At 42.5% G+C, this 61,813-nt stretch overlaps 2 protein-coding genes across 5 annotated transcripts; one reads left to right on the forward strand and one right to left on the reverse strand.

Annotated features, from left to right (window-relative positions):
• Positions 1-1,853: 1,853 nt before the first annotated feature.
• Positions 1,854-26,374, reverse strand: niban2b (niban apoptosis regulator 2b). Its single transcript, XM_070905003.1, is given in 14 exon segments — positions 1,854-3,534; positions 3,934-4,045; positions 4,180-4,287; positions 4,560-4,673; positions 6,115-6,270; positions 6,355-6,542; positions 8,215-8,377; positions 8,517-8,621; positions 8,873-9,011; positions 13,135-13,306; positions 14,280-14,385; positions 14,488-14,616; positions 17,212-17,342; positions 26,221-26,374. Coding segments are annotated over 14 exon segments (2,406 nt in total). The 5' UTR covers positions 26,276-26,374; the 3' UTR covers positions 1,854-2,806.
• A 2,097-nt stretch (positions 26,375-28,471) lies between these two features.
• stxbp1b (syntaxin binding protein 1b) lies at positions 28,472-52,382 on the forward strand. Of its 4 annotated transcripts, none has more exons than XM_070905004.1 (19): positions 28,472-28,536; positions 34,839-34,888; positions 35,026-35,107; positions 36,185-36,261; positions 36,490-36,568; positions 36,727-36,830; positions 39,364-39,512; positions 40,052-40,136; positions 41,251-41,381; positions 41,620-41,727; positions 43,080-43,140; positions 44,547-44,612; positions 44,748-44,828; positions 45,531-45,669; positions 46,207-46,316; positions 47,411-47,512; positions 48,685-48,770; positions 48,910-49,067; positions 51,421-52,382. In XM_070905004.1, the coding sequence occupies exons 1-19, from the start codon at positions 28,500-28,502 to the stop codon at positions 51,495-51,497; spliced, it is 1,782 nt and encodes a 593-aa protein (XP_070761105.1). In that variant the 5' UTR covers positions 28,472-28,499; the 3' UTR covers positions 51,498-52,382. The 4 variants fall into 4 exon arrangements, with proteins under 4 accessions (XP_070761105.1, XP_070761107.1, XP_070761108.1 ...); XM_070905006.1 differs by having other exon boundaries at positions 48,913-49,067; XM_070905007.1 differs by having other exon boundaries at positions 36,736-36,830; positions 48,913-49,067.
• The last annotated feature ends 9,431 nt before the right edge of the window (positions 52,383-61,813 follow it).

The following is a 61,813-nucleotide window of genomic DNA, read 5'->3' on the forward strand; positions in this document are numbered from 1 at the left end:
AAAAATATATCTCTCAGGATGTGCCGTGGACAGTAAAGTCTGCTCTCAATAATCAGAAAGATCAGTGGCATAGAACTGACAGTACGCATGCAAAAAAAAAAGTACTTACTACAATGACCAGCAGGTGTCGCACTTGTGTGAACAGCCTGTGAACACAGAAGCGGCTGGACTGAGTGCAACACTGGCCTTTATATGCGTTTTTGAGCTTGTAGATTTCCCCCTCACCGAAAACAAACATTTTGCATAGGCTCACACTTTGGTCTGGCTTCCAACAGTAATTTTCAACAAACGTCCCATTTACGTATCTTTCATTTTGACAGTGAACACTGTGACTCAAAGAAAGTTCAAGATTAGATTTGTTTCACAATCACGAAATGAAAAACAATCTCCCACGGATCAAATAAAAACATTTATTGAAAGTGAATAGAAATGGACCTACAAGGCAGAATCGACACTTTTCTTTCCGCAATCAGTTTCACAGCAGACGTTTTCCAGTTCAGCGGTCTGGATGAGCAACAAGTAGTATGACACTGAGAAATCCTGCAGCAAAAGATCAACCATGATCAGGGAAAGAAAAATGGAGAGTTTCGTAATCAAGCGTTGTATACTTTTTACAGGAGGAGTGCTGGAGGGAATGTCCCGAGTTGAGATAGGAGGATCTGCGGGGAGAAGTGTGACCACAGCGGCACTGCAGGAGACATGTGAGGGGGGAGAAAAAAAAAAGAAGAGGGATTATAATTGTACAGCTCAGATCACACACCATCACACAAACATTAGACATGTACAGCACCAGTTCCTCCTGACTCAACAGTCTGCATTTACCTGGGCCGGGGAGGGACGCACTGCGTAACAAGGATAACGTTAGCTACGGAGGCTAGCGTATTTAGCTTTTTCGTCCTGGGCAACACGGGAAAAGTCACTCTATATGGCTCTCAAACTACGTGCTGTATATTTACGTGAACGCAGAGTCTTCCTCGTGAGTTGGCGTCTCTGCCAAATGTGAATTTAGAAGGGAAAAACCGACGAGACTCACCTACAACGGCAGGGCACCTGTGCGTGGCCATAACCGGATGTAAATACTTGAATGCAGGCGTGACGACGGACGAGACAAGCGGCCCCCGCCAGCCAATCAGACGTAAGTTGAGTCAGGCGCTGAGAACCATTGGCTAGTCAGCTCAGGCGTGGACACAGGGCATCTCGCAGCTAACTTCACGGTCGCATACACAAATGGGACATTTGTGTGTCCGTCTCCAATACTCTGTGAAACCTCACTGCTGAAAATATTCCTTTTTATAAACACTAAATATTTGTAGAGCTATGAAAACTTTGTACACATGTGAAAATTACACAAATTGTTTTCACACGTGCCCAAAATATTTCAAAACTTCAAACTTTATTACACATTCACAAACTTGAATGGGTTGGGGTTTTTTTTGGCAGATGCTATTTGCACCCAGGTGTCAGTAGCCAACAATGCTATTTGCACCCGGGGTTTATATACTTCTATATATATCACACCAGAATCAGAATCAGAATTATTATATTGATCCCCGGGGGTGTAATTATACTATACTATATACAGACAAGCATCTCAACATCGGAGGAAAACGTGTGTGTGTGTGTGGCCTTGTATTACTCATGTTGCAGGGACAAATCTGTTAACACAACTCACATTGTGGGGATTCACCTCCTTTTGGGGACAAAAACGCAAGTCCCCAGAATGTGAACCATCAAATTTGAAGGTGAAGCCTTGGTTTAATGTAAGGGTTAAGGTTAGGCAAGCAGTGGTTACGGTTGAGGTCAGGAAATGAATGCAAGTCAATGTAACAACAGATACCATGACGAAAACCTGATAATAATTTATCGATAATGATTTATTATCAATAGCATTTGTAATAACATATCATTTGTATCGCACAAGTGTAAAACACATTTAAAAAAAGTACACTGGTCAAAAGAGAGAAAGGGGGTGCAAAATAAATTAAAATGGGGTGGAGAGATCAGCTAAGCCACTGATGAAATTATATAAAATGGTGTCAAATGACAGTTTGGTAGCCCACTGGTCCATAGAAGTATTTATACACAATATACACAAGCTTTCTTTGTCAAAAAGGGATAAAGTAGTGTTATTCCCACCAACCGTTAAGTCTTAAGACGTCAGTTTGTACATTTGAGACAACGAATGATGTAATTTTTGAGATGGAAAAAAAAAATTGCCTTTCAGAGACTTTTCCACATTTCTGTTAAGTATTTTCTGTTGGCTAAATAAGGTAATAATAACCAATAAGTGAGTTTCCAATAGCAGAAAACTGTATTTTGACCAACAAATGGAGAAAAAAAGCAAAAAAAAAAAGAAAAGCTAATTGCTGAAGGTTATTGAAGGCCACACAGTTCAACAAGACCCGACTTGAAATAATTTCTATGCATTTCACCAAAAAGGCACCTCAACTGGGGTGTTACTTACAATCCGCCACGTTTTCTAAAACACACACACCCCGCTGTGGACTCGAGGCAGTCCACCGTGCTCACATTTATAAACCCGGTGAAGAGAAAACAACGCTCGGAACTTACGTGGATCGAAAGCTCAGTCTTTGCTGAGGGTTTTTCTGTCGGATGCAGAGTTGTGAAAATTATACAGAAAAAGAAAAAAAAAAAACCCACGACAGCACCGGAGCCCTGCTCGGTGAAAGTAATCTGCCGAGTGATCACCATGCCTGAAACTGGTGTGGAAACTAACAGACGCTTAATGTTTCAGTTTTCAATCTTTGTCAAAAACAACAACAACAACAACAAAATAATAAAGACTTTAAGTCAAACTAATGGAAATCTTTTCATCACTGGTCTTAGAGTCGCTGGTTTTGGACTCTGCTTCTTGTGCTGCGTCGACGGCCGTCTCCGTCACCTCAGGGTGCTCCTCCACTGTGCTGGGGGCCATCTCCTCCTCCTCCTCTCCCTCCTCTGCCTCCGCCCCTTCACTAGTGGGAGACTGGAAGCCGCTGTCGTCGTGTGGAGGCGGGGGGAGGTCAGGCGTCACCTCTGAAGCGCTCTCCGAAGCAATTTCAACCTTAACTGGGACTTCTTTACCCTGCTCCTCCGGTTTGGCCTCCTCTTCCTTCAAGACAGAACCATTTGACAAGTCCAGAGGGTTCTCCGAAGCTTCAGGACTTGCAGATCCGTTCCAGTCTGGAGAAGCTTTACCGTCCGCGTTCTCCTTCCCCCTGTCCCCCTCTTCTCCGCCCTCCTCCGGGATATCGTCGACGCCGGGCACCTCCATGCATGATTTGCTGGTTAGGTCCGGGGAGCCTTCCACCTGGATCATGGACACCACCTGCTTCATCCTCCTCCTCCTCCTCTCCTGGGACTCGACACCGTCCTCACCTGCTCCGTCCGCCTCCTCTTGGGCTCCTCCGTACTCTCCGGCCCAGTCGATGGAGGGGTTTTCTCCCAGTAAGTGCAGGCTGGGGTCGCTGTTGCTGAGGACAATGCTGTCCCTGTACAGGTTGTGTCTCCTCTGGACTGCCGCCTCCTTCACAGCTACAGAGAGACACGAGAGCAAACGTCAAACATCAGCGTGATAAGAGCGACCTAAAATGACAGAATACAGTGACCTATAACTTGAGCCAGCCACCAGGGGGCAATAGAGAGTTTTGGCTTCACTTTTGGGGGAGCTGTCGGGTCGTCTGTGGCGTAGAGGTATACGTGGTTGTTTTGCAGCAGCCTTGTGTCATCTGCATGACATTTAACAAAAAAGGTAAAAGGAGGACCTTGAAATTTGCTGCTTGAGCTGGCGGTTGCGCCCAACCCGAAAACAGGGCCCCCCAAAAAAAAAACCCAAAAAACAAAAACGTGCGATTGTTTTCAGATTGGCTGTGAATAAATGTGACGATGAACTACGCAAGTGCGGGAAACAGACAGGATGAGCAGAGGACTGACCCATCATGATGTCCTTCATGACTGAGTGCAGCACCACCTCCTCGAAGACGTTCTCCACCAGGATGAAACCGGAGAAGTCCTCAAAGATCAGCTCCTGGAAGCGCGGCAGCTCCTGGTGTACAATATACATTGTGGATGATTTCCCGCCCCCCCCATGACGGAGCACACACACACACACGGATGAAAATGAAAAGTATTCCCATGAATTAAAAACAAAACAAAAAAAAAAACACTCCGGAGACTCACCGAGGCGCAGGAAGGGCGGAGCTGCTTTAGCATGTAAGGGATGAAGATCTGGAGGAGAGCCTCGCGGAAGAAACGCTTCCTCACTGTGCTGCTGTCGTAGTCAAATTTCTGACGCAGTAAAAGAAAAAAAAACACAAGACAAAGCATTACAACCATCTCAAATAAAAATGGTAAATATAGTGCACTATATAGCGAGTAAGGGGGGATTTAAGACACAGCCACAGTGTATACAATATAGATCCTCTTCATGGAACCTGTGACCTCCTGTGTGTTTTTTGGTTTGGAATTAGAGTGATGATCTACTAGCCTGTTCTCTGTGTGTGTGTGTGTGTGTGTGTGTGTGTGTGTGTGTGTGTGTGTGTGTGTGCGTGCGTTTTTACCTTGATAACTCTGTCCTGGCAGCGCTGGATGGCCTTACAGAGCTGCTCTGTGCCCTGAGACTCCAGACTCTGGTGAAGGATCTGCTCAAATGTGTACACTGCATCGTCCATTTGCTGTGGACACACACACACACACACACACACACACACACACACACACACACAATACAGACAGACAGAGACAATATATCAGAAAGTTTTATCATACTTTTCCGTTGATAACAAATGTATAAATGTATGTTTTTTTGGTGTTAAATAGTACGTTCGGGAAAAGTTTGCCAGCGTTATAATTTGCAGCTCAAACTTTGTAAACACGTGTAACTGGTGAAATATCCATGCGTTCAAAAAAAAAAAAAAGGTTAAAACATAACACGGCCCTGCCCTCCAGTCTTGCCGTTTCTGTCCAATGACGTGCCTGAACCCCTTCATTCGCTGTTCTCCTGAGTTACTCAACCGCCATTAGAGGGCGCTCACCTTCCTGCAGTTCTGCTGCAGGACAAGCTGAACCTCGTCCCATCCCTCTACAAACCCTGAGCAAAAAGGGCGCTACAGTGTGTGCTCACAGTCAGCTTGAGCTGAAAAAGGTCCCGATTCCAAGAAACCAGAAACGCACAACATATCTAGTACTTTGGAGAAGAAATAGGCTCCGGAACGGCGACTAAAATGGACTTTGTGATGAGAGTTTACTGGAGGAAAGGCCTGTAGTGTCTGAACAGTACTTGAACTCTGAATGACCTTGAGTTAAAGTGTAGACCCCACCCCCACCCACACACACCCACACACACACACACACACACAGGCGCCACTGAGGAGGTCATAATAAGCGATTCCTCCACAGGGGCGGTTGAATGCCAGAATGCCTGCCTCTTGGATCTCTTCCTGCGCAAGTCTGGACACACAGGAGATTATTGCAATTATTTCAAGGCCCCCGGGCGTTATATAGAAGACTCAAAGGGGTTGGGTCACCCACATTACAACAATCTGCCCATGTAGACAGTTACGGCTTCATTTGATTTGTTACATAACCGTCTCCGCGATTTCTGAATTGACCCCCATGACACAGTGGAAGGTAAATGGCATTTCGTTTGCGATGTCTCAGCACTGACAAACCTGGAACACATTCCAGAAACAGTGTCCACGTTAATCTGGATAATCCACAAGAACACACACACACACACACAGAAGTTTAAGTCAAAACGGGGACTTCTTTCTTTGGTAGAAAGTAGTTCCAACAAGAGAAGAACGCACACGTCTGGCAGTGAATAATGACTCTGGCTTCCAAACACAACAGAAGAGCTCTTATTCTGGAGGACTGCAGTCAAAAACAGTGGGGAAACACACACCCCAATAGTGGCCCGAGGGCAGCTTCTAACATCAATTGATGCACATTTCATGCTTTTCTTTTTAGATTGCTGCAAAAAAAAAAAAAAAAAATCCAACTCAATACCCGTTTTGTGTCACTGGAAAGGCTTTGAACCCTCTGCACATGTGGACCAACACAGTGCCCAATTTAAAAAACCCAGAATGTGAGATCCACACAGTATAAGAGTGTCACCTCTCTCATGAGGATCTGGGCCCTCTGGACAAACACCGAGGGGCTGGAGACGTCAAACCTCTGCTGCAGACCCTCCAGGCTCAGCTGCTCCACCTTCTCGTAGCAGCTCTGCATCTTCACTGGGTGGAAGGCCAGCATGGAGATCTTCTCCATGTGCTGAGGAGGAGGAGGAAAGGATTGGTACTTCTCCATATGCATATCAATCACGTTGTCAGCGCACACTGAGAGCTCCTCCTCTACCTGCGCCACGGTCTCCTTGGTTCCCTCATTGAGGGCGTTCTTGCTCATGTCCACCAGCTCTCTGAAGAATACATCGCGGACCTCGGAGAAGCCTCGGCTGGTTGGCTCCATCAGGGCGTCTAGGATGGAGCCGATGTAGGGCTGGATACTCACCTTCAGCAGCTTCTCGGCCTTGGGGACAACCACTCCTGGGGGGTGGGGTGAGGAGAGAGAGATGGAGGTAAACATGTGGGGGTCATAGTGTTGCACAAACCTCTTCGTTCGTTGTCGAGTTACTTTGAAAATGCTGGTAACTAAAGCAAGAGGAGAACTAGCGCTCTTGGCTAGACAACACAATATCATTTCTTAAGTATGGACCATAATATTACAAAACATAAATACTAGGTCAGATTATATACATACATATATACACATATATATATATACATATATATACACATACATATATATGTATATATACACATATATGCATATATATATACATATATGCATATATATACACATATATGCATATATATACACATATATACACACACATATATGCATATATATATACATATATACACACACATATATGCATATATACATATATACATATATACACACACATATATGCATATATACACACATATATATACACACACATATATGCATATATACACACACATATATGCATATATACACACATATATACACACATATATGCATATATATATACATATATACACACATATATGCATATATATATACATATATACACATATATGCATATATACACACATATATACATATATACACATATATATACACATATACACATATATGCATATATATACACATATATGCATATATATATGCATATATATACACATATATATACATATATACACATATATGCATATATATATATATATACACACATATATATGTATATATATATATATACATATATACACATATATATATATATATATACACATATATACACAGACATATATATATATATACACATATCTCAGATATTATTATACAATTTGAAAATAACACTTTTACTTTATATGTTACTGCCTACTGGCTCCAGCTACATACTTGGTGTACATACATACATATGTCATCCGACTCTCGGCAACGAAGCAAATATTGCATGTAAATGTTCATCCATTGTGCGTTTGGTATGTAGGTGCCATTAGAATTTTGCAGTGGCAACTAAAAAGAATTGGCAAACACTATTTGATGCAGAAATGTTATCAGGAGACATTTTTAATTTTGAGTCTGAAGAGCCACTAGAATATATATATATTATAAATTTGTTATCTATTATGGGATACATTAAAAAGTTGGCTAATTCATTTGGATTTAAACAATAAAAAGGGAACAAACAAAAAAAACAATAGGTCATTAAATGTCCGTATTGTGTATTGAAAATGATGAATTCATAATGTAATTTCAAAATTGGTTATTTTAGAAGCTTGTATCTGTATTTGTTTCGTTACAAAGCCAGGCTGCTTGGACTATTAAAAGGCGCGTGTGACGGTGCAATGAAAAGATCGCGCTCCTAAAAATAAGGAAACGTCATCCGATAAGTTGCAATATCCACAGGAAACAGTCTGTTCAGACTTTCATACACATTGCTAGTTTTTTTAAGTTCACCGTTTGGGTTCACTGCACAGTTAACTGTTCTGTGCCGTTATTGAATGCAATGAAATTAAATATACAAAGAGATATTTCAAAAGAAGTAGGCTACTCCCCCCCCCCCTTTTTTGGAATTGTATGTGGGTAAAACAAGGGTCCCCTTAAGAAAAAGGTGGATTTAATTTTTTTTTAAAAAGGATAAAAACTTTGTCCCACTCTCTCGCCAACCTCTGATCTTGTTGGTGACATGCTCCTTGGAGGTGATGATCTGGTCCATGTCTGTTCGTACAGAGGCCTCCAGGGAGGAGCGGGTCGCCTCACACTTCTGCAGCACCACCTCGTACTGGTCCCGGCACTTCCCCTGCACCAGGCTGTACACCGCATCACTAATCTAGACAGGTAGGAAACACACACACACACACACACACACACACACACGCTCCTGTTATTTACAGTTGCTCAGTTTAAGTGTAACCAAATATACCCCCCCAAAAAAAAGTAAGTGCGACGTGCGGGGAGTGGTTTCTCACCAGCATCCACTTCCTTTGCCTCTCGTATAATTTGCCTTTGAAGCGGGGGGAGATGAGCTCCCTCAGCTCAGGGAGGAGGCCCTCCATCACCAGGTTAGACAGGATCTACAAGGAAAACCAGACCCACACATAACTCAATACACGACGCCGGAATACAAATCGCAATCATGTCACCCACCACATAAACACGTTCGACTAGATACATCCAAGTGTGTTGTGTTGTATTAAAATTGATCTGATTTGACATTATAGCTCCCTCTGGAGCCACAAGAGGTTTTATATAAACCCCCCCCCATATGCAGGAGTACTCCCCAACACAAGTCTTTTGTTTTATAGTGCAGACAGCGTTTTGTTACCTGTGACGGTACACCACACATCATCTCCCAGGTGCCATACTGCCCTTGGGCTTGGCGGTAGAGTCGCACTGCGTCAGTGAAGGCCGGCGTTTGGACTTTATTCTCCTCTGACAAACCTGGGGGAGGGGAAGATTAGCAGCTGTAAGTGGTTTGCGTATCAGCGCACCTTTGGCCGCACCACATCTACATTTCTTTGCTGTATCTTAGCGTCTGTTACTATAGCAACCATACAACCCAGCAGATTATGAACATGTATGGCTGAATACATATATAGAGCGTTTGCATCTTTATTTAAATGATTTATACACATGCATGATGCTTTTTTCGACGTTCCTCAAGTTGCCTGGCTTCCAAAAAGAAAATGAAAATCCGATCGAATTCAGAGGAGCACGTTAACACCTGGTGCTGAAAGAGAGCGTGTGAATTCTGAAATGCTGTTCAGCCTTGTTGGACAGCGTGCGACAACTCCGAACTATGACAAAGCCAGGGAGTGTGCGCGGAGGGCGGGGGAAGTGACGGGACCAGAGTTCCTTGTAGTGGCAGAGACAGGAAGTCCCAAAATCTCATGTGGTTTTTCTAGCTTACATCCCACAAAATGGCATCGCCTTGTATAAATCACAAGTAGTCACTCGCACCTCCTCGATTGAGCCGAGGCTTCTTTCAAGGGTGACCCAAGATTACGTCAAACCTACTATTCAAAGCAGCTCATACCAGACGACTGGTCTTAACGGAATCCTGGTGATATGTTTGGTGTGTACACTAAGATGGAAAAAAAAAAAGGGATAGGTTTATCCAACTCTTTTAGTTTAATTAGACAGAAAAAGTTTAGAATTATGAAATCGTTTGGTGCATTTCCGCCCAACTGTGTATTTTCGATTTTAACTATTGGATTGGAAGAGCACTACATTTAAAAAAAACCCAAAAAGAACAAAACGTTATAAGCTGAGCTGGTGACGTTGGCATATCAAAATTTTGACAGACCTTAAATGTCATGAAACCTGCTTGTGCATCCCAGAGAAAACCTTCTTGCCACCCACCCGTACATGCCTTCAATCCGCTACAAAGGCCAAAAAAGAAAGAGTAAAAATGGGAGGTGGTACGTAACCACACGCTCCCTGGTTTGAGTCCAGATGGTAGACTGTTCCCCTCTACAGTATATTTGTGCTCCAACCAAACCGTACCAGCCAAGTCAAATTACAGAGTTAAGCTCGGAGTTCAACTTCAACAGCATATAACATGGCGGCTAATGGAAACTCAGGATCAAACCTGCGAGTTCCTTCACCACTAAGTTACCCTGAACAACCCCTCCCACTAAAGCCTGATTTTTCTCCCTGAATTGGCAGACCTTTTTTTTTTTTTTAAAGACGCGTAAAAGCTTCAAAATTCACGAGTGGGGACTGACGTATTTTAAGTCGTAGAACAAAACGTTGAAATCTCTTCAGCTTGTGTGTAACCACAGACCTTATTTCAGGCATCTAACCAAAAACCCAATTCAAAAAAAACCCATTGACTTCCAGAAGAGGGAACTGGAAGTGTAAAAATGCTAATTTCTGGGTTTTAGGACTCATTCCTGCAGCACTCTATTGCCTGAGGGATCAATGATCAGGTCCTTGTGGTGATCGGATGGATCTTTGGCATGTCAGAAATTTTGGTCGGCTGTCTTGCAGTTCTAGCTCTTCCAGGGCCTCTGAAAGCCCCAGGCTGACTGTGTGTCGGTTGGTTTGTGGTACTTAGTTTATTTGAGAATATACACCACTACATTACTTAATGAAGTGTAACGATAAGGGTCTTTGGCGGGGTCCCACGTTACTTCCTAATCTTGAGGTTCTGCCTTGTTGAGGGGACCAGACTCCATACGTTTATTCTTTGATTTAACAGACTATAAAATGTCAGAAAATTGATGAAAAGTGCCATCATAGTTTTCAAGAGCCCACAATCAAGTTTTCAAATGACTTATTTTGTCCAACCAACCATTCAGAAGCCAAACACATTCAACTTACAAACATTTAAAAAAAAAAAAAAAGAGAAAAGCCTGTGAATGATTCTCGCATGATGAATGACCTAAACGACTTTCATTCCATTATTAACTATATCAAATATTAAATTTGTGTCTAATTGAAGATGAATACATAATGTACAAAGAGGAATGGGGGCAGGACTTAATACCCCCCCCCCCAAGTAAATTAAGCCAGCCCTGTATTACACCATCATACACCGACAGAACCCTGTGTGTGAAGAATGACTTGCCGAGCCTGGGGTGAGATTGGTGCAGCCACACCTCGTTTAACAGAGCCGTTCATAAGCCAGGTCTCTGTTGCGTTGCTCTGCGTGGCTCATGGAGAACACATGGAGTCATTCAGTTGTTCATGCGTCACGCAGCTGGCCTGTGTCACGGCTCAAGCACGTGAACTACCGGGGTCATTTCCTGTTTTCAGGTTCCTCACAACTTGCACTACGATGCTCTGCACTTCTGAGAAAGTAAAAAGGAGCAAATGAAAATCCACTTAAGGAGGTGAGAAAATCTGGAAAACAACGTTGCTTTACTCAACTGCACACATTTGTGTGTTTTCCTGGTTATCACATAGTTTTATGACTGAAAAAGGACTGCTGACAAAACTGAAGAAGGTTAAAGTTCGAGGCTTTTTGTCCCTGTGATATTTCAAAAGATTGCAGAAGAGAAACGCACTGAAATAAAAAAACAGCAGGAGAAAACAGTCAGAGACTCCACAAACTGAATGAATTTAGAAGGAATCAGACGGTGACGGAAAGCACTTGGACACAGCGCAGTCTGCAAAGAATGCGCCGCCGTTAAAGCCATGCTGTAAAAACCCACTCTGGCACCACGCATCAAATCTCTCAATTACCAAGGAAGCTCCACACGTCACTGTATAAACACTGCTCGGATGGAGTGCAGCCCTGACTCACTGCTGCAGCTGTATGACATTCTGTGTAAACTGCACGCTGGCGTGACAAACGAGTCCAAGGCACGAGTTTCAGTAAGCGGAGAGAAAACCAAGTAGAAGCATGGCGCATGGGCACGACTGTAAACATACATTTTAGCACCCTAGCATTCTAGGAATTACGTAGGTTTATGTTGGACCTCATGATTTACCATCCGACACAAACATCCAGGGTCAGCACAGGAAGTGGCGCGTCCTTTATGTAGCGAGGCGGAAAATAAGGGCGCGGAGGTCGGCCAGCGCGCAACACGCCTTGACCTTTGTGCAGGAGATCGTAGTTTGCTTCCCGTCACAGACACGCAATTCCTTTCCCATTACAACATTAGCAACACCGCAGTCGCCATGCGCAAATGTTACAGAAAACTATTCTTGCCTTGTGATTTGGTTGAATCTCATGGCGTGCAAATATTAGGTTTTTATGCTAGCCCTATATAATAATAATAATTTGCACTATAAAACTATTTTTAAGTGCTTTCCATACAATAAAACCCAAAAGGCAACAACAGAAAAACCTAAAACAAGTAAGAACGTGTCAACAAACAACAACAACTTAAAAACAGATCAAAACTACGCATGCAAGCATTGCCAAGAAATGAAAAAAAAAAAAATCAAATTAAGTCAAATAAAATTAAATAAAAAAAAAAAATAGTGGGAGCAATTCACATAAAAGCTTGTTTATAAAAGTGTGTTGTTGTTTTTTTGCTAGCCTAATTTCCTCAGGGGGGCCTTGCTTGAGGATCTAAGGCTGCGTTCCGGCTCATAAAGAGTTTAAAAAGGTCAGCAATATAACTAGAGGCTTAGACTTTTCTGTGCCTTAAAAGTAATCAGGAAAATCTTAAAATGGATTCTAAAATTACTGGTAGCCAGTGCAGGCGCGCTAAAACAGGGGTAATACAGTCTCTACGTTTAGTGCCGGTTGAATTACCTTCTCTAAATCAGCATGACATAAAAAAAACTTTTTATTTGTATTGACTTTAGTAGAAGATATCTTGGATAACTTGTCACTTTACACCTTACAATGTTTTTTTTTTTCACCTTATAAGTCACCAAGAAGATTGCCAACAACCACCTGATCATATTTTCATGTTCCTTGTAACCAAAGTAGTAACCAGAGTTCTATTCGGGACTGTGATATATAGTGTGACAGTCCTAGATCGAGGTCTTGTATATACATATATGTATATACAGTATAAATACTGTGAAAGTTGGATGTGAAAACCTTCGGAGTCACAGGCTGAATTTTAGGAAGTTGTCATTGTCCATCAGGGCATTTAGAAGCATGCGTTTGTAGTTGGGGAGGACTCACCATCATTGGCGTGTCGGACGCAGTCTTGGAGGACAGCGTACCACTTCTGCTGCTCTTTCTCCGTCACCACGCAGAAGTAGTAGTGGCGGGCGTAAGGGTGCCAGAGGATCAGAGGGAACTGGGTGGCACACTTTAGGAAGGGTGAACTTCCCACTTTGGCTTTCTCACCTGGAAAAAAAAAAAATGCACACGACACGAAGACACTTAGCACTTCCTTTGAACTTTGTGCAGGCCTCTCGAAAAATGCATTTGAAGGGGTTGACGGTGTTGTGCAGTCGAGCATTAAATCGGACCCACGGAACATTATTTTAGAAGATAAGTCAGTCAAAAGCCAATCATTTTGGACAAACAAACAAAATTCTATTCTATGCTTATAAAATGATTCTTGATTTGCGAGGGTCCTGCTACAATGTCCAAGGTGAGGGTCACTACGCAGGCAGTATAAGTAGCCTCACTAGCTAGCCCCCCCCCCCAAATATGTTATACTACATTACAACCTTCCCAATTCATGCAAACGTAAGCTTCTATTTTGTCAAATTTTGTGAGCCGCATTCAAGGATCCCTTCAACACACAAGTTCGTTTCAAATGTATGCATTATACTTCTATTATCACTCATTTCTGCTTGAACGTTTTCAATCGTGGGGGTGGCCCAGCACTACTTACTGCACCCAGGACGCCTGGCTGGAGAAAAACACAATGCTATTTTAGTAAATATTTAGTAAAATAGCATCTTTAAAATACCTCAGGCAATGGTCGGCCAGCAGTAAATGTACAATAGTTAAGGTCCCATTTGACGAAAAAAGGTCAAAAGGAGGTTTAAGTGATGCCTGGAATAATCGGATACAAAATCCTTTCTTTGTCCCATTCTACTAACCTGCTGACCGTGTGCATTGCTACTACTCACCATTTCCACCTAAACCAAATACAGTCAAGATATTGCATCTGCCTTACTCTGCAAGTTAAGTGGTTATGATTTACCATTACTAAAATCCGGGGGTCCAGCTGAGAATTTGTCCTACGGTTGACTGATGATATGAGTAGAAGCTTTTCCACCCATGGTAGAAATACAATTATTTTAAATTTCATTTCAAAATTCAGCCACTGCTCCCCTCTAATCTTCCTCCTCCTCCTCCTCCTCACCAGGCAGACTGTTGCTGATCAGATCCAGGTATTGCTCCATAGACGTCAGCACTTTGTAGCCGGCACAGTTAATGGTTCCTTTGGGATGGAGGCGTCGGTCGTGGGACTGGTAGTTAAGACAGGGAGCAGAGTTAACATGTTAAGACAGTGAATCAAACTAGCATCATCTAAAAAAAAAAAGCACAGTACAGTTTTTAAACACCCTCACCGCTTTGTTGTCGTAATAGTTGATGTTGTAGGAGTCTGGAACGAAGAGGAAGTAGTTCCTCCATTTCTTGTTCTCCTCCAGGTACTGAAAGAGTGAGCCAGAGAAGATGGACTTGTTCGCCAGAGGAATCTGTGGGAGACAACACATTTTCAAGTCAAACCTTATACACCACAAAAGACACATTTTCATGGCAGACTGAGGGTTGGGATCGTTTTTGATTCTCCTAGTCTTATTCTTGCAGCGCCTGGTATAATTATCCTTTTAGGGAGGGTAGTGCACCGCCTATCGTACGTTCAGCTTAACAGACCATTCTCTGCAGGGCCTTGCAGGTCCTGTTAGGTGCAGTTTCTTTACCAGGCATTGATGTTCCCAGTCAGGACACTCTCGATTGATGGTGCAGGAAATTCCTCAGTATTTTATGGGATGCCTGGAATTTCCTCAAGCATCTGGGGAGGTTAAACAGTCTCTGCGTTGCCTTTCTTACAGAGTCAGTATGCAGCACCCACGATGATGTGGACACCAAGCTATCCACCCTCTCCAGAGAAAGTTGATATTAAGGGGTTTGTGTTTCCTTCCCTACTTCTTCCCAAAGTCCACCATCAGCTCCTTAGTCTTGCGGACGTTCAGGACTAGGTTGTTGTCTATGAAGTGTTTTCTACTTCATTCAGGTAGGTCTTTTCATTGCTATTTGTGATCAGGTCCATCACAGCTGTGTCGTCGGCAAACTTGATGATAGTGTTGGAGTTGAAAGTGGCTACACAGTTGTGCGTGTGTCCTGTGTTAAGGATGAGGGTGCATAGGGTGTGTCCGCCCAACTTCACCACCTGGGGTCTGCCCGTCAGGAAGTCAAGGATCCACGTGCACAGTGAGGTGCTTAATCCCAGGTCCTTAAGCTTTGTGACGAGTCTGGAGGGAATTATATTGTTGAACTGTAGTCTTGTCCAGGTGAGATAGGGTGGTGTCGAGGATATGTGCTATGGAGTCTTCCATTGATCGGTTCGAACGGTAGGCAAATTGTAGTGGGTCCAGTGAGCTGGGTAGTGAGGAACAGATGTAATTGGTCATAGTTCTTAGGCGTTGCCATGATGCTTCTAGGATTGCCCTCCTGGATTTGTAGCTCCACTTCCTTTCCATACCATCTTTTCGCCTCCTTTACTGCTCCTCTTACATTGTAGGCTGCTGCTTTATAATAGTACATGTTGCCAGACTGGTTGTGAAATGATTTATCTGTAGTTTCGGGTACAGTCGATTCTGTTTTACGAATTAAATCCACCACAGAAATCCATGGATGTCATCGGTGACGTCAACAGTGGGGTCCTGGAACGTGATCCAGACTGCGTCACGTTGGCCTGACCATTTCATGACCTCTTGCGTCAGTTCACATACTTTGACCTCAGCAAGATGGCCACATAATTGCTCTTTCCAAACACAGGCAACGATTCCACTCTGTAGCAGTTTTTGAATGGCGCATAGCCGTGGTGATCCAGAGCGTTTATACCCCTTGTGGCACAGTCAACATGTTGATGTAAGTCTCCAGCAACAATGAGCACGTCACCAGGATTACCAATCTGTGGGCAGTTCAAGTCCTTGCAAAGACCTGACAGGGCGGATTCTGTAGTCGCCTGTGGTGGGATGTAGACCACTGTGATAATGACCAATGTAAATTCCCTTGGTAGAGAGTGCGATCCGGAGTCTGTCAGATCGGGAAAAAGGAGTCACCTGGTTGAATGGTGCCGTCCTGTATTCCAGGATTTAGCCAAGTTTCAGTAAAACAAAGACCATGACAGTTCCTGATATCCCGTTGGAAAGTGATGCGGGCACGGGGGTCGTCCAGTTTATTATCCAACGCCTGTACATTAGTTAGCAGGATGCTGGCAGAGAAGATCATGTGGCCTGGGATCACAGCCAGTGTTAAAAACCCTCCACGTTGTTGTCCGATGTTGAGATGGATGCAGAGATGGTCTTTCTTGTCTGTGGTCGGAATTGTTGTTGTAGTTGGTGTTAATCCCCTACACTTGTAACCTTGGCCGGCCAGGTAGCAGAGTCAGCAGGAGGAGAGTTTGCAAAGTGGTGAGTTGACCATTTCCCTATCCTGATGATTGTCTCTTAGTCATATATTATCATTGTCCTCTAGAGGTTTACTGTATTCTTTTTTGCCACATGTGTTTTAATAAGACCATTTAATATAATGTTCTTTAAAAGAATAATGCCACCCTGTCACAGGGCTAGGTATCGCTAGAATTTTTTTTTGATACTCGTGTCAATACAATATGGTACATGAGTTTGGGTAACAATACCATATTTAATAGCTTACTTTGAGAAATATTAACATGTTTCTTTTTTACAAACCCCTTAACAAAAAAGCAAAATTCCCAAGTGTTAAATGTTTAAACAAAGAGAGCCATAGAAGAGCCACCTCCGGCCACAGCCACGAATCAAAATACTGGCAATTAAAAATGTGGCTTTCCAAGTTGAAATGATCAGATTCAATGTCCAAGTTCTGGCTTTCCAAGTACAAAGTTTGAGATACTAAAATCCGACTTTTTTAATAATTCAGTTGAAATATTACCTAAGTACTTTAAAAAGGATTGACTTTGGACTAAAAACCTTAGATTTAGTTCGTCTTCCACCTCTTGGTATTTTCTGCCTGTTCAGAAGTATAGAGTATAGGAGTATAGGATCTGTGCTCAGAGTGTTGCGGAGTGGTCGAAGAGAATGCTTTACCTTGCGGTGTAATAGCTGGGGTTGCGGGCCACCTCCTCCTTCTATGTCAAAACGGATTTTGTTAAAGAGAGCCACTGCATACTGCTGCTCATACAGATGCCCAAACTCCCCCATCACCTCCCCAGTCCGAGCTGAAACACACACACACACGCACACACTTAGCACTGTTCAAGAAGTGTTTAAGATCGTTGTCTCAGACATTTTTCATATTTACACAATGAATGCGGGCGCATGTGCAATGACCATAACGCCCACTGTGTTTGAACTTTACGGCTTCAGGATCTGCCAACGTCGGCTATACGGAAGACTTTTCCACCATTGATTTTTGTTTTATTTTTTTAAATCAGGGCCTTCTCAATGCGAGAGTAGATCAACAAACACAATGATGAATACAAATTTCCACAGTCCATGAAAAATGGTTCAAATGTATTGTGTTAAGACTTGAGTATGAGGAAAAACACCATGGCAAGAACTTTTAATAATAGTTTCCCCGATATAGGGTACAATTAAATTAGCAGTGTAGGTCAAATAACACTTAAAGAGGTCTGAGGGGCAGGTATTTTTACTTTTGACATTAGAACCGAGAGTTATTCATGCGGGAAATGTGTAAGATGAAAGTCAAACATAGACTTGACACGTCTAACCTCTCACACCGTGCACTGATTTGCACCGACTGCGGAGCCCTTTTTACGTCCGTACATGTAGTTAGTGATGCGAGTCCTTTAATACTACCTGCTTGTATGGGTCAGTCCCAAAGTGTAACTCTTGCTGAATAGCAGCCACTGTGAGCTCCCTTTTTCATTTGCAAGAGGAAGGTAGTGCGATTTCGTCATTCGAAAAGGTCTCTTTAACATAAAGAAGGCCTACATCACAAGCAATTTAGATGTACGTTTGAAAATGACTGACTGACTGGTGCCACACTGCTCCAGATGGAATGGGTCGATAACTGAATAGAAGTTCCACATGAATATTTCCAGCATAAAACCCCAAGTAGAACCAGCTAGGACCCTCCTCACCACCCCACATCTAGGACAAAAGCGAGAACATACCTCTGCTGTATTTGCTTCCCTTTAGGAGGCATTCGTAATGACTATTGTCTTCGAGTATTAAAAAGGGTCTAGAAGTTGCCTTAAGTCATAGAATCTTGAATGGTTTTGATTGTAATAAAGTGGTTTTGGTAAGATTACAAAACATGCAGCAATAGCGATGAGCAAAATGGAATTCCATCTGGACTGGACTGGGAAATATCCATCTCCCTAAGCGTAGCTGCGACTGTTGGGACATATTTGATCCCACCTGCTCCGCACTGTGGTTACGAAACCCTGTTTTTTGCATTTGGGTCGATGCAGGAAATACTGCATACAATTAAGCCCTCTGGTAAAAAAAAAAAAAAAAAGGTATTAGGAGGGTAACCACATAGCATCATGATTGGACTGGGTCTAGATATGAAGAGGAATTCTCACATGTGGCCAGCAAAAAAAAAAAAGCCATATAGACTCCCTTAAAATGTAGAGTCACCGTGAGACAACAAACACTAGATGGATACAGGCGAAATGGGCCCGACATCATTGTTTGAACTGATTAAGGCAATCTACCTTGAATAAACATCCTTGTGACCAAACAGGGCGAACCACTTCTCTCCTCCACATCCCGTCGAGTCGCACGCCAATAGAGGATCTATTGAGAGCCAGCGCTTCCCAAGTCTGAGGCCCTGGTTCTCCGCCGGACTAAAGGTGGATCACTCCCCTCTGGGTTTGGGAGTAAGTTACTGCCTCAAGCGAAGGAGTTCAAGTATCTTGTTCACTTGTATAACGTTATATTTAGCTAACTATTAATCACCGTCAGTTAATTATGTTGGCCAATATTTGCACTGCAGCTTCTTGGTCGTCTCCCTTTGCTTTCATTCATTATTATCTGCAGGATGTTTTCCTACTTGAGGGTGAAGCCTATACAATAAAAGAGCTGCAACTCCAGATTCTAGGAGTATTGGCGCAGCCCTCTAAGATCTGGGCCTCGCTGGTTCCTTTAATAGCCGAAGAAAAAGCTGTTTTTTGACAGCCGACTGTCTCAGTCTAATTTATACACAAGGTGAGGCCCACACAACAGGGGGTGTGACGTTTTTTTTCCCAGTGCTATACTATTCACATCTATACAACCAATACGTTTATGATTTAAATCAATTACACAATTACACACCCCTCCTCTGCATTTGTGTGATTTGTGATTTGTGTAGATCGTTTGGCTAAATGATCGCCCGGTTTTGGTCATTACGAGCCACCGTACCCGACATGTGTATCCATGGCCAATGCCAATGAACGTCCTTAATAAACCAGCGGTTACTTCAAGACAACTCCTTTCTACAATTTTCATCTCGCGAAAAATTGCCTGCGACATTTGCGTTGGGCCCCGAGGGATCCCAAACCCAACGCAGTCCTCTACCTCGGGCCACCCAGCACAGTCTCACAATATCCTGTGGGAAACACCGAGCGCACTTTCAAATTTACTTCAACCTCTTGGGTGGGAGGAGCTGAGGCACTGTAGAATGAGGTCATCATAGGTGGCTGACCCTACTATCAGGAACAGCAGCAATAAGTTTAAATGCAGACCTTTAGCCTCTTTATTATTGCTCAAGTTCTTTTCAAAAGCTCTCTCATATTATTTGTGACAAGCAGCAGCCTTTAAAAAAACAAACAAACGTATCAGCTGAACCCTGAACTTCAGTTTCATCCGACTGGCAAGACTGACCGCTGCTGCCTCGAGGTGGTCGCTTGAAAAAACCCACCACGGTTGACATGCGTCTTTTGGAAAAGCCACTCAGCGTCATCCCATGACAACCAGACCACGTCAGACCGCTGAGGGGGATTAAAAAAAAAAAAGACCTCATTCATTTCAAACAATTGAAGACGTCAGGAGATCCACTCAAGTTCCACTGACCGTCCACTTTTCCTACTGAGAACATCCCTGATTAGGAAGATTTTTTACGACCAAAACGCTCCAACAAAAGTGCTCTGTTCACAACATTGTGAGGGTGTGTGATGGAGGCAGGAAGCCTGGGACACGAGTGTGTGAACGCCTGTATGGGATCTTCTCTTTATAGTGCCAGAGTGTCTTAATCTACCATTAGTCAAGGACTAGTAATGGATTTGGCCATGCTTGTCTTCAGCCCTATTCTCATGGGGACTAAGCTGATGTACTGAAGTACCTCTACTCACTCTCCACTGCTCAAAGAGTCTTGGACCTAAAAGATGGATGTTTTTACTGAATCGCAAAAGCATGGACAGACAGTTTTATCATTTGAATAAAACAGAAATGTGCAGAAATGTGAAATGTGCAGAGATGTGTTCCAAAAAGGTCAAGAAATTCTGTCGCCGTGCTGCTGATGCTCATAAAAAAAAACTTTCCCTTTCCAATTCTGGGACAATTTTGGAGGAATTGAGTAACTGTGGTGACGTGTTTTGTTTCAAATTGCAATGACAAAGCATTCTGAATTTACTACCGCTCTGATTCACACCAGCTCTGATAGTCTTCTCCATAGCAACCGCAGCTGAGGCTCATGGGTAGTGGTGGAAAAATGACTCAGATCCTTTAACCGAGTAAAAAGGTACAAGTAAAAGCAGTGAAACATGACATTTTTAGATGAATACCGATTAATACCACATTGTACTGTCGTAGCTGGTTGAGGGGGAGCTAGTTTGAACTGCTTTATATACAGTTAGCAAGTCATGTTTAGTCAAGTGGCACCAAACCTAGGGGGGTCAGGTTAGGTAACCCACCTAAGGGTCACCAGAAAAAAAAACAAAAAAACAGTTCTTTAGTAAATCTACTTTGTTACTTTCCACCACTGCTCATGGGAAATGTAGTATTCAGAGCCAACCACCATACCAAACTGCAGGGAAAAAAATCTAAATATGCGGAAATGATTTAAACTGATGGCAATAACATAAACCTACGATGCTGTCAAATGATCCAGGAGCACTGAAGATGTCGCCACTAAAGCTAACTGGAAGTGATTGAAAAATAAAAGTGGGCCAGCAGCTTCTCCAAGTTCACAACTCTAGCTTGTGTGAGCAGATGCTGCGAGTTTAGCTGACTCGTTGTTGTGCTGCAGCCGAGTACCAGTCTAATTATCCAGGGGAGGGGGTGGGGGGGTGGGGGGGCCTCTGCGGTGCTGAGGCCAGCTATCAGCTCTAATGACACTGCTGTGCCATCTCCCATCTAATCTAACCAACGCCGCTTGTCGTTTACGCGGCAGCCTGTCGACAAATCAACAGCTTCAGGACGTCTTGATCATGCAGATCTGAGCCGAGCCCGGACTGCTATTTAATAAACCCACAAGAGAACCCCCCCCCCCCCCCCCCCCCCTACCGCCCCCCTCTTCCTTTCTCCACAGTGCCTTAACAAAAACATTCCACTGAGATAGACCCATAGGCCGACTCATAAATCTAAGAGTCTTTCACACATTGGACTGCAACCCTGAACTTATCTGGAGTTTACCCGGGGAGGAGCTGTAATGGGGGAATGCAAACGTCTGGATCAGTTGGACTGGACATTAAACAGGGTTTAAGACTTTTCATGCGACTGGCACGAAAACCAACGAATACCAAACATCCGAGGGTGAGGAAGGAAGAAGGGTCGCTTACACAAAGACGGCACAAATGTCTGCTAACCGGAGAGACGGCGCGAAAACCACCATCGTTACGAGCGAGTCGGTCACTTCATCCACCGGCACCATCTGCAACGTGCTGTAAACAAACAAACAAACAAAAAAAACACCACGATTTCTGTGGCGTCCTTGTTTGCATCATGTCCTGCCCTCCTGCACACTCCACCCAGGCTCCACCCCTTGCCTTGAGTATTTCCAGTAGGTGAGAATGCATCAGACACGGAAAGTCTCCAGTTGGGATGCTCCATAATTTTTATAATATTTTGTCAATTTTCTATTTATGCTTTTTGACCCCCCCCCCCTTACTATATTTATTGTATGCAACAAAACACCAAGGCAACTTGTATGTGAAATCCTGAATACTTGAACAGGGTAATCTACTGTGTTCTGATTCACACTCCAATCCAGAAGGTGGAACCTTCTGTAGAAGCCCTTTGTTTGTACAGAGTTGATGTGATTGGCCAGTTTCGTGCTTCCTAACCCTGATTGGTTGTTTGATTCAGACCTGGTCCAGTTTTTTAAAAGACTAAATACAAAGTTTTTTTTTTACAGGAGCCCTTCAATTAGATATTGTTAGTGGCATACAATGGTCAAAATTCGTTATTTCAACCAAAATTATATATTCAACAATATTACCTGCTGTAGCTTTAAGATAGTTTACTTTTTTTGGTAGCAAGCTAGGCTTCATGAAGCCATCTCCCCTCTAATGTACCCCTTTTCTCTGGGTTTCATTGTGATGTAACCTCACCAGAAACATTCTGCAGCTCTGTTTGTTGAGATCATTTCTACCTTCAGGCCTGCTCTGCCTCCAACAGAAGTGTGTGTGTGTGTGTGTGTGTGATATATATATATATATATATATATATATATATATATATATATATATATATAAACTGTGGGGTCCCAGCAGCAGGTATTGCCCGCTATGTGTAACCAGTTTAAAACACAAGCCTCTCTGTGCTGAACTCGCCAGGCCACAGAGAGCCACCTTACACTCCATCCAGAGGCTGAAGGTTTAAAACAGAAACACCGGGGGGGGGGGGGGCACACTCCACATCAGGATTTCCTGTTTCCTGGACCCTCACCCACTCACCAAGCTAGCACTGCTCTGTGACTACATAAGAGACTTTTTTTTTTTTTTGTGAAAGTGTGGTCTCCATTAGGCAAAATATTGAAACCCTACTTAATAACTGGAGCACATAAACCCATGCAAGAACTTACAGTCCTTACCAATACATTATTTCTTTCTTAATAATAATAATAATAGCTATAACATCAGCTAGTGAGCGTACTGCTGGAAGGAGAGTAATTCTGTAACTATGTGGTAGATCATCTTGTGTCTTGCGTGAAAATATGACGTATACTCGAAGGAAAAAGCAGAATTAAATGTATGACGATCGGGTCCCGTTTGTTTTTTTTTGGGGGGGGGGGGGGGGTTTGTTGTAAAAATCTATCAAGGTGCTCAGAGCAGCGGTGCCCAAACGAGGGGTTAGGGCCCTCCAAGGGTCCAGGATGAAGCGACGGTGCAAATTAGCATCGAGGGCATTCAAATGGTTAAATCCACATAAAAAGTAGTGAACGACGTATGAAGACTATGTGATACAACCTTAAAAAAAAAAAAAAAGGACAAGTCAGACAACTGTAATAGCATTCATTTTAAAATTGACATGGGCAACGTCCAGGTTTTTGAAATTCTCAGTAGCTAGTGAATATCTGACCATTTTCAGATCAAAACATGCAGAAAAATGCAAACGTCGAAAGCATTCTCCATTTGTATATGTGCACTCATAAACCCAACTTGAACACACACACACAGTTTCCAAAAGAGGAAATGAAAGCTGCCTTCCTGCTGCAGTATTGGCAATCAGGGCAGGGCTTTTCTGACCGGGTGTGGCCCATTCATCAGCCGGTCATAAATCATTGCCTAAACACAATGGCACTGGGTGAATGTCATTAGCTCAACTCTGATAAGGAGTTCACATGTATTTGACCTATTTGATCTCTGTGGTTTAACCGCCTTCTCAATGCGTCAGGAATGAACTACAATCAATGAATGTGTGTGTGTGTGTGTGTGTGTTGTCTGTGTCATATCTTTGAATGCTAAATCCAGGCGCTTCCCTTGAGAGCCAGCTAGGCACCGGGCTCGGCTCATCTTGGCTGCAGAGACTGTGTGGCGCTGGCTGCTGCAGCTCAAGGCCCAGGGAGGAGGTTTTCCATGCAGCCACACAGACACACACTTTTTTCATGCATTCCTTAGATTCCATCCATCTGATACATGTGTGCGTGTGCCTGACTCTGAATTGGCCATTAAAGAGGAAGCCTGGGCCTGTAACATAGCGGTCTCTCTCTCTCTCTCCAGAGGTAGTCAGCTGCATGTGTTCTAGGCCACCAGTTGAAATGGGATAAAGGGATCAATCCCCCCCCCCCCCCAACATGATGATCTGAAAATGTTAAAAATACAGAATTGTGTGGGAGGCACAAAGGCAGGAGTTGACCCCCGCAGTCCCTCCCATTCTCTGTGCATTGTGCATGTGTCCTGTTGCGTTTCCAGAATGCGATTCCGGCTAAAATGAAAGTGTGGAAATCGGTCTGGCTATGCGAGACAAATTCATTTATGTCCAAAAAAAAAAAAAAGGTCACAGCAATCCGTCCACGATTTGTTGACCCATGTCAGTCTGGACCAAATATTACTGCAAAGCATATAAAAGAACTGCCGGTGTTCAATTCATTCTAAAAAGTGCTCAGCTTTCACACCCATTAGTTCCGCACTCATCAACAGAATTACAAAAAGAAAAGGAGGTTCGCCTTTGATACCCAAGCGAGGGTTAGCATTTCCTGTTCTCTCCTGCACTGCACCAACTCCAGTTCCAGATCAGAACACGTTCTAACAAGTCCAGATGCTGATTTATAAAAAAAAAAAAGAAGCTCCATCTTTTCAGGAGTTCTTCAGGGTTAGAAACCGTTGGTTGCTGGGTAAACACATTCATTTCCCCACGTCGCCCATTAAAAGCGACTCAGGAGAAAAAGGTTCACATTCGTATTATGTTGATTATTTCAAAAAGCGAGATCCAAAGTCCAAAAGGGCCCTGACTGACTATAACCTGGGATAACAAGCTGCGATAAAGTCAACAGACATCGGGCTTCCTGGCAAAACACCTCCGGCCTTTTCCTCCGTAGACCCCCGTCGCACTGAAACTGTGACACAAAGTTGTTTCCATTACTATTTTGATCCAAGCTGCAAGCGGTTGGCCGATTAATCTGCAACCATTTTGATCAAATCGACTCACGGTATTTAAGTCGTTTGTCAAGCAGAATTGAGTTAGTTCCTGTGAGAATTTCCGCAACAGCAAATCTTTTGGGTTTTTAAAACCGTTGGTCAGGAAAAAAAAACCCAAGATATTTGCATCAGGAGGCATCACGTTGGGCTCCAGGAAACTTGCGACTGTGATAGGATAACATGTGAGGAAAATGACGGTCATTCGAGGCCCTAAATTTGATCAAATTGACAAATTATGTTAGGTTATTTTTCAACAAAAAAAAATTCTCTGGTTCTAGCTTCTGTTTCACGTCACTGTAAATTGAATAACCTTGGGGTGACAACAGAGACGTCACCTGGGGGGGGGGGGGGGGGGGGGGTTTACCATTTTCTACATCAAACACACTAATAATCTGATGAACTGATGATGAAAATAATCATGAGTTAGCAGCCCTAAAGCCCAAACAGAACCTAGGAGGAAAAGAAACCACATGTCGACTGTACAAATAGGTTAACAGATCTATTCTTCCTGGTAACATTAATGACACTAAAAAGACAAGAAGCAGCTGTAAATCAGAGGTGTGGCGACCAGACAGGTCAGGAAATGATTATAGTTATACATTGTTGATACATACAAACAAACAAAAAGGCATCCACAATATTGTTTGAATTCCATTCCAGGTCATTTTTGACTCTGCTTAGAAAAACCATCATGGGGGGGTGGTTGTACACAAAAGTAAAACGGGTTTTTTTCCCCCCGATTGGTTTCAGGTCTCTTCAAAAGTGATCTGCAGTGGGTTAGGGGGGGGATTTACTGACTTCCACACTACTACTCTGTTACTCGCGTGTTTTTGCGACAGCCGATCAATACTGATTCCAAAGGCAATTAGAAAACAAAAGAAGAAGAAAAGTGCCAGAACCACACTTCCATCCTGGAAAAAAAGGCGACTAATTTTTCCGACACGCTGCAGAAAGTTTCAGACAGCCAGCGGCCGCTGCGTAAAAACGCACATGAGCCAAAAGACGCCTCAACGAGCGCAGCGCCAAACAAAACCTCCGCAACAAAACAAAAAAAACAACAACCCCTCACCTCTTATGATCTCCCGCTTGGCTTCATCCAGGTGACTGGAAATGACGTCCCCCATGGTGGATGCGAACCCAGATCAAGTCCCAGATCGACTCCACTGGCGGACAACCGAGTCTTTAACACAGAACGCAGGGGAAATCCGTTCAGGGAGACTCCCGTCGAGGCTCTCTCGCCTCCTCTCAGCAGGCAGAACCAGGACCGGCCGAAGTTTGGAGTTAAGAGACGGCCAGCGGCGGACACCCGAGGAGGGACACGCCAAGATGTTAGTGGGGAGGGAGGGGGGGGGCGGAGGAAAAAGTTGGCAGAGTGACAAACGTGTGACGGCGTTTTTTTTTTTTTCTCGGACACACACACACACACACACACACACCCTCTTTAAGTAGGAGAGGGAACTCCCACCTCTCAGCCGCGGTGCGTTCAAGTCATGTGGGGAAAACGCCAGGGGTTGCAGCCAGAATTGAAGAAATATTTAGGTTCATCCCACAAGTCCTCTCACATTCCTGGTGCCAAAAGACAGTTTAAAGTACACTTTATTTCTCAATCATGAAGGTTTAAATTGTGTTTCCAAACGATTTCTGGTGGAGAATCCATATATACTTTTTTTTTTTTTTTTTTTTTGGACATTTCAATGTATTCAGTCGAAAAATACTGGTTTCCAAAATAGAAACATTTCCACCTGTATGTATGTTTTACTTGAATGTAAACCTCCCTGGTTGCTAAAACTCTCACATTTCCAGAAAAAAAAAGAAAAAGACAGAGGACATGCTCTCAGTGTGTCCTCACAGGTGGCTGCGGCTCTGCTGACCTCAATCATCAATTACAACCTAACATGGTCATGTGGAGGACATTTCTAGCAGATAACTTTATTTTGGAGGTGACTCTGGAACACGTCACAGATTCACTGTGGTGGAGTTTCCATCAGGACAACACCTTTTCAACATCCTGTTGGCTGGAAATATGTCTGTTTTCCATAAGAAAATAGCTTTTTGTGTTGTTTACAGCAGCCAGAGATATTAGAGAAACTAACTGCATGGGTGATACTGATCTGCAATTTGCTTCAAAACCAATCCATAATATTGATAAGACCTCTCCGAACACGTTACACTCCTTGTGCTCTGGTTGTTTCTCCTGTGAAGCTTCTCCAACAGGAATCTTGCTCGGTCTGCCTGGTCATTATTGATCCTTTCATTTGAGGATCCAAATGAAAGAGGCTGGGTTTTTACATTTTACACACAAACAACAAAACATGGCTTAGAGGAACAGTGTGGACACAAGTCTCTCCTCTTCCTCTCGCTTGAAGAGCTCATATGCTGTTTACTTCTCCTCTGCTGCCCTCTCATGGACACCAAACCCAACAGCCACTTTATTCCTAGACTTGTCTGAAGTGCGCTCCTACATAATAGGCAAGATATATATACAGTGCTTAACAAATTATACTGGTGGATTAACCATAACAGAGACATCAAATAGTTTGGTAATCAGCATGGGGGGGGGGGGGGGGGGGGTTAACTCCCTGTTTAATGGAGCCAAGGCTTCAAAGTCATTAAGCAGCAGTCAGCAGAACAGACCATGCTTGAACAGAGACAGGGGACTGCCTCCCTCCCTCCCATATTCATGACCACCTGTTGTCACCTCAGCCACCTCCCTTGTGTGACGAAGACCGTGAGATGCGGTTGAGACCTCAGGAAAAGCCACAAAGTGGACCTTGAGTTGGCACTATTTTGTCACACATACTGAACCCAAGTTCAATCAGAATCAGAATCAGAATCAGAAATACTTTATTGATCCCCGGGGGTGGAGGGGGGGGGGGGCTTGTGCAGTACCGGTGCTCCCATTCAAGAGTAGAAAGTAGCATACATTTAGAGCTAAAAGTACGTACAAAATATAAAAAATAAGAAATAGAAAATAAAAATATACACATTTACAGTATTTAAGTGAAAAATAAAAGTAAAAAAAAATATACAATAACAATGTATATGCATGTGTATATATATATATATATACATATATATATATATGTATTGCACTGAAACATTTCAAAGAATAAATAATGAGAAGAAGAATGAACTTAACATACTTTTTAGCTCAAACAATCGTACTATTTAATTTCCTTTTGATTCAATTGCGCTGATAGCGCTCTGCCACTTCCGCCACCGAGGGCTCTTTATTTTGTACTTAATTGGAACGGAAGTGCGTCGCCAAAATTCCGGCGAGCTTGACGGCAGCTGTGAGACGCCGGTCAGTTGTCCGCGGAGAGGTGAAGGCGCAGCAGAGGGCTCACCATGGCACCGCTTGGACTAAAAGCCATTGTTGGAGAGAGTAAGTCCTGTTTATTTATTTATTTGTTTATTATTATTTTTGTCTTTTGATGTACTAAAATGTTGACATATCATCCACAGTGTATTATTATTATTATTATTATTATTATTATTATTATTATTATTCCAGAGCCCACATGGTTTACAATACTTGGAGTATTGTATGGGCATGAAGAAGTTGTCCCCATTACCAAACAGGAGCGCTGCTTGCATTATAAAACTCCAGATTATTGCTGGTCATATGGGACAAAGCAGCTCCTGGTGGAGACACTTTGTTGCGTGTGATGCGTAAAGGACGCGCAGACCAAATGGTTACCCGCCCCCCCCCTCCACCACCAATGTGTATCGTCACTGAGATGAATACATGTTGGACTGTGAAGGAAGTTCTTCCCCCGTCGCTCGTTGACCCGTTTGTACAGGCGTCTGTCCGCAGTACGGGAGCGGCAGAGTCCTGGTTCGGTGCAAATCCTGCCTCGCTAATCTGGGTCCGCGCGGATTAAAGCGCGTCGGCGTCCTTCTCAAAAAAGGAAGACGAGGAGCAAAGGGAAGAAGTGTCAGCGTTCAACTGCACCGATGATATGACTTATTATACCTGGATTATCAGTTATTAGTTAGAAGACATGTTTTGGTTGTAAAAAAAAAAAAAAAATCCCATTGCTGGTGTGTAATCCTCTCTATTTGGTAATAACGCAGTTATGAATGTTGGTAATCAGTCATCTTCTGCCGCCCTCTTCTGGAGGGTAGGAATTTTGTACAACTTGGCAACTCAGAAGTTGTTCTTATTAATGGCTTATAACTATGGGAAGCATTAGCAAATGATTTAATAACCGTTAACAAAAAAAATCATCATCCCATCTCCAAACTTCCATTCCTGGCCGAGGCTCTAGCTCAGGGGGTATTCAAGTAAAATTCGAAGAGGTCCAGTTAGAGAAAATGTCCTCAACCAAAGGTCCGGAACGTCCTAATGCCTAACATGCGTTGTGATTTAGTGTGATATATATTGAAGTAGCCTCGTAGTTGTATCAACGTCTGCATGTGATCAACAACTGGCTGTCAAATCAAAGAAAGAAACATTCTGACAATATTTATTGTCACTTAACATTGAACTATACAGATATGTATAATGTTCTTCTCTCATTAAGTAACAGAAGGGCTGCATTTCAAAATAAAATAAAGAAAATAAATAGAATAGCTTTGGAAAAATTGTGCATCTTAAAATAAAGTGCTTAATTTTAGAAAAACAAAATAAAGTGTAGCAGCAGCTTGAGTTTCCCTTTTTCTTTGTCAACTGTTTCACATCTTAACAGTCTCAACCAATTTCACAATAAATAATGTGTCTTCTCTCCCTGTGTCGGTCACTCGCCTCTCACCTCTCTCGTCTGTCTGTATTCAGAGTCGCGATGTTTAGCGCCTGGAATGCACAGATTTGATTGGCCGAGCAGCATCATGTGGGCTGGCGTAACTAGTATGCAATTGGTCTGTGAGTTTCCTGAGCTGCCAAACCAGCGCCGCAAAGACTAGAAAAGCTGCACAGGTTAAAATAGAAGCGACCCGTCAAAATTTAAAATCCCTTAATAATTTATTGGTCATAGGTCAGGGTCCGTATAGGACGGCGTCTGGGTCCGGACTCGGACCGCGGTCTGCCTGTTAGTGACCCATGCTCTAGAGAAAATTGTTAGAGAACAGGTCATTTCATTTCAGACCGCAAATGGTCTCTTGGGTTGGCATCTTTGGCACTGTATTAGACTGGTGACTTTGTAAATTCTCCAAAATAGGCCTTTTAATGTTGCTACTGGTGGCTGCAGATGTTCCACACAGAATCTTAGCACGTTAGGTGTCAGTCCTTGGCCCCCCCCCGCTTTTCTCCATTTACATGTTCCCAGTAGGACACATAATCTGCTGGCTCAATATTAGTGTCTGTTTTTATGCAGATGACACATAGCTTTATTTCCCTAACCCTCTAGATCTGGCTGTCTACTATTTCCTTCAACTGAATACAGACAAATCCGAAAGTCATTATCGTAGGCCCAGACAACACATGTAATCACATCTCACCACAACCTGGTTCATTCTCCACCAGTGTCACCACTAGCTGCAGAAATCTTGGTGTTACTTTTGATAATAATCTTAATTTCAATCAGTAATTGTCCAGTCTTGTCTGTACCCAGTTATGCAGAATCTCTAAGATCTGTCATTCATGCATTCATCACATCCCGTCTAGACTGCTGTAACTCTCTCTACTAATGCTTGAGCTAGCACAACTATTCCAGACTTTAGTTCATTGAAAATGCCGCTGCCAGGCTCCTCTCTGATTCTAACAATACACATAAGAGTACATATGACCCCCAATTTTATCTTCAAACTGTGCATTTTGGAATTGATTTTAAGATTTTAAAACTTTTAAGACCTAGATGGGACCAGCCCCTGGGTATATCAATGAATATCAAATCCCATATGAGCCTAAGTGTAGCCTGAGATCCTCCTGTGGGTCCTTTTAGAGATTCCAAGATCTAGACTGAAAAACATGGGCCTTTCAGGGCCTGGTCGCTCCGGAATGATTGCAAGCCACATCTCTGTCCTCTTTTGAATCTCTCTTAAAAACGCACTTTTTAAAATGCGCCTTGACTTAATTAATTCCGTTATGTGTATGTCTAATAATCAATCCTATTATTTTAATATCTTATCATATACTTTCTTTTGGTTAATCCTTAATTTTATGTTTAATGCTTTTATTTTATTGTCATTTTACAAGATTCAAAGATTCCAAAAAAACGTTATTGTCTATCACATAGTGATAGAAATTTGTCTTCGGTTAGGGGCTCACAAACAACATGCGTACATATACCCATGGAAGACTCACATAAAAGCACTGTGAAGCACTTTGTAATCTTGTTTTGAAAGGTGCTATACAAATACGATGTATTATTAGTATTAATAACAATAAAACGTTTGTTGTGCATATTCTCAAACAAATTTGCAGTTGATCAAATGACCATAAACCAACAGACACACAGTGGATATGGAGACTTCAGGGCCCCTGAGGACCCGGAACCCCAGGAAAGTTGCCCACTTTGGTAATTAAGCGTTGTTGCAGGTGTCAGTTGAAAAGCTGCTCCAAAAGGTGCAAGTGAGATAATCTCTTTTACTTTTTAAAGGCACATAATGTCATTATCAGTGAATGTGACATTAAGTAACTTGATAGATACGTTTTGACAGCTTCAGCTAACATAATGTTCCTTGGAGACAATCAGCTGTTGAAGGGTTCAAAGAATTGGAATTTTAAAGCTGCGTTACAATAAGATATACAAGATTTACAATAGAGGAACTACAGCACGGTCACGTGACTTCAACGTCACCACCACTGAGCTTCACTTTGAAGAGAATATAGATAGATATAGATATATAGACAGATAGATATAGAGTATAAACACAACGAGGCTGTAAGGGCGGACTAGTGAGTAGATGACTTTCTGTGTTCGGCATGAAGACGTTTAATGTCTCTGACAACCTCTGTAGCCTCATTTAGCCGCTTGTTAGCAACCGCCTTTTTTAAGACACGTAAAAGCTTCAAAAATCACGTATTTTATGTCGTAGAACAAAACGTTGAAATCTCTTCAGCTTGTGTGTAACCACAGACTTTATTTCAGGTATCTGACCAAAAAACCTATTCAAAAAACCCGCTGACCTCCAGACAAGGGAACAGGAAGTGTAAGAATGCTGACTCATTTCTGGGTTTTAGGACTCATTCCCGCAGCGCGATCTCCCCTCCCGTCACGTCTGCTCCCACAGTAAATGGTAAACAACAATGGCGTAGCAACTTAGGGTTCAGTGTCTTGCTCAAGAACACTTCCACATGCCGCCCAAGCACAGTACGTTGCTGAGTTGATGTAGTGTTTGCCAGAGCAGAGGAGCCGCTCGCCCACATAGTTATGGTTACTGTGATGAAAACACAACATTACAAACCTGGATTAGGCGGATCTATCTGCTGCCGCGGCAGCAGCCTGTTGTTGTTTATCCCGCCTGTGAAAGCTACACGTCAGGTGGCGTCCCGTTCTGTCACGGACGCTTAATCCTGTTGACTAATTGAACAAACGGGACCATTCACTGATGTGCCCATCATTTACCAATCTTTACTGGCTTTCTTCAGACAGCAGGCTCTGGCTGACTGGAGAGCATGGGATTAGAAATATCCTATGATCACGCTTTGTGACGAATCATACAAACTTCCCAATTATTGGCGTCACACTGTTGGCTCACCATTATCACGTGGTGCCAATGTCATGATAATGTACTTGGGATAACCATAGGAGCAAATGTAACCCTGGCCCTCTGTGGAAACAGCACATGTTGACTTATTTTGAAAGATGAGTGCTTGTCTGTGTATTTATCTGTGTGTGTGTGTGGGTGTGTGATGCCGCTTTGCATGTGATGTCACGTCCGCTGACACAGAAACGGCCCACAAATAGCGATGGGGAGCGGTGGAATGGTGGAGGGGGTGGGGGTGGGGCTGGAGGGGGGGTAAGAGGATTGGGAGCAGATTAGAGGCAGTGATTGCAGTGGGCCTGTCCCTCCCAGCATTGAGTCCCTTCATGTTCAGCGTGGCTTAAACCTCCCGGTGGGGGAAACTGGGACGTCTCTCATCAACAAAAGTGACAGGATGCTGTGAAACGCTGGATTTCTGTCTTTAAAAAAAATAATAATAACAGTTTCATCATCTCCCTATGTCACCCTGTCTCTAATAAGTTCAACCCTCCATTGCTGATTATATCACGACGTGCATGGTGTTATTTTGCCGCTGCGATGATCCAGTTTCCCTCACGAGGGATCTCATGTTATTCCTCTGTCCCTCTGTTTCCCTGCTGCTTGTGAAACAGGATTTGCACAATCAGGGTGTCATGAGATTGTGTGCTTGTGTGATTTTTTTTTGCACGTGTGTTCAGTATGTAAAGTTATTGTCATCAAGGCTGCTCACATTGAGGGGAAGATATTTGGTTACGCTTCACCAGCAGACAGATATTTCAGAAATGCAGCTGTAGTGCGTTACAGCGGCATTCATAGTGCTTTCTGATGCACTCTAAAACATTATAAATGTGAATTATAATGGGTGCTCTTGACTAGTTATAAACTGGAAGTTGACCGATGGGGCTCATAATACATTCTGACTCCCTATACTCACCTACACACACCTCAACAATTGACTGCAGTGAGGGCTCATAGTACGCTATGATAGTCACGCAGAGTCATAAGTTATCATTGTATGTGTCATGAAAAAGTGAAGTACATAGTGATGCATTTACAATAATGCATGCTTCATAATGTACCACTGTTGGTGGTAAGTGGTAAGTGTAATGCATTTTCATGCATTTAAAAGAATCCATGCTGCACTATAAGTGATCATTCATAAGTCCATAGATCCATGTTAAAATTAAGGAACGATTTAAAGCTACAGTGGGCAATATCATTGAATTGTAATTTTGGTTGAAATAACAAATATTGACCATTGCATGTCACTCACAATATCTAACTGAGGGACTATTCCATAGCATAAGGTGCTCACAGACTGTATCTTTACAGTTTTTGCTTACCTTTTGCTTTAACTTTTGCTTTACTGGTCTGTATGCTATGGGATAGCCCTTCATGTTTTTATTTTTTTTTTACTTGCAAACAGAGCCTGTGCTTTTAAAGTTTGGCTCAAAACCCATTTTATAAAATGGTTTCTGAATAAAACTGCATCTGAACTCCCTGTAATAATTTCTGCTGACAGAATTTCTTTTGACTATCCAGAGGAAGTGGCGGTTTGGAGATTTGCTTAAAGAAAAAAACTCAGACACTATATGAAGGACCTTATTGCGGCCCAGTAAAGGTCACTGTTTAAATGCCATTTGGAAAACTCCACTGTGGTAACTCAGTAATCAGTTTGAGTGACTGTCTGTCACCGGCTGGTGGAAGCTGCTTAGTCGACCCTTGCGTTCACTGAGGTTTCTGCAGTTCGACACTTGTCATACCTGCAGCAAGAAAGCAGGAGTAGAGCCTCATATATCGTTTCAAGATATTTACTTTTCTATTAGGAAAACTAAATAATGCACTGAAAAAAAGTTGAAAAATCATATTTTAAGAATGAATGTAAGTCACTGTCTGTGCATACATTACTATGCCATCACCCATCAAATTAGCTTTAGCCAAGCTAGCTCACACTGTGATCCTGGGTCTAACACTAAGCCGCTGAGAACTATTTCATCTCAAGTCCAGGTTTTATGTCGATGCCTTGACTGAACTGCAATTAAACTGTCTCCTTCTTCGCAGAGATCATGAACAACGTCATCAAGAAGGCAAGAGAAAAAGGGAAATGGAAGGTAGTGGTCCTGTTATTCTCATCAAGTTTGGCATCACTCTCCTGTGATCATGACACTGGATATGAATCACTCGAGATATATATCGCAACGGACTCCTTATAAAGGGCCCTGCTGTGTGTGTCTGGATATATATGTAGGTGCTGGTGGTGGACAAGCTGAGTATGAGGATGGTTTCCTCCTGCTGTAAGATGACGGACATCATGTCGGAGGGAATCACCAGTAAGTACAGCTACCCAGGTCACGTCAATTCACTTCAAGTTGTAGCCTTGAAATCAGTTGAACCAAATTTGGTGCAAGTAAACTGAATTCAGTTCAGCTAACAACATGTGGAGGATGTTTTTTGTAATGCCTTTATTTAGCGTTGCCTTAAAGGGTATAGTTCACCTCATTTCCAAGAGCGAGTGGTCGAAGATCGATAACTCACATCTGTGCTACATCTGCGACAGATGTTGGTAGGCATTTTTTCCACTTCGGACAGAGCCAGGCTAGCTGGTTCCCCCTGTTTCATGTATTTATGCTAAGCTAGGCTAACCACACCCTGACCCCAGTTATTTTGAATAACAAACAACAAATGTCAAACACATTTGACATACATTTTTCCATTTTGTTCGGTTATTTCTGGTGGTTACACACCTAACCCTAGCTTTAGCTAAGCTTCACCGTTGCTGTCGTCACCTACAGTTTAACACTGGTGCGGTCATTTATCACTGCAATCAAACACGTACGTCGTAGATGTACTGGTCTGGTCACAAACGGTGAGTCCACCCCTTCCAGCCACAATCAGAGTCGAGGTTTTCCCCGGTGGCCATGGTATGAACTTTTTACAAAGAAAGCAAAAAGTGTATTTCACTAACGTGTCACAAACTGTTCCTTTGAGACAGCATCATTATTTCAACATGGAAGAATAATGAGTTGGATTAAACTGCAAAAATAACCCGTTCAGATTGAATAAACATGGATAGCACTTACAATGAATCTAAAAAAAACTCGACAAAGAGAGCAGTAGATCTGGCTTCTTTCTCACCAACATTCTTTTTTACTGACTTTAAAATCGAAGTCTATAACTTATTCATTTCATAGCAAGTGAAAATCAAAATGAAAGCACATTTATGAGACGAAAGACCCTGCTGGCAATTCCTAAACCAAAGGCTGAAATGATCACGGGACCCCACACTGCAAACACGTTGAATGGAAGAAACGACATACTGAACTAAAAAAATGTCTACGTTGTCAAAGAACTCAACAAAGAAATAATATTTCTAAATTGGTTATTTCTGTTTCCCTGTGCTTTTCTAGTTGTGGAAGACATAAACAAGCGGCGCGAGCCTCTGCCCAGCATGGAGGCCATCTATCTGATCACACCCTCGGACGAGGTAAATGATACTGGTCCTGCACAAGCGTCTGTGGTACAGTGTCTAAAGTCTCTCATTTATGTTACATTGGCTTTCTTCATCCTACACTTTGTCCAGCATTGAATACTTTCTAGTTCTTGTAAATGTCACGTTATGATAAAGTAGGAAAGGCGCTGGGCTTTTTAGTCAGTATGAAGCCCTTTCGCATTCACAGTTCATAAGTTAAAACGTTGTCCTCTGCCGCCTCAGTCTATCGAGGGTCTGATTGAGGACTTCAGAGACCCGCAGTCCCCGAGGTACCGAGCAGCTCACGTCTTCTTCACCGACAGTGAGTAGATCCGTCCGACAAAGTGCACGTGGAACGTTCGCAAACTCGTAGTTAATCTAGACACATTCAAGACTGATGTAACCCTGACATTCTTTTATCGAACTGCGGACTAATCTCAGTCAGATCAGTCACCATTGTTTTTCTGCGATTCCTGGCAGCCATCCCAGACTCATTGTTCGGACTGCTGACCAAATCTCGGGCCTCCAAAGCCATGAAGGCCTTGACTGAGATCCACATCGCCTTTCTGCCCTATGAATCTCAGGTAAGACACTGTCTATACTGTGGGTTAGGCCGTGGCAGCCGCTCATAATCCACCCAGATTGGGTGGATGAGGACCATTACTTTATGGAAGGTTTGATTGGACTTTGATAGTTTAATAGTCCAATCAAAACTTGCTTTGCACTTTGCTATTCATTTAGTGAGCCATGGTGGATGCGTATTCAATTAAATTTCCAGTTTCATACAACTTGGGCTTATATTTCATAGTATATTTGATTGGCCACCATTCCAATTGCTGTGATCTGGGAACGAGGTGACAGCGGTGAATGGGTAAGAAACAAGCAGTCCAGATGACAGGACAGGTTGGAAACAAACCTCCAGGTTGGACAAAACGTATGTGAAAGAAAAAATAAAGGTGAACAGTCAAATGATTCTCCAAACCGTCACAGTTTGGAACGTTTACAACAACATTTCGTCAGCTTTGACCTCTTGTATGTACTGTAACCGAGCGTCTTGGGTTCACCTAGCTGGGCAGGTTTAAATATGAAAAGAATTATTTTTATTCTTCTCTCCCCCCGTCGTCAAAAACAGAATTTTGCCACGAACTCCTGCTTAACGGCAGCTCTGATGGGACACATTACCTCAAAATAGAAGCAGAGTAGCGCAGGACAGTACTGTAGTTGTGGGTACACCGTTTTCCTTTACAATGAGGGATTATTGCTAGATGCGCTCACTTTCACTTTGACCACCAAATTGGATTGGTTTGTTTCGAACCTGTCAGACCATCTGACTACTCAAGTTTCTTGCCCCATCGGACTTTGTGGCGATGTCACCGTGTTCCAGAGATCTCAGCAATTATATTGTGAGTACAACGTTATCATAGCTGATAGAACTTGGGGGCAGTGGACCTTTGTTAGGTGTCATGGAGGAAAAAAAAAGCAACCCATTTGTGCCCTTAATTTATATTCGTGCACAGCAGTTGCAAATGTTTTCATATCATATATGTTTTGCCTCCTCCTATAACTAACTGGATGACATCCACAGGTGGTTTTTACGGCAAAAACATCCATTATCCTGTAAGTTGTTCCATGTCTTGTTTGATTCTAAAGCAGCTCTAGGTGCTGTATAAATACTGTGAAAGGATCAAAACGAAACTTTCTGTCTCATTTGTGGTCTGGCAAACAGGAAGTTCATCACATTCAGTCCCCATGTCTCTATTTTCCAAGCTAAGTTACTGTTGTTGTTGCTGTCAAATGCCAACAAGTACGCTGGTACCTCCGTAGGCTTCCGGTAGTTGGCCAATCAGAAGAAAGTGGGCTTTTAGGGCTCAAATGAGCCGTTTGAGCTCCTGTCTCTTTAAAGCCCCTCCCCTGCCATAAAGAGACAGGAGCTCAAACGGCTTGTTTCAGACAGAGGGTGAACTGAGGGGGCCGCATGAAGGGCCAGGAGAAGATAAATAAGGATTTTTTTTTTAACTGTGAGTCATGCAAAGCTGCTCTAGTGGAGTCCCAGAATGAAAATATAGAGCTGAAATGAGCAGAATATGGGACTTTTAACCATACCATACCTGTGTAGTAGTCACCATTTGTGGATATTGTTGGAACAATGTCCGTCCTTTCAACTCAACCCCCCCCCCCCCACCCATCCTCCTAAACAGAAAGAGGAATTGTTCTGAAGAGGAGCAGGCCCACAGTGTTTTGTGTTAGATCAGCTTTAGCCTTCAATCCTCTGCTGTTGTCGTAGTTTTAATCCCAGGAGGGAGGGGACTCATCATACCAGCCCCACCCCCTCCCCCCTGCCCTCCACTCATCCCTTTACCTCATTGGCGAACGGAACCAATGCTCATGCTATGCAGCCAATGGAGGCACAGATGAGATGCGCGACAAGGCAGAGCGCAGGGATTGTTATCATGTGATGGAGTCGCTAACAGATGGGCGCATGCATACGTGTGGTTGTGAGTGAAAGGGTTTCATTATTGTAAACTTTTGAGTGTCAGTGCAAATATTTTTAGACAAAAGCTTCTGGTGGCCAATATTTTTTTTATTTATTATTTTACCTTTAACTGTTTTCAAGCCCAAATAATCATCATCTCCTGAAGAATTCTCTTTATAGCTAAAAAAATATTAAAACACCATTTTGGTCATCACAGAATACTAAGTATAATAAAGTCCTTCCTTGCTCCTTGCTTTGGATCAATCCAGGTTGAAGGACTCCCCTTAGACTAGTGGTTCCCAACCTGGGGTTCCTGGCCCCCATCAGGGGTCGCCAAAGCTCCACGGGTCACGAAGCCCTCTTGATTTTAAGGGAGTAAGAATTTGTATATATATAAAATGTAATATACATGCATTCAATTGATTTCTGCGAAGAAGACAACTAAATTTAAGAAATATACATAAAGATATCTCAAAAAGAGTAGACTACTTTTTCCCCTTTTTATGTGGGGGTCCCTTCAGAAAAAGGATGGGAGCCACTGCCTCAGACGACCGGCGTAGCATTAATCAATTCAAATGTTGGGGACAGGAATGGCGTCGAGATTGGACCTTACGCTGTCTCTCCGTCACGTCTTCTTTGTCCAGGTCTTCTCCCTGGATAAAGTGGATGCCTTTCAGGACTTCTACAGCCCCTTCAAGGCTGACGTGAAGAACAACATGCTGGAGCGCTGTGCCGAGCAGATTGCCACCCTCTGTGCTACGCTCAAAGAGTATCCTGGAGTCCGATACAGAGGGTGAGACCAACCAAAGACAACTCATTTCAATAGTCTCTCCTCTTTTTTTTTCTCCTTTTCTTTTTTCTAATTCTAATACCAGTCAAAAGCATGTGATAGCGACTACCAAGTCATCAAGTTTTGCAAAACCAGACCTGCTATTTTCCTTCCTTTATTATTTCCAGTCGTTTCCGTAATGCCGTTTTTTTTTGGATGGTTGTTTGTACAGATGTGTCAAATTAAAATTCTTCCAGCAGTTCCAAGCATAAACCCCTGATAGATAATTCAAGTAAAATATCCACAGGAAGTGTTGTGTTAATGGTAGCTTAAAAGCAACCATATATATCTGGTGTGTGTGTATATATATAGCATCAATCTCACGACAGTTGTTTAACAAGTTGGTAGTACTGCAGTACTGGAAATAACCCCTTTGGATAAGCACAACTGCTCCAGAATAGCAACATGAAAACATTTGTTGGAACTACACTGGGTTCTACATTCAAGGTTTTCAGGATTGTATAATGCTGTATGTGTGTGTGTGTGTGTGTGTGTCGGTTCAGGGAGTACAAAGACTGTGCAGTCCTTGCCCAGATGCTTCAGGAGAAGCTGGACGGCTACAAGGCCGACGACCCCACCATGGGAGAGGTAGGGGAAGTGGAGCTAAATGGGTGAACTACTAATGGGGAGCCTATTGAAAGGGACTCTCAGATGATGGGGGTTTTGTCCAGGAAGTTCTTATATGACAGGAAAAAAAAAATACAAGGAATACACCTTTCCAATGTGACGGTACAAATGTATTGGTGCTCGTGATGACCAACATCACCTTAGCAAAAATCTGGCATAACAAGCAAGTTACGTGAATCCATTCTTAATGGAGATTTTTTACAACATAAATACTCAACTCTGGTAGTAAAACAGTAAAATAAGTATTTTATTTGTAGATGTTTATATTTTGACTTCCGCTGAAGGATTATGTGCTCTATTGGTAGTCGTCAAGGTAAAACTAAGGCAGTGGAGATGTTGTGGTCTTTAAAGGATGGGAAGTAGTGTGGACACCCACCTAGCATTATTGAATGATGAGCTGTCAATAGCAATTATGTATAAATCTAGGGATATGTTAAATCCTAAGGCCTTGCATATAATGTATTGCTTACCTATACTTCCTTACATATCTCACTGTGTGGAATTGTGGGGGGTCGACTTTTTAAAACCACGAATTCAATCGTTTTCCTACAAGAGCGAGCCATACGTGTTATTAATAAGGCTGGTCATTTGGGATCACACAGATCCACTGTTTTATAAATTGTCATGTCGTGAAATTGAATGATTTGGTATGCTATAAAATAATGCAAATACCGTTCAGAGCAACTGCCAGACTGTATACAAAAGTTTGTTTTTTTCCAACGTGGGAGAGCAAATATGATTTCAGAAGTATTTCTAGTGCAGTCTATTGCACAAAAAGCTGAAAGGGGGGAATAAAAGGAGATGTACTTCTATTGTTGGGGCTCAATTATGGACTGTGGAATTCCTTTTTTTCTGGAGGGTAGCTTAAATTGAGGTTAGGTTAGGCCTGAGCCTGTTCAGTCACCGCTTAATACATAGACTGTTGATTTTCTTTTGTCTATGCTGTTTATACTGTTACATGTTTACATATTTACTGTGTGATGACTGAATAAAAATACTACTACTACTGCTGCAAAGTAGGACAAAATATCTGTCAGTCTTCCACAGTGTTTTGTGTCTGTGCTGATGCCCCCAGGGTCCAGACAAGTCTCGCACTCAGCTGCTCATTCTGGATCGCGGCTTTGATCCCGTGTCGCCCCTCCTGCACGAGCTCACGCTGCAGGCCATGGCCTACGACCTGCTGGGCATCGAGAACGACGTCTACAGGTGAGGACGCTACGGAAGGACCCCTTGGCGGTTGCAGAGTCACTGAGCTCGGGTGCACCTTTGTTGTCTTTTATTTAGTTTTGTTGATTACTGTGTCTGGTTATGTATTTCAGTGGTGGTGGGGTGACCCTATGTAAAACATGCACAACATGAAGATGATCAAATTCTTCAGTGTGGATCTGCATTGGAAAAACATTTCATTCCCACTGGCATGTTTTTTTGCATTCTCTCTTGTTAGTTTTGAGACCAGTGGGATGGGAGAGACGAGAACGAAGGAGGTGGTGCTGGATGAGGATGACGACCTGTGGCTGACTCTGAGACACAAACACATCGCTGAGGTGTCAACGTGAGTGGCTTTGGCTTCCTACTCACACATACACACTCGTGAAGTTTGGAATATTTTATTTTCACATTTCCAGTTTTAACAAGACATACGCAATACACAGAACACACACACACACACACACACACATATCAAATCTGATAAAGGTGTTGGCAAAGTGTCAATATGGGTCAAGGAGGGCCGCCGAATCTTCAGAAAGGTATTCATTTGTAAGAGTATACGTGATCTTTTCAAGAGGGATGCAGCTGTTCGTTTCCAAAAACCATCTGGCTGTGGGGAGATGGGAATCAGACTTCCATGTCACCGCCATGCACTTCCTGGCGATGCACAAAGCTATTTAAGTCCCTTAAATGTGCATTAATGCTTATAAAATTCCGGCTGCGGCTAAATGAGACTACAGAGGTCGTCGCGGAGGTTAAACACGGAAAGTCATCTACTCACCAGTCCGCCTTTACAGCCTCGTCGTGTTTATACTCTATTTCTGTCTGTCTATATATCTATATCTATCTATATTCTCTTAAAAGTGAAGCTCAGCGGTGGTGACGTTGAAGTCATGCGACCGTGGTGTAGTTCCTTTATAGCCTTTTATAACGTTAGCTTTTTACTTCTGGCGATTCCATTTACGCTTCATCATAAAAATGGTGTTCATTAGTGAAGATTATCTCGCTGAACAAAACGTGTGAGTGTCATAAACTTTTGTTTTGCCAACAATCTCGTTGGCTTTTTGTGGAGGGAACCAGGGCTAACTTCCGGGTTGGCCTACAAAAATAATTCCTGCAGCACTCTGAACGCAACCAAAGAATGAAATGCTAACAAAATGCTTGTAGCTGGCTAAATACATTAGATTTCAGCATGTCAAAGGATTATTTTTGCTCCCTCTGTCTACCAGAGAGGAAAAGGTGCATTGACAAACTCAGTATTATCAGTCTATCTCCTTACATTGCTTTTCTTGGAGAAATTATCCCGCTGAATGGCCAGAAGGGAAATACTTTCGTATTTACACCAATTTGATCGAATCACCAAGCTTGGACTTCTACAGTTTGTCCGTATACACTGGCATACCAGGTGTCAGACCACACAGCAGCTTTTAGGCATTTCTCTGTTGTTTGCCAGCAGACAAAAGTAACAAGGAAGCACCTTCACGCAATACAAAGTCGATGGAGAGCAATGAATTGGTGTGGGTGGGACTCAATTGCGCTCTATGGATGGAACGACCACAGGAGCAACTTCCTTCACCACAAACCCACAGCTCTGTCACAAAGCTGTAGCAGAGCAATATTCCTCTCGGTTTTCATTCATCAACTAATTTCTCCTGACTCCCCCCTTTTCTGTCTCTGTCTCACTCATCCGCACAGGGCTGTGACCCGTTCTCTGAAAGAATTCTCCGCCAGCAAAAAGATGAACACTGGAGAAAAGGTAGAGGACACGCTGTATCGCTCTGCTCTGGTTTCAGGATCCGTTACTGGGCTTTCTTTTCCTTCACGCGGTCGCACAGAGGTGGAAGGAGCCAAACCACTGTGCAAAAAAGTCCAATATTTCACGAAGTGAAAATAAAACGATGGGTGAAGACACTGAGTCAGCACAAAGTAGAACGTTTATTGTAAAATATACTTACAGTGGCTGTAATCGATAATTTCTCATAATGTTCTCATAATAAACATGTGTCCAATGACAATGTGAAAGGGGAACCTACTGAGAATTATCACCTGAATCAGCAGTTCCCCTTGGCTTTGTGGCGCTTTCAGTGAGTTTCAGTTCAGTTTAGATGTCTGCTTGCAACTTTACTCTTTTGGGTCACTCTCAGGTCCTGAGGCTAGTTACATGAAGCCGGTGGAGACCAAAAACAGAGCTGAAAGAGAGTGAATATTGGACACAAACACGACTCCAAATGATGATGATGTCGTTGGGCGTGTAAATAAACCATTTGCTCAAGAGCGTGTGTTCACAGCTTTCAGAAAACTAAACTAAACTTACTACTTAGTAATTGGCCGGAAAGTTATGCACAAGACAAAAAAAAAGGGCACTGGGAAATTGGTGCTGGGTGAGGATGCCAAAGATACCAGGTTTTGGTCTATGTGGGCTATAACTACCACTGGCCACCCCCAAAGCTCAGGCACGCGGCCGGTTGTTTGTTATTAGCATAGGTAACGCCCCCTAAGCACTATATAAGGGCAGGTGTGGTGCCGGGTGCAAATACTCAGGCTTACATGCCCAAGAATTGGAAGAAGAAGAAGAAGAAGAAGAACTTCAGCAGAAGTGAAATCGAGGTACTGTTAAATAAGCGTTCAAATCAAAAACCCAATGTAAAATGTTTGACTTTAAAAAAAGCAGACATGAATAAAGTCTTGGGAGAAGTCTTCAGATCCTTTACTTAAGTGAAAGTATCAATACCACAATGTAAGAAATACTTTGTTAAACTATTAAAGATGTACTTGGTTAGTGGAGTGTATAATTATAGAATTACATTATTGGATTATTATTACTCACGTAAGCCGTATTTGTTGCTGCTTGAGGTCAAAAAACGATTTTACATACCGTTGGGTACTTCAATCCAGAACACTGCGTCTCATTTTATTAACAGATTATATGTTTTGCATGTAAAATATTAGTGTGTAACGTAACTGGTAACTGTAGCCGTCAGATGAATGAAGTGGAGTAAAAAGTACCATGTTTTCCTTCTGTTATTAGTGAAGTAGAAGTATCTCAAAATTTTGAAAGTACAGTACTTGCAGCAAATGTATTATTTTCACCACCACCACTGAGGATATTAGATTAAAGTCAAGAGGGTAAACTCTAATCCATCACTCATTTGTGTCTTTCAGACCACCATGAAGGAACTGGCTCAGATGCTGAAGAAGATGCCTCAGTATCAGAAAGAGCTCAGCAAGGTAGGAGCAGTAGTAGTAGTAGTAGTAGTAGTGCCATGCAGAGTTAGTGTAACACTCATTCAGCAAGAAAAGAAAGCACTGTACGATGAACTCTGAAAAACAAGCGTCTTTTAATATTGTTTGCTCTGACCTCAGTATTCAACCCATCTCCACCTGGCTGAGGACTGTATGAACCGCTACCAGGGCACTGTGGATAAACTGTGTCGTGTAGAGCAGGTAAATCACAAACAAGACAACTCTGCTATGACGTTAGAGTCTGTCTCTGAGACCGTGTGATAATGTGGGAAGCGAGGCGACCTACCCCTCAATGTGGCATTCCAAAGCAAAGACACTGGGCGCGGTGCAAGGGACGGGTACATGCCAGTGTTCTAAAAACAACGGGAAGTTGGGCCAGGTGGTGCCAAAATTGCACTCCTGAGTCACAACTCAGTCAAATCTGAACACAAAGACATGATACACACATTTCTATGGAATAAACGTCCGTAGATTCACTCAGAAATCAAAGGAAAAAAAAGACGAAGAGCTTGCCTGAGACTAACATATCTTAAGTTCCCTACTAACTGTCTCTTGTTTGTTCACACAAACAGAAATGGAGAAAAAAAAAGACAATTTGCAGTTTCAGGGTGAGCTACATGCTCGTATCCATGGGCCGGCGCTTCTGTATAGCGCTTTTAAAGTACTTAAAATGGATAAATGAATTAAATTCAGACCAGTGTTGAGGGTTTATGTGGAAAGGTTTGTTGATGGGATATGAGAATATTCATGCTGACCCCTATGGAGGTAACTGCGGGCCACACGCTGGCTCTCCTCTAACGTCCAAGCTAGATTTCTACACAGACATATTCCGATCCCATGTGCTGATAAAGTGGAACTCGTGTTGAGCTTTTGGGCCTCTCCTGTCCTGTCTGTTGTTTTAAGGATCTGGCAATGGGCATAGATGCAGAGGGAGAGAAGATCAAGGACCCCATGAGGCTCATTGTACCGATTCTACTTGACGCCAACGTCAGCGTGTCCGACAAGATCCGCATCATCCTGCTCTACATCTTCCTGAAGAATGGTCAGATATCCGCTCTCTTGTTGCTGTTACGTAATATTTGGAAGGAGGGAAATGCCAGCGTGATGATGAAGATGCAGAAAAGCCCACTCAGAGTCTTTTGATGGAATCTTAAAGCTGGAGTGTGGGACTTTTACATAGAAATGAACGTTCCGTTACATTTAAGCCGTTGCATTCAAGCCGTGGCTTGACGTAGACTTCAGATAGTTCCAGGAAGTTCTTGGATGCAAAAATATAATACATCCATGGTAAATACAGAGAGACAGAACTGCAACACAACTCCCTCTCTACATGGCTCTGGGCTACGGAAAAACCTGTAGGCCTACAAAAGAGAACATTCCGCACTCCAGCTTTAAATATGTATGCATTCATGTTTTGTTCTTTTGTTTCTTTAGTCATAATCCATTCCTATTTTTTTTTTCTCCTTGTGCTCGTTTGCTGCATGCATTATAACATATTTGTGAATGTGCGTGCTCTCAGGCATGTGTGTTGACTGAAAATCTATGCTGCATGTGTTTGTGTATCTTTTATGTGTGTAAGGTGTGACTGAGGAGAACCTGTGTAAACTCCTTCAGCATGCCAACATTCCACCGGAGGACAGTGACATCATTTCCAACATGGCCCACATGGGTGTTCCCATTGTCTCTGAGGTGAGCCGTCCTGGCCCCAGGACTTCAATGCATCATCGTGAAGCATATTAACCGCAATCTTGAGCAGGTTGTTCCCAGGTCCTTAACGCTTTCGAAGGTGTCATGAAACACCGTCCTTCCTGCTTCCTATTGTGCACAATACAGCAGCATGGTCCTTCAAGTTGATATTCCAAATGGAAAACTGTGATCAAGATTTCTCAGTCTCAAAGTTTCTGAGATGCAGTAATGCATGCAATGCATGCTACATGCAAACACAATAATTACTGTTAATGTGTTTATTATCATTAGTTCCTATTGAAGACGTGCATTTTTAAAACAGTTCACAAATATATGGTTTCAATTTTTTAAAAAGATTCAGTCATTGTACTTTTTTTTTTTTTTTTACCAAATGTTACTCAAACGGGGAAAGTGCATTTGTTGGGGACTATTTATGAATCCACATTTGGTGCTCTAGTGAGTATTTAGGGGGGCAGCAGGACGGTGTATGTGGGATTGAGTCAGTCACAGTCACACAGTGTGAGTGTGTTTGTGGTCATGAAGGAACATGTGGCCCAGTGTCACAGTATTTTCAATAGTTTTTGGACAATGGAGGTATATTGTGCTGAGAAATAAGACATACCAGGCTTATAGGCAATACTTGTGAGCAGGATAAATTGATTTTTCCTGGGATTTGTTGACAACAAGAAAATATCAAATATCACCAGAGTTATCCTTTAAATCTGTCAAAACAATTGTAATGATAAAAAAAAATCAGCAGCAGCAATCGTGGATGTTTTGGTTCCCCAGGTGAACTCTCATTCAGGACCTGCATGAGTTAATCAGCTGTACGCACATGCTGGCTAATACTGAGCAAGCCCAACTGTGCGCTACCCACAGAAAAACCAACACTGGGGTGAGAAAGGGAAACTGAAACCAACTGTAGGCTGCTTAGAGAAAACCCCAAGAGGGACTTTGTGGTGGTAGTAAACCCTCAGTGGACCCCGTTGAGCATGCTTGTTGAGACGGGACAAATTTGGAGGCATCACCAGAACTGGTTCCAGGTGACAGCGCGTGTGCTCATGAAAGCACGAGTGATCAGTGTTGTTTCTTTACAGGGCACCACCAAGAAAGCCAAGAAGCCAGATCGTAAGGAGCGAATCAGTGAGCAGACCTACCAGCTCTCCAGGTGGACTCCTCTCATCAAGGATCTCATTGAGGTACAGCTGGCTATTACCATGCAGTATGCGGTATGACTGCACACTGACATTGGGGATTAGTGCCACTGGACTTTGTCTGTTTTCCTTAACTAGTACAGATATGCATCTTAGAGTATCAGCGTTTTAATAATGTTATATCAAGTGCCGATACTTAACGTCAATTTTCTTAAACAAAGTTATAGAAAGAGTGAGTGCCCATGCTGGAACAGACAGCGTTCTCTTTTCTTTCTTTTTTTTATCCACACTGTGATTTTACATTGTCAACAAAAATGATGAATTAACCCATTAAAACATTAACTTTAAATGAGTTCCTCCATCGTTTAGCTAACCACTTCAATAAAAACACTTTTCTCTCATAAAGGACTCAGCTAAGACTGAATAGACTAGGATTCTTGGTGTCAAACGTTGAGAAATCACACAGTTGCTGTTACTTGGTCAGACTTGTGTCTATGTTTGAGCTGGGCCAATGGCCAGCATCTCAGTTTTATCAGAATTGTGTAGCAGGAAATGACGTGACGTCCAGTTTCAGCACATACAGCCGAGTATCATCAGCATAGCAGTGGAAAAGAATTCCATGACTCTGTATAATTTGTCCAAGAGGTGAAATATAAAGAGAGAAAAGCAGAGAGGTCCAAGAAGAGAGCCCTGAGGTGCTCCATATTTAACATCAGGAAAGTTTGATGTGGTATTATTGTAGGGAACACACAGCGTGCTTTCAGATAGGTGAGACTTTAACCACGTGTGAGCCAGGCCAGAGAGGCCAAATGGATTTCCTAGTCGGTCGAGTATACCGTGATCAAGTGGTATAGGTCCCAAGTGGTTAGAGACAGGTCGATAATTATTTAGAGATAGTGGATCAAGGTGTGATTTCTTAAGTAGAGGTTTAACCACAGCAGTCTTAAAGGTATTGGGGACAGTGCCAAATTAACAATATTCAACATTGTAGGTCCAAGAAATGGCTAGAAACCTTTACAAAGTTTAGCTGATAGGTCAGGCAGGCAGGTGGTTGGTTTAAAAGCTAACATTGCAATGGTTGCAGTGAGTTACAGAGGAGCACAGTGAATATTTTATCCCCCCCCACCCCCGTAATGTTAAATTCGTCTGAATGTGACTTGAGACGGCATTTTGGGTGAGAACTATAATATGGGTGTCATTTTAATGTGTTCCCACAGGACGCCATTGAGGATAAACTTGACCCCAAGCAGTACCCGTACATTTCCCAGCGACAAGTGTCTGCCAAAGCTAGTGCTCCAACAAGGTGTGTTCAAGGTCTTTTAATGCATGTTTCCTATTACTTCCATAAATGGCTTCAATAACTAAAAAAAATAACTGAAGTAGATTTGAGCCACTGTTATTGTCTTACAATATTGAATTATTACTATTTGCTCGTTTCACAGCAGTGCTCGCTATGGTAACTGGCACAAGAACAGGGGCCCCACAGAGATGAAGACAGGGCCCAGGATCATCGTCTTCATTATCGGCGGGATGACGCACAGCGAGATGCGCTGTGTGTACGAGGTCACCCAGGCCAATGGCAAGTGGGAAGCCCTGGTCGGTGAGTAAATCTAAAAAAAAGTATTTTTGCAAGTTTGAATATTTTAATTTTCATTACAAAAGCACATACAGTATATAGCGTTTGACCCAGAAAGTTATTCCTATAGGGGGGGAGTCGACGATAGCATGACCTGGTAATATCCTGGTACAAATGGATATGTCCTCCTGGAGCGTTTGGATCTTGCTGATGTGTTCGGAAATTGCATATTTATGTTCCCCGCGCAGCTTATTCAGCAGAGCTTGACTTCACTGTGTAACGGCATTAATGACATTCCCTGGGTGAGCTGATATGTTTTTGTGACTGCAGTGTCAGGTACAGGAAGGAGGAGAGAACAATTGAATCTGCAAAAAAAAAACAAAAACAAAACCCTGCAGTTCAGATTTCAGCAGGCCTTTAGTCATACTGACCTTTTCAATACCTCAAGACCTCTCTGAATGCATTGTTTGTGTATCCTGCACACTAAACACGCTTTCATCCAGGATTCAGCACTTGCTGAGCTTTCAGGCTTGTGTCCCCATAGGTTCCACCCACATTCTCACCCCCCTTAAGTACCTAAAGGAACTACAGCACCCAGACTTCCTGGACCCCAGTGCCCCGCCGGAGGGCACAGAGGAGCCGCCTGCGGAATGAAAAGACGCTTTTGGAAGTAAATAAAACTCGAGTCATGGCGTGATTTGTGAATCCCCGTGTTTCCCCCACGTCAGCCCACCTGCCCATTGTTTTACCTTTCAACCGCTGACCCCCCTGCAGTATTTGTTGTCAATGACTTTCACTGACACTCAAACGCTGCCTCATTGTTTGTGAAGTAACTAACCCTGGTCCTCAAGTTTCATATCTATGTCCTGACGGTGAACCTGGGGTTGACAATTTCTGCAACTTTTTCTGCAACCAACAATCCCTCACACCCACTTTGATGACCAGGCGTGTGGAGATTTTTCTTAAAGGTCCCATATTGTAGAAAGTGAGATGTCTTTTTTGATTATAAAGCAGCTCTAGGTGCTGTATGAATACTGTGAAAGTATCAAAACGCTCAGTCCACGGAGAAATGCCCCAGCTCCCAGCAGGTCATCTGATCCAGGCACAGCACCACCACCAAGTGCAGGGACGCTCATCCACCCGCTCAGTCTGTCTGAGTTATTGGAGCACTCTGCTCAGGAACTACTCTTCAAGTGTTTGGAGGTTGTACAGTTTGTCTCAAACGGCTTGTTTCAGACGGGGGGGGGGGGGGGGGGGACTGAGGGGCTGCAGAAAGGGCCAGGACAAAATACATAAGGACTTTTTTCAACTGTGAATCATGCAAAGCTGCTCTAGTGGAGTCCCAGAATAAAAACATAGAGCTGAAATGAGCAAAATATGGGACCTTTAAGCTCTCTGCTTACTTTGTTAATTCAGAAAACAACCTTGCTAGCTAGTGTGAGGTCCATCCAGAAGTTCAATACAACTGCAATCTATAACTTTTGATTTTCACCTTGGTTGCTCAGTTTCTGAATAAAACCTTCCATAGTCATTTTTTTTTCTCCTCACGTATTTTCCTGTGGTGTTGTGCCTTTTTTATTCCCTCCAGGGCCATCGTTGTGATTTGTTTCCCTGTACTGCCACTGTTCTTCATCTTTTTGTAGATATAGTAGTGTAGTTCTTTCTTTTCGTCCTTGTGCTTCAAGGGAAGAATGTTGCTGTTGTCTCTGAAGTGTTTTATCTTTCAGTTGTGTGTACATTGTTTAGTTGCAATCTTAATCACTGACCAGCCAAGACACCAAAATGAACCGTGCGTCAGGTGATCAGGTAGCACCACCAAAAATGGTTTCTCTCCCCAAGGCCTAGTCATCCACCAAATTCATTTAAGTCTGTTTCTTAGTGTTCGGACTGGCAGTGGGGATATTGGATTGTAAGTGCGGATGCGAAAGGCTGAGCAGAGCTAATGTTGCTGAGCACGCCACATCAAATAATGCCTGTGAGAGGCCTGTGGACTCTCCACCATCTGAAATTCATTCAAGTTACTGGATGCATTTGCTGCAGTTGCTCTGCTGAAGTAGTTCCTGGCTTCGCCTGTTGTATTGAAAAACCTTTACATTGCCTACAGATTTCTAAATGGCAAAAAAAGTGACGCACATCAGAGCCATATATGCGTGCCATCTTTCCTTGAAATGAATGGGATGCCATCATGCAACGTGATATCCAGTTCTCTTAATACATCCATGGTAAACTGAAATAGATAAATCATTTTGCTGTTTAGCTATGCTTGGAATTGCAAAGCGTATGGACCAATAGCCTCGCCTAGTCAGGCACTTTGGAGGAAGGTCTGGCTCAACCCATTACCATTCAGCGTGATCATACATCGGCTTGTGTCTTTCAGGATCAACTGAAATCTTCACCCCTTCTCGCCTTCTGAAAGCCCTCAAAGACTTGGAGAAAGAGGAGCACGCCAGTTAAGAAGGTCCTGTAGTGCTCGCTCCACAGCCCTCATACAGCAGTTACACCAAACTACGCCCCCCCCCCACCCTCTACCTTCCCCTGGCATGACACGTTAATTATACACTTGATGTCGCATCGTCATCGCCATTGTGTCGAACTTCATGATGATGATGTTTGTCGAAGTTTATTCGAAGAGAATGGACTTGTGTTGAATGTTGTCCACTGTACATTGTGGGATGTTTATTTCTTTGGAAAAGTAAAAATGAGTTTAGATGACTGGATGAGATTCGGGGACTATGGGCTATAAAGGGAAAGTGCTTAAAGAGTTTACTTTACAGTTGTGATGGTCTTTTTCATTGAAGACTCATGGATTTGACACATTATCCGTGTATTAATTCCTGTTGTATTCTCTCCCCCTACCAATACCCACCTGTCTTCTTCTTCTTCTTCTATTTTGTTGGAGCGTGCTAGTGTTTATGTAGCGCTTTTCGTGCAGTAGCAACCATGCCATGCTGTGTAAATCATCAAATTTACAGTGATGTCTCTGACCTTGGAAATGCCAACATTAAGCCACTCCACTAGTATATTTAGCTGTAGACGAAGCGTTGTGAAAGAAAAAATATACAGTATAGTTTGTCTCTAGTGCTTTGTCTCCATACCCCATACATGTTTTTTTGGCAGTGTATTTTTTTTTTGTCCTGTAGAGATCCAGTTCCCTTTTGGTTCCCTGTGTTTGACCATAACGTTATTGTTGTGTAGTGATTCTCTGTAACTAGTTAATCCACTGTGTGCGAAGAGAGATGTCAGTATTATGAGAAGCCTGTGCTTTTATGTCCACCCCCATGTACAATACTTGCTGCAGAATGTGTGTTGAGCTAATAAAGTGGCTGCCATTAAACTGTTCGTTTGGCTTTTGTGTACTCTCTGTGAGGTCAGAATGAATGTGAAACTGTTGTGAGTGCTCTGAAAGTACAAGGTTTTAGAGCACGGTAAACTGCAGATCGTAACTTTTAGTGGTCGGGCCGTGTCAAGTCAATTTCATTATATAGCCCATGTATCACAAATTTAGGGCCTTTACAATCTGTACAGCATCCTCAGATCAAGAATAAGTAAAAAACTGAGAAAGTATCAAAAGTAAAGTGATCCATTATGCAGAAAGTTTATCTGCACACTAACCAAGTCTGGATAACCAACCTGCCTCAGGGCCCCAGACCCTGGGGGGCCCCCAGCAATTATACGTCCATCTATCCATTTTTCTGCTGCTCATCCAGGTTCAAGTCACCGTGGGACAGTGAGGTAGGTCGGCTGTCCCTCTCATCAGCCACGTCCACCGGCTTTTCCTGGGGGATGTTGAGTCGTTTCGTGGCCAGATGGGATACATTCCCTCCAGCGTGTTCTGAGTCTTCCCCAGCAGTTAGACATGCCCGGGTAGCATTCAGAGGGAGGTGTCCTAATCGCAAGCCCAAACCATACGAAATGGTTTCCTTTCACCGCAAAGGAGCAGCGGTCCTCTGCCAAGCTCTTGCCAGGCATCCAGGCCCATCCCTAAGGGTGTTGTATCAGACCAGTGTTGGGAAGAGCGAGCTCAGCTACATTCCAAACCCTCACATGTGGTCGGCCGAACGCAGTTCGTTTGTGGTACTTGGACAAATATTTGAAAATAAACCACTAAAGCACAATATGCTGACGAGGGCCTCAAGGTAGGTCCTGCATTTTCTACATCTTGTGGCCCCGTTTTGTAGAGGGGCCTTGTATCAAAATTTAGTTTTGTAATATTAATTCAGCCCACATTTCAGTATGTGTAGTCAGATTTTTTTTTACAAGGTCTCAACTTGGACACAAAGGCGATAAGACCTTCGCAATTAGAGCTCCTGGACTTGCCTGAGCAGATCGGGGCTGCAAATTCAATTTCTTTTAAATCGCTTTTTAAAACCCATTATAATTATATAATGATACCATGTGCATAACGTTTCTTCTTCTTATTATTATTAATATTATTATATGAATAATTATAAACTAACTTAAGGGCAACAGGATACATACACAATGCAGTGGGAGGAAATGCAACCCTGATAGTAAGCGGTAACCATAGCTGCCATTAAGAGCAGTACAACATTGTACTTATAGAAGTATGCATAAAGAAATTGGAAGTGCTCACGTATAGAATAATATATATCTGCTCATGAATATTGAACTTATATGTTGTTTTAATGAGACGAACCTGGTTAAATAACGCGTCGACGTGCAGCTGCCGTTCCCCACGGAAGCCACCGGAGGGAGTCTGATGAAAGCGCTTGCAAGTGTGATGACAGATGAGGCTCTTTCATTCTGAGAGCATGTGAGCTCAGCTGCCACGGAAAGATTATTTTTAGCGTCACGTCCCACCACAGCTGCATTGGTATTTTGAGCGACGAGATTTTTTTTTGGGTGACACACAAAAAAAAAGCAAAAAAAAGCAAAGAGTCTGTCTGGATGTCCAACCAGTGAACGAGGGCAGCGGGAGAAAGTCAAGAGTTCAGCAACAGGAATCCTCGCCAACCTGTCTTCTACCTGCTCATGTAAACAACGATTCTGCCTGAGGATTAAGCAGGAACCTTTTTTTTTTCTTTTTCTTTCAGAAATCTTGTGGGAATAATGCTCTGCCATCAATCTGGTACAAGCTCCGTTTATGCAACGCCATAGTCTGCTGAGGGCCGCAGGCAGAGAGGCTGTGGAAGATGTTGTGAGTCATTTTAATGCTATGGAAACCGGTGTTTTCTAGAGACAACGATTGGAACGGCTGAGGCCGCACGGTGTGGAATGCAGCACAAGTTTACGCCAGAAGAACATCTCACTGCTTTTCTCGAAATGCCCCACCACAAAGTTGTGTCTCCTCTTGTGCGTTGCCACATAGCTGACCTTTGCACAAAATGTCCTTCACAGCAAGTGCTTTGGTCTTGCGTTGATCTTTTGAATCTTTTTTTTTTTTTTAGCAGAATAAGGCAAATTCATCATTTTAATTTTGCAGTATACAGCCAATACTAGTGAGTTTTTGTCTCTCTCTTTGTGTAATCTCACCATTATATTATTTAATATGATTAACGTATAAAGAGTCGGCCTCTCAGAGTCGTCATGAGATGACTTCTGTTGTGATTTGGCGCTACACATATTGAATTAAATCGAATGTACAGCGTGATCCTTCCCAATTCGCAGTGTAATTATTTGCACTAACGGCGTACTGGCAAGGTAAGTACCGATACATGCATGTTGGCACAAGGGAACAAGATGTGAAGATAGGGAACAAGGAGGTAACAATGCGGGAACTGTTTAACTACTGGGTACCTATTCTAATATAATGGGGGTACAGTATGACATACTGTGCAACAATCTGCTATTTGGGCAGCTGTGACTGTCTTCCATGGAGCTGTTGTTGATGGACGCTATAGAGAGAGAGAGAGAGAGAGAGAGGTGGTGCTGGTGGTTTCGGCTCGGTTTTAAGTTCACTGTTAAAAGAGACGGGGCTGAGTTTGAAAGTTGACGCAAAATTGATCACTGATCGCCTTTTGCGACACTGCCGCTTTTCACTTCAGGTGTGTTTACTGTAGAAACCTCATCATACTGTACTCCATAATAACAAGTAATTAATTTTTAATTTAATTTAATGTTGGACCCCATCGGTAGACCTACTTTACACACAGTAACACATCGGCCTACAGCTTGTTCCTGACTATAGCCTTTTCCCTGGACCTCTGTTTGTTCCAGCGTAAGATCATCTGTACCCCCCTCCAGTGTAGATAAAATAAGATGAGATAAGATAATCCTTTATTAATCCCTCAGAAGGGGAATTTGCATTGTTCCGGCAGCGTACAGGAGAGCGCAACAACAAGAGACACAAGTAGAAAATCAAGATATAATAAATAAAAAACAATAAAGACTGTAGAACATGGTCATTTTGAAATAAAACAGAGCAGAGTCGTCAAATGCTAAAGAACTCATTACCACATCTTCCAGCAAACTTCTGGCTTCGTTGCTCAGTAATGGTCACACTGTACCCCCGTAATATTAGAGTAGGTACCCAGTAGTTAAAAGAATACCTACAGTATAAATTCTTTCCAGATTGTTATCCCTTCCCCCCCCTAAATTCACCTCTCGTTCCTTTATCCATGTATGTATCGGTACACTTGGGATTGGTAAATTGGGATAATCTCAAGTGTTAGCAAACAATCTCAGATTTTCGCAGGTTTAAGAAGGGGGTATACCACAGGCTTTGAAATTATTTCTGAACAGAGCCCATCATTTTGTACGGTGGGAAAACAGTAGATTTGACATGTTGGTTTTTCAAATCCTCGCCTGTTCTGTTCTGTTCTTCGGAACACAACGAATATTCCCCTAATCTTCCCCCATCTTTGTTGGCACAGATGAAGAAAAGAAGTAGAAACTCCGCAGGTGATGTGATGGGGGGGGGCAGCTCGATATATATAAATGAGACTGTCTTCCTGCCACAGTCTGGCGTATGTGGTGCATTTTAAAGCGGTGATCGAGCAGAAGCACTCTTTTCTAACAGCTTACTAATCGATGTATCCTGTCATGCTCGATTAGCCCAGGTAAGCACGCATTTATTTAGGAGCATGCAGTAACGAAATCATTCGTTGATGAATTTACTAATTGATCGCCCAGGAAATTGACAACAATTTTGATAGTTGCAATAAAAGTAATTTATTAAGCAAATGCCAAACATCCATTGGCTGCAGCGTTCTCCAACGTGAGCGTTCGCTGTTTTTATCTGTTTTATATCATCTGAAATGATTCTGGCCTTGAATTTGGTTGGTTGTACAGAACAAACAATAAATAAACAATGAATCGATTACTCAACAGAACGGTCGAGAGATTCCGCTGTTTCACTGGTCAACAGTTGGTGGCGGCGGCGATGTGCCAAGAAATGTATAGGTCTAAATGTAGGTCTCAAATTATTCCCAAAAAAATGTTTTTATGATAAAGGAAATTCATTCGTTCATAGTTGTTAGAATTCCCCGAAACAGTGCACATGATTGAGTGTTTGTTTACACCTTTAATGCAGATCGAAAAAGTCGATTTCCCACGCTCTGCCCCTCAACAAGATAGAGCCTCAAGATCATAGGAGAGAGACTCAGCTAAAGCCTCTTATCATTCCTGGTGATATTATAATTTAGTGGTGCATGTCAAAAACAACAACAACAACTGATGCGCAGTCGCCGTGAGGCCTCCAGGGTCCTCCTGGGAGCCTTGGAGCAGCTGCTCGCCGTTGCCCTGTTGAAAATCGAGCCAAGTGATCGACCCCTTCTCAACGCTGCTGCGCTACAGTACGTTAGCCGTCTTTCCTCTACACATCCAGTTGGCAGTTGAGGGATGTAACGAAGTACATTTACTCAAGTACAAACAGGGAAACATTGTACTTTTTACTCCACTACATTTACTTGATCAAATCAAGATGTATGCATACAATAAAATATGTTTTGTTCTAAAAAACAAACCAACTACCCAACAGTATACGAGTACAGCTGAAATGATTAGTCGATTTACTGATTCGTCAATTGACAGAAATAATTGTTCACCTCCACCTCAACCAACTACTGTACAACAGTAAAATCCTGCTTTTACATTAACGCATGAGTGATAATAATCTAACAGTCACATGAGCCATTCTTCTGTGTTGACTATTTTTACTTTGAATACTTTAAGTACATTTTCCTGATTGTACTTCCATACTTTTACTAAAGCTTTTCAATTTCCTTTTCAAGGCAGGACATTTAGGGTAATAGTACTTTTACTTAAAGCTAAAGTAAGCAATGTTGTTTAATTATAATTCTGGCTGAAATAACTAATATTGACCATTGCATGTCACTAACAATATCTAATTGAAGGGCTCCTTTAAAAAAATGTGCGTCTGTGAGCACCCGCCCCACTTTGTATTTAGTCTTTAAAAGAACTGGACCAGGTCTGAATCAAACAACCAGTCAGGGTGATCAGGGGGTTCTGTGTTTTGATACACTCCAATCCAGAAGGTGGAACGTTCTGGAGAAGCCCTTGTTCGTACAGAGTCGATGTGATTGGCCAGTTACGTACTAGCTAACCCTGATTGGCTGTTTGATTCAGACCTGGTCCAGTTTTTTAAAAGACTACATACAAAAGGGGGCGGGTGCTCACAGACACACATTATTTTAAAGGAGCCCTTCAATTAAATATTGTTAGTGACATGCAATGGTCAAAATTAGTTATTTCAACCGACATTATAATATCACCTACTGTAGCTTTAAGTAAAAGATCTGAAAACTGCCTGTTGACCAGATTGCTCCATTATCGTCGCCCAAATCCACACTCTCAATGATTACACATTAGCTTAGTCTAGCTGAATTTATATTTATAGCGATAAATGCCCATCACATTTTCCCAGAGGCAAAGGTGTCTTCAGATAGATTGTTTTCTCCGGCCAACAGTCCAAAACCCAAAGACAATCACAACTACGTAAAACTTCAATTTCACTCCTGACTTTCACTGAGGTAGAACGACATTGTGCAAATATACGATAAATAAAAAAAGATAAATAAAAAAATGTCAAATTGTCATGGGTTGGGGGTTCGATCCCCGTCATGTTGCCGTGTCCTTGAGCAAGACACTGAACCCTACATGAGACTTAGCTGTAGAGTGCTTTGGGAACTGTGAAGGTTGAAAGGTGCTATATAAGCAGACAGTGTCCTGTTTAATGTGTCAATTAATAGATTCATTCGGGGCATGCTGGGTGTTTGCTTGGACTTTCCAACTTCACCCAGAAACTGCACCAAACCTTAGTATGGCAACCTGTACCAAACCATGCTGGTAAGTCAAGCAATATATATAAAAATTTATTGTTTTTAATTCTATTTTACTTAAACTGTGTATATATAACATCATTTTCTGTTTTTCTAAGAGAGCCCTTAAGGCTTATCAGTTTTTCTACTCATGCACATTTCTTCTTTCCTCTTCTTCTTTTCGAGGGGGGGGGGGGTTTAAAGGATCAGGTTGGTGTTCTCCTTACTGTCAACAAAAATCCCATGGAAAGACAAAAACCAACAACGTGTCACTCAGCCTCTCAATACTTTGACTTCCCTACCCTGTGTGTGGCTCTCTGGTTCTTACTGAAGATGGAAAATCTTTCAAAACACCTCAAAAATGTACAGTTTTGTTTAAAAAAAAAAAAAAAGAAAAAGAAAAAAAAAAGACTCAGTCATTTCCTGGTCACAGCTGGTCAAACAGGAGGAAAGTGCATTTGTCAGGGACTATTTCATTCACATTAAGTGGGCTCTCCAGTATTTGGGGCAGCAGGACGGTGTGTGTGGGATGGAGTCAAATTAAACCACAGTGTGTGTGTGTGTGTGTGTGTGTGTGTGTGTGTGTGTTCATGGTGATGAAGGAACATGTCACCCAGTGCAATAGTGTGGGTCATTGATGTGTTTTTTTATTTTTTTTTATCAGTTTTTGGACAACAATGGAGCTCCGTGGCACACAGGGAGAAGATGTATCAGGCTTTGGAAACACACGCAACATTTGTACGGACCTACACACCTGAAAAAAACACTATTTTAACAAGGTGAAAATTAAAAAACAAACTTCTTCATTTCATTTCTTTGCGCCAAAATATGGAACATCACGTGAACGCTTTAGTTTTCATCAGACTTTTCTTTATTATTGTGTCTTCAGGAAATCTGTTTGGGGAATATTTGTATTTCACTCTCTTAAATTGCCATTTGAAAAACAAAAGATTGCGAGAACCAATACAATAAGTGACTTGTTCTGATAAATACCTTCCGTACGTGAGACAGCTGTGACAGGACACGAGGGATGGAAACACACACACACACACACACACACACACACACACACAGATGTTAGCGATTTCATCAGTCACAAAGAGGTTACCATAAGTGTGTTTAACAAAATAATTCTCTAATCTCTCACCATTTTACTGTATATACATCTCCATAAATCTATGTGTAGGCTTTACTGTACAGATATATAATTTGCATTCACAAAAAAAACAAAAAAACATAGTCTCATTTAAATAGCACAGTATTCTCACCAACACTTCATCCTTGAATCACTATCATCTCACTGCAGTGGGAATTATGCCATTAGATTACAAAAATATAATATAGTCGTCACAATTTCAAAGCATGTGCAACGGTTTTCTCAATTTGGGTTCATTGGCTCTACCGTATTACTTTGGATCACGGTTGCAGTTGTGAATAAAACAGATATTATATATGGAAAGCTTTTGAAGGAACAGACCAAATAAAAAGCCACACACACACACACACACACACACACACACACACACACGACCGACTGCTCTGCCCTTTTCCCACGGAAGTGGTTGATGTTGAAAATTGATTAGGAGATAAATTCATGCCGTAGATCGTAATAGAAATAGCAACGATCAGTTTGAGCTTTGATGGGAAAAGTGTGTCTCGTGAAACAAATCATAAATGATTACATTTAAAGGGGCCCTCCAGCTATTTAGTATTACCATTGTCATAAGAATGAGGTACTCATTCTGTATAATTTGCCCCCTGGGGGATCATTGAGGAGTCCTTCACATTATAGCAGTCATGTCAGAGTCATTTATCCTACCTGGTGAACCTTACCTCTCTAATGTGAATTGAATTAAATATACCACCTTTTTTTTTTTGTGGTCGTAAATAAAGTCTAGATTATAGATATTTTGCTCCGCAGAAGACATTGTACAATGTTTTTTCACAGCCTGAGTAGTGCTTCTCGTGACTAATGGATTGAATTGTGATGTGTAAAATCGGCGAAGGATCTTTTTCTATATACTGTCTACAAATCTTTGGACTTCAGTATTCGAGATTTTCCGTCTGTACATTTTCAGGGCAAATACTGTCGCGTCAGCTCTACAACAAATATGCGAGGCAACACTGCAACTCACAGCCCCTTTATTGCGACTGCACTAAAAAACATTTCTATTTGTTTGAGAGGTCTGCCGATGGGGCGAGATCGTTTCGTTTCCATTTTCAAAACAAATCCACACATTTTAAAAGCGTAATTCGTAAAATGCAGATGCTCCTTTTAAAAGGGAACGTATTCAACAATATGTAACAATTTACATGTGTTAATCGGGTTTTTATTGCCATTGTGTGAAAGGAGAGTAACGCCACTTCAAAAAAACTGACATATTCTACAGATACAGACATTGAAACTGGAACGAAAGGTGCCATCTTTGCTGGTATGATGTCAATATGACCATCGACAGCTCATTTCCACTGCATTTTTTGCTGAGAGCTGCGAGTGTCAAGCAGAAAAAAAAAAAAAAGGTGACGAGGCGAATCTCGACTGAGCCGCGCTGCTCTCGTGGGCTGTGTTAACATGGCCGCCGAAGTGAAAAGCCTAACAACTCTGTTAAGACAGATGTTATTTTTTTTTTTTTTACAGTGCAGAGCCATAGTGAACAGCAAGGTAATAGATAGATAATAGATGGTAGTCATTACATCACTTTTTTTCCTCCCACCCTATTATCTCATAGTACAGTTTGGGCGAGATGGAACTGTATTAGCGAAGAAGGCACAAGCTCGATCGGAATGGCAGGTGGGCAAAAAAAACGGAAATATACACTACAGTTGCCGATTTACTAGGTTAAAACTATTAAAACAATCTGATACAAGAGTTCAGTCCTTGTTGAAACTGTGTTTTCTAATATTTCAGTCTACCCTCTTGGATATGCTGCAAATGCGACGCCTGGTTGTCTTATCATTCCTTTTCTATGTAATCTTAAGAGCTTGAGCAACCAGACTTGCTTGACTTCCTGTCTGTGTTTGTCAGGTAGTCTTGGTTTTACCTTTGCTCTCTTGTGATCATCTCGCTATGATTACGTTGTCATGTTCAACCGCTTGCACTGTTTATCTGCACACCATGTTTTTGGGGTTTTGGCGGCACTGAACATTGGCCGCTGCGTAAGTTGCTCGTCTTATCTCAGCATTTGATTCCCCGTTTGGCTGATTACTTGTATCTGGCTTCTCCTGCTCCTCCGCTTCATCGTAACTTTAAACGGATAGATTCACCTGGCCGAGGAACAACAACTGTTGTGAACTGAACGGTTATGATAAATAAGGTAGGATTTCACTGCAGCGCTGTTACATTACAGTAGGTGGAACTCAGAAAGTGGCACAGTCAGTGAATAGTATGGCTTTCGGATTTGGTCATACTGTCTTCTGTCCAAACCCGAATGAGGACCTGACTTTCTGCTTCCGTTCCCCACAATATGTAAACACCTTATCAATTATAACAGGATACTCCAGTCGTGCATTAGCATTAGTCCTTGTCATCAT

This window comes from Enoplosus armatus, chromosome 4 (genome assembly GCF_043641665.1).
Source record: "Enoplosus armatus isolate fEnoArm2 chromosome 4, fEnoArm2.hap1, whole genome shotgun sequence".
Classification (NCBI taxonomy): Eukaryota; Metazoa; Chordata; class Actinopteri; order Centrarchiformes; family Enoplosidae; genus Enoplosus; species Enoplosus armatus.

What these genes read in the sequence shown, in the direction of transcription:
- stxbp1b (XM_070905008.1), top strand. Translation starts at nt 28,500, where the DNA reads ATGGCACCGCTTGGACTAAAAGCCATTGTTGGAGAGA. An exon ending in AAAAGCCATTGTTGGAGAGA is followed by an intron (nt 28,537 to 34,838) that starts GTAAGTCCTGTT and finishes CCTTCTTCGCAG; the next exon opens with AGATCATGAACAACGTCATC. An exon ending in AAAGCTAGTGCTCCAACAAG is followed by an intron (nt 48,771 to 48,912) that starts GTGTGTTCAAGG and finishes GTTTCACAGCAG; the next exon opens with TGCTCGCTATGGTAACTGGC.